The 50,813-nt window shown below is 38.0% G+C and overlaps 1 long non-coding RNA gene across 1 annotated transcript; it reads right to left on the bottom strand.

Moving 5' to 3' along the window:
* Window positions 1-407: 407 nt before the first annotated feature.
* Window positions 408-33,963, bottom strand: LOC123384784. Its single transcript, XR_006596336.1, has 5 exons — window positions 33,618-33,963; window positions 26,712-26,834; window positions 5,401-5,465; window positions 3,589-3,659; window positions 408-570 (listed from the first exon to the last, which is right to left on the bottom strand). It is a non-coding gene; the product is annotated as an uncharacterized LOC123384784 (long non-coding RNA).
* Between the last annotated feature and the right edge of the window lie 16,850 nt (window positions 33,964-50,813).

Genomic DNA, 50,813 nt, shown 5'->3' with positions numbered 1-50,813 from the left:
TACATTTCAATAGAGGCTATGTAAAGTAAACTTTTTCTTTCATTTACTTAGGAACGATTACCATCTCACCTTGGAAAGACATAATACACTTTTCGTCTTGCTTGGCTGGTACAGACAGACGGTGTTGGCATATGTTAACTTAGTGTCATAGTGAGTGGAAAAAATATCTTTTTCCCCCTGTTTAAATCCTGAAGCTAGTACTATCTGTTTTCACAATATGTAAGATGATGGAATAGTATCTGGCCTTTTATGCAGTAGATTACATCAGTGAAGTTTAAAAGATTTAAAGAGGAAATATTCTTTGTCACTGAAGAAACATTTATAGGCCTCTGTGTCAGTCAGGGTCCCACCAGAGAGAAAGAAATAAAGAAATGAGAGAGAAAGATAATGAGAGGGGGTGGGGCAGAAGCGTGGAAAGAAAGAAGGGAAGGAAAGAGGGAGAGACTGAGGGAGAGGGGGAGAGATCAAGGAGTAGACTTACTCGATTATGGGACGGGCAAGTCTGAAGTCGGTAGGGCTGAGTGGACACTCTTCAGGAGCTGACACTGAGTCCACACCACTGGGGGGTTCCTGTATCTCAGGGAAATAGCAGTTTTGCTGTTAAGGCCTTTCGACTGATTAGATGTAGCCCACCCAGACTGTTAAGGATAATCTTCACTAAAAATCAACTGATGGTAGATGTTAACCACGTCCATCAAGTGCCTTCACAGCAACAAACATTTACTTGAATAGTTGGGCACTATATCCTAGCCAAAAAGACATACAAAGCTGACCATGATAAGACTCATGACTTGAAAGATCTAATGGAGAGAATCATGCTTAGAACAGGACAGAATCAAATGTGTTCTAAAAATGCAGAGGAGTCTGTCTTTTAAAACTAGATTGAAATGCAACGCATATTAGAAAGCTACCATGTGCCTAGTACAAAAATAATTCAGAGAGAAGAAAATTCTGAATGGAACCTAAATTCGTACATGACACAAGAAGCATCACCACCCAATCCAAAATGGATAAGATCATGGAGGAAATTGCCCTGGAAAAATTGGATACCTAGATAAAAATTAACTTTGGCTCTATACTCCAAAATGTATCTGAGTTCTTTCAAAAATTAAATATGGAAATCCTGATAAAATGGCTAGAGTGTCAAAGCATCTAATACTCTCCACCAAACTCCTGCTATAACACTAACTCCCACCACCACAAGTAAAATGTAAAATGTTTGATAAAAGCAACAAGTAAATGAAAAAATAAGTAACCTTTGTTCAGCACTGAAAATTAGCCGGGTTCTTATGCACTCTCACAAATTTTGAAGCACTACTGTTTCAGAGAGTACATACAGAATCATAATGAAAGAGGCAATGAGTCCAACACAACCAGCAAAGACTCCAAACCAATCCCGCATAATAGGAAATCCTAATGAAGATTCCAGGACCTTCTTTTTCAGAAAGTTGGGAAAGGAATTTGCCATAAGCAAAGCAAAAATAACCTTGGTGTTATTGAGGGCTTCCTCCTTCCCTGGAGAGTTGCAGCAAATTATATCAGACATAGAATCTCTCATTAGGTAAAGCGAGGGGGAAAAACAAATGAGTAAGAAAAGTGATAAACTGGATACGGAGAGGTTATAACGTTGAAAAGAATATTTAATAAAATTCTAAACCAAAAAATTAAGAAATATACATAAAATAATTGAACTTTATGAACAAAATGGTTCAACAATAAACCAGTAAGAATTTATGTTGACCAAAAATATTAATTCCAGGACATGCACCAGATGTAGATAGTTTTAGGTGCAAATAGTTTTCCCAGAATTTAGAAATATATAAAAAAAACCTCAATTTTTGCATCAAACATACTCTAAAAATTAAAAAAAACAACAAAATAGGCACAAAATGGGAAAACTTCTTGTCAATTTCACTTAAGAAAAAAATATGCAAAAAGGTGAACAAAATATCACCAAATCAAACCTTACAATACATTCTCATTCCTAGATAAATTCTAGCATTGCAATGACCTTTATTCAACAATGAAAATATCATTAATATATTGATCATACCAACGGTTGAAAGGAAAAGCATAGAATCATCTTAATAGATGCTGAAGAGACATTTAGATGAACTCAACAAATACTCCTAATTATTTAAGTGATGTATACCAGAATTGAAATACAATACAAAGACACATCTATAACAAGATACAAAATATTTAGAGGTACCTGGGTGGCTCACTTGGTTAAGCAACAGCCTCTTGATTTCAGTTCAGGTCATGATCTCACGGTTTTATGAGTTCAAGCCCTGCATCAGGCTGTGCTGTCAGTGTGTAGCCTGCTTGGGATTGTCTCCCTTCCTCTTTCTCTGCCCTCTTCCACTCACATGGACATGCATGCATACTCTCTCTCTCTCAAAATAAATAAACTTAAAATTTTGTTTTAACAAACCATAAGGAAAGCTATCCTGAAGAGGCATATTTTCAAGGATAAGAAAAAGTGTCTATTATCAAAATCTTTATTTAACATTGCTCAGATTTTCCATATTATTCAATGAGACAAGATAGATTGACACAAACGATTACTTCTTGTTTGTGTATGTCTACCACTTTATTTGAAAATCCAGTTAGTGATTTAACATGATGGTTCTTTTCTTAAAGCAGGTAACTGAGGCCTAGAATTGCCACCATGCCCGCTTAGGCAATCCAGAAGCCATTGTTTTAAAGTCTATTAATTTCAGAAGCAAGAAAGAACATTCTTCTTATCAATAAATGTATTTTTCAACCATAAAGCAAGAGAATAAACTGAAAATGGCAATGAATAAGAGTTTCCACTCTAGGAAAGGAAGAAAAGGCTATACTACCCCCCTTTAAAGCATAGCCCAAAACTTCATAACCCAACTTCATTCAGATCTCATTGGCTATAGTTTAGTCACATGACCATATATAGCTACTCAGGGGCTGGGAAATATATTCCTTAGCTTCCCTGAGTCCAAAAGTCTATTACTGGGAATAGGAGTGAGTAGATACTGAGAAAAAAAACTTGCAGTTTATATAACCTATGTAAGATATACATACAAGTAACAGAAATAATAAATGCCACAAAAGAAAAATTGGCAGGCATTAGCAAGAAATTCTAGAAAGAAGAAAGAAAGATTAAAATCACTTTAAAATTAAATCTACCTAGTAATGCAAGAAATACAAATTGGAAATAACCATATACATCTTAGTTCAGACTGCTGTAACAATGTACCTTAGACTGGGTGGCTTATCAACAACAGAAATTGATTTCTCACAGTTAAGGAGGCTGGAAATCTGAGATCAGGGTGCAGCATGGGTAGGTTGTGGTAAGGGCCCTCATCAGGATTGTGACCAACTTCTCATCCTCACATGGGAGAAAGAAAACAAACTAGCTCTCTGGACTCCTTTCATAAGGGCACTAATGCCATGAAGCCCTCATGACCCAATAAATAACTCCTCAAAGGCCCTACCTCCAAATGTCATCACATGAGGATTAGAATTCAACATATGAACTTCAGGGGACAAAACATTCAGTATATAACAATATACATATTTCTATCAAATTAAAAATATAAATTAGCATACCTTCTGTCATCATGACTTCAGTGAGATGTGCATTCCCATAAACTGTTGGGATGAATGCAAACAGGAACCACCTAGAGAAAAAGAAGTTGGTCCTGTGTCTCTAGAGTATTAGCATATGCAATCTTTTTGTTGAAGCACTTTCATTTCTAGAAATTGACCTTAAGGTAACAATAATAAATGAGGTAAAAGATTTTCATAAGAGAACACTCATTGTAACCTTATTTACAATAGCAAAAACTTTAAAATCTGAATGTCCAACAGGAGAAATGATAAAAATAATTAAGATAGGGACAAATATTGGAATGGTAATCAGTTAACTCACTATAATTCTTTTATGGAGAAGTTCGATTCAAGATGGTGGCATAGGAAGATCCTGAGTTCATTCCTTTCCATGGATACAACAAATATATAACTGGATATGAAATAATTGCTTCTATAAAACCCCAAAAACTCGACGAACTGAGTCTTTACAAAAAAGTCAAAAAGGACAGCATTGAGGCAGGTAAGAGAGAGAGAGAAACGTCTTACCAAAACAACAACAACAACAACAAAACAAAAAAACCCAAACAAATAAAAATAAAAATAAAAATAAACTAACCCCAGGAACTATGTGTCAAAAATATTAAACTTCTCTTTTGAGGAGTAAGAGGTTTGTATCACATCAGGTACTCCAACAGTTAGATCCTTCATGAGAAAGATAAGCCACTTAAATACTGGGTTTTCAGACCCAGTGGGGATTATATGCAGGAACCATAGGGAACAAAGAACTCACTCTTATAGGGCTTGCAAGCAGACTCACTCAACTTGGGACCCAGAAAAAAAAAAAAAAAACAATTTGAAAACTGCCTAGGGCATATGTGAAGGAAATCAATTTGCTAACCTTAAAATGACCACCAGAGCAACAGAAAACTGTTGGGACTTTCTCCAGAGATGGAGACATGGAGGGGGGGTGCCATGTTTGTGACCTTATCATACCTTGCTAATGTTAGCCTTGGCACCACTTTGGAACTATCCCTGTAACATGCTAGAGCTGGAGGGCATGCTCAGCTGAGAACCCGAGCCACTACTACAGTGAAACCATGTGTCACAGTTATGTCAGGTGCTTGCCCTGCCAATCCTCATGCTATATATATGGCCCTGCTACAGCAGATAGGTACACACACCTCACATAGGGTATGCCCCTTGAGCTCCCAACCTTGGTGGTCAGAGGGGACTGCACTTTTAGGCTCTACATGACATCTCCTACATAAGACCGTTCCTTCAAGACTGAGAGAGATAGGTGTTTTCTTTATAAATAGAAATAAACACAGAGAGTCAAACAAAATGAGGAGACAGGGGCATATGTTCCAAACAAAAGAATAAGACAAAACATCAGAAAAAGACATTCATGAAATAGAGATAAGCAATCTACCTGAAACAGTGTTCAAAGGGATAGTCATAAAGATGCTCACTAAACTTGGGAGAAGACTAGATAAACACACTGAGATCCTCAACAAAGAGAAAGAATATCTAAGTTGAAAACATAAGTTATAGAGCTGAAAAATATAACTGAACTGTAAAAATACACTAGAGGGGTTCAACAGCAGACTGGATGAAGCCAAAGACTGGATAATTGAGCTGGAGGACAACGCAATAGAACTCACCCAGACAGAACAGAAAGAAAAAATAAATGGGAAAAAAATGAAGATAAATTAAAGGACCTTTGTCACGACATCAAGCAGAATAACATTCATATGATATGGGTCCCAGAAAGAGAAGAAATAGAGAAAGGGCCAGAAAACTTAGGTGAAGAAGTAATGGGTGAAAACTCACCTCATCTGAAGAAGAAAATGGATGTACAGGTCCAGGAACCCCAGAGAATTTCAAATAAGATGAACCTAAATAGATGACACATAATTACAATGGTAAAAGTTGAAGAGAGGCTCTTAAAAGCAGCAAGAGAAAAACAGCTTATTATATACAAGGGAAACCCCATCAGGCTACCAGCAGATTTTTCAGTAGAAACTTTGTAGGCCAGAAGAGAGTGACATGACATTTTTGAAGTGCTGAAAAAGACTTCCATCCAAGAATTCTGCACCCAGCAAGGTTATCGTCCAGAATTTAAAACAAAAGAAAAAAAGAAAAAAGAAAGATGAAGGGTATGCCAGACAAGCAAAGGCTAATGGAGTGTGTCCCAACTAAACTGGCCACACAAGAAATCTGAAAGGGACTTCTCCAAACTGAAAAGAAATGACACTAATTAATAATAAGAAAACATAAGGAAGTAAAAGTTTCCCTGGAAAAGGTAAATATATAGTAAAAGCAGAGGACCAATTACTTATAAAGCAAGTATGAAGGTTAAAAGACAAAAATAATAAAATTAACTACATTAACTAGTTAAAGGATACATAAAATTTAAAAAAAGATTTAATATGTGATATCAAAAATACAAAACATGGGCCATTTGCTAAATATTAGCAAACCATATTCAACATTACATTCAAAGGATCATGTACCATGATCAAGTGGGATTTAGTCCAGAAATGTAAGGGTACTTCAACATCTGCAAATTAACCACATTAACAGATAAAGGATAAAACTCATATGATCAACTTAATAGATGCAGAAAGAGTATCTGACAAAATTCAACATCCGGTTATGATAAAAATCCTCAACAAAGTAGGTAGAGAGGGAGTGTACCTAAATATATTTAAGGCCATATTATAAAACTTATAGCTAACATCACACTCAATGGTGAAAAGTGAAAATTTTTCTTCCAAGATCAGGAACAAGATAGAGATGCTCACTCTCACTTTTGTTCAATATAGTATTGAAGTCCTAGATAGAGCAATTAGGTAAGAAAAAATTTTTTAAACACCCAAATCAGAAAAAAAAAGTAAAACTGTCCCTATTTTGCAGATGACATGATGCTATACATAGAAAATTCTAAGGACTTTTTAAAATTTTTTTGATGCTTATTTATTATTTAAAAAATTTTTTTAAATATGAAATTTATTGTCAAATTGGTTTCCATACAACACCCAGTGAGCGGCTGATGTCAGAGAGGTTTTTTTCCTGCTTTCTCCTCTAGGATTTTTATGCTTTCCTGTCTCACATTCAGGTCCTTTATCCATTTTGAGTTTATTTTTGTGAATGATGTAAGAAAGTGGTCTAGTTTCATCCTTCTGCATGTTGCTGTCCAGTTCTCCCAGCACCATTTGTTAAAGAGACTGTCTTTTGCCATTGGATATTCTTTCCTGCTTTGTCAAAAATTAGGTGGCCATACGTTTGTGGGTCTAGTTCTGGAGTTTCTATTCTATTCCATTGGTCTATGTGTCTGTTTTTGTGCCAATACCATGCTGTCTTGATGATGACAGCTTTGTAGTAGAGGCTAAAGTCTGGGATTGTGATGCCTCCTGCTTTGGTCTTCTTCTTCAAAATTACTTTGGCTATTCGGGGCCTTTTGTGGTTCCATACAAATTTTAGGATTACTTGCTCTAGCTTCGAGAACAATGCTGGTGCAATTTTGATTGGGATTGCATTGAATGTGTAGATATCTTTGGGTAGTATTGACATTTTGACAATATTTATTTTTCCATCCATGAGCACGGAATGTCTTTCCATTTCTTTAAATCTTCTTCAATTACCTTCATAAGCTTTCTAAAGTTTTCAGCATACAGATCCTTTACATCTTTGGTTAGATTTATTCCTAGGTACTTTATGCTTCTTGGTGCAATTGTGAATGGGATCAGTTTCTTTATTTGTCTTTCTGTTGCTTCATTGTTAGTGTATAAGAATGCAACTGATTTCCGTACATTGATTTTGTATCCTGCAACTTTGCTGAATTCCTGTATCAGTTCTAGCAGACTTTTGGTGGAGTCTATCGGATTTTCCATGTATAATATCATGTCATCTGCAAAAAGTGAAAGCTTGACTTCATCTTTGCTAATTTGGATGCCTTTGATTTCCTTTTGTTGTCTGATTGCTGATGCTAGAACTTCCAACACTATGTTAAACAACAGCGGTGAGAGTGGGCATCCCTGTCGTGTTCCTGATCTCAGGGAGAAAGCTCTCAGTTTTTCCCCGTTGAGGATGATGTTAGCTGTGGGCTTTTCATAAATGGCTTTGATGATCTTTAAGTATGTTCCTTCTATCCCGACTTTCTCAAGGGTTTTTATTAAAAAAGGGTGCTGAATTTTGTCAAATGCCTTTTCTGCATCCATTGACAGGATCCTATGGTTCTTATCTTTTCTTTTATTAATGTGATGTATCACGTTGATTGATTTGCAAATGTTGAACCAGCCCTGTATCCCAGGAATGAATCCCACGTGATAATGGTGAATAATTCTTTTTATATGCTGTTGAATTCGATTTGCTAGTATCTTATTGAGAATTTTTGCATCCATATTCATCAGGGATATTGGCCTGTAGTTCTCTTTTTTTACTGGGTCTCTGTCTGGTTTAGGAATCAAAGTACTACTGGCTTCATAGAATGAGTCTGGAAGTTTTCCTTCCCTTTCTATTTCTTGGAATAGCTTGAGAAGGATAGGTATTATCTCTGCTTTAAACGTCTGGTAGAACTCCCCTGGGAAGCCATCTGGTCCTGGACTCTTATTTGTTGGGAGATTTTTGATAACTGATTCAATTTCTTCGCTGGTTATGGGTCTGTTCAAGCTTTCTATTTCCTCCTGACTGAGTTTTGGAAGAGTGTGGGTGTTTAAAATTTGTCCATTTCTTCCAGGTTGTCCAATTTGTTGGCATATAATTTTGCATAGTATTCCCTGATAATTGCTTGTGTTTCTGAGGGATTGGTTGTAATAATTCCATTTTCATTCATGATTTTATCTATTTTGGTCATCTCCCTCTTTTTGAGAAACCTGGCTATAGGTTTATCAATTTTGTTTATTTTTTCAAAAAAACAATTCTTGGTTTCATTGATCTGCTCTACAGTTTTTTTAGATTCTATATTGTTTATCTGTTCTGATCTTTATTATTTCTCTTCTTCTGCTGGGTTTGGGGTGTCTTTGCTGTTTTGCTTCTATTTCCTTTAGGTGTGCCTGTTAGATTTTGTATTTGGGATTTTTCTTGTTTCTTGAGATAGGCCTGGATTGCAATGTATTTTCCTCTCAGGACTGCCTTTGCTGCATCCCAAAGCATTTGGGTTGTTGTATTTTCATTTTCATTTGTTTCCATGTATTTTTTAATTTCTTCTTTAATTGCCTGGTTGACCCATTCATTCTTTAGTAGGGTGTTCTTTAACCTCCATGCTTTTGGAGGTTTTCCAGACTTTTTCCTGTGGTTGATTTCAAGCTTCATAGCATTGTGGTCTAAAAGTAGGCATGGTATGATCTCAATTCTTGTATACTTATGAAGGGCTGTTTTGTGACCCAGTATGTGATCTATCTTGGAGAATGTTCCATGTGCACTCGAGAAGAATGTATATTCTGTTGCTTTGGGATGCAGAGTTCTAAATATATCTGTCAAGTCCATCTCGTCCAATGTATCATTCAGGGCCCTTGCTTCTTTATTGACCCTGTGTCTAGATGATCTATCCATTGCAGTAAGTTGAGTATTAAAGTCCCCTGCAATTATCACATTATTACCAATAAGGTTGCTTATGTTTGTGATTCATTGTTTTATATATTTGGGGGCTCCCGTATTCGGTGCATAGACATTTATAATTGTTAGCTCTTCCTGATGGATAGACCCTGTAACTATTACATAATGCCCTTCTTCATCTCTTGTTATAGCCTTTAATGTAAAGTCTAGTTTGTCTGATATAAGTATGGCTACTCCAGCTTTCTTTTGACTTCCAGTAGCATGATAGATAGTTCTCCATCCCCTCACTTTCAATCTGAAGGTGTCCTAAAGTCTGAAATGAGCCTCTTGTAGACAGCAAATAAATGGGTCTTGTTTTTTTATCCATTCTGATACCCTATGTCTTTTGGTTGGAGCACTTAGTCCATTTACATTCAGTGTTATTATAGAAAGATACGGGTTTAGAGTCATTGTGATGTCTGTAGGTTTCATGCTTGTAGTGATGTCTCTGGTATTTTGTGGTCCTTGCAACATTTCACTCACAGAATCCCCCTTAGGATCTCTTGTAGGGCTGGTTTAGTGGTGATGAATTCCTTCAGTTTTTGTTTGTTTGGGAAGACCTTTATCTCTCCTTTTATTCTGAATGACAGACTTGCTGGATAAAGGATTCTCAGCTACATATTTTTTCCATTCATCACATTGAAGATTTCCTGCCATTCCTTTCTGGCCTGCCATGTTTCAGTAGATAGATCCGTCATTAGTCTTATCGGTCTCCCTTTATATATTAGAGTGTATTTATCCCTAGCTGCTTTCAGAATTTTCTCTTTATGCTTGTATTTTGCCAGTTTCACTATGATATGTTATGCAGAAGATCGATTGAAGTTACGTTTGAAGGGAGTTCTCTGCGCCTCTTGGATTTCAATGCCTGTTTCCTTCCCCAGATGAGGGAAGTTCTCAGCTATGATTTGTTCAAGTACACCTTCAGCCCCTTTCTCTCTCTCTTCCTCTTCTGGAATCCCTATTATACAGATATTGTTCTGTTTGATTGCATCACTTAGTTCTCTAATTCTCCCCTCATACTCCTGGATGTTTTTTTTATCTCTCTTTTTTCTCAGCTTCTCCTTTTTTCATAATTTTATCTTCTAATTCACCTATTCTGTGCTCTGCCTCTTCAATCCTTGCTATGGCCGCCTCCATTTTATTTTGCACCTCATTTATAGCAGTTTTTAGCTCCTCATGACTATTTCTTAGTCCCTTGATCTCTGTAGCAATAGATTCTCTGCTGTCCTCTATACTTTTATCAAGCCCAGTGATTAATTCTATGACTATTATTCTAAATTCATGGTCCATTATATAGCTTAAGTTGTTTTTGATCAATTCCTTAGCTGTAGCTACTTCCTGGAGTTTCTTTTGAGGAGAATTCTTCCATTTCTTCATTTTGGAGAGTCCCTGGAGTGGTGCAGAACTGTGGGGCACTTCCCCTGTGCTGTCTGGAGTAACTTGTGTTGGTGGGCAGGGCCACAGTCAGACCCGATGTCTGTCCCCAGCCCACCACTGGGGCCACAGTCAGACTGGTGTGTACCTTATCTTCCCCTCTCCCAGGGGCAGGACTCATTGTGGAGTGGTGTGGCCCCTGTCTGGGCTACTTGGACACTGCCAGGCTTGTGGTGCTGCTTTGATGGGATCTGGCGTATTAGCCAAGGGGATCTAAAAGGTGCACAGGGGGCGGGAGGGGCAGGCTTAGCTCACTTTGCCATAGGTGGTCCCCTGTGGGAGGGGCCCTGCAGCACCAGGAGGGAGGCAGACCCATTGGACTGATGGATCCACAGAAGCACAGCGTTGGGCGTTTGTGCAGTGCAAGCAAGTTCAGTGATGGGAACTGGTTCCCTTTGGGATTTCGCCTAGGGATGGGAGAGGGAAATGGCAGTGGCCGGTGCCTTTGTTCCCCGCCAAGCTGAGCTCTGTTTTCTGGGGCTCAACAACTCTCCCTCACAGTGTACTCTTGCCCTCCCACTCTCTAAGCAGAGCTGATGACTTTTAACATTCCAGATGTTAAGTCCCGCTGGCTGTCAGAACTCATGCAGTCCGGCCCCTCCGCTTTTGCAAGTCAGACTTGGGGGCTCTGCCTTGCCAGGAGGGCTGCTCCTTCACTGCCCTGGCTCCTTCCCGCCAGTCCGTGTAGCGCATACCGCCTCTCTGCCCTTCCTACCCTCTTCCGTGGGCCTCTTGTCTACGCTTGGCTCTCGAAAGTCCGTTCTGCTAGTCTTCTGGCTGTTTTCTGGGTTATTTAGGCAGATGTGGGTGGAATCTAAGTGATCAGCAGGACGCGGTGAGCCCAGCGTCCTCCTAAGCTGCCATTTTCTCGATGTTTATTTTTGAGAGAGACAGAGAGAGAGATAGAGCATAAGTGGGGGGAGGGGCAAAGAGAGGGGAGACACAGAATCCGAAGCAGATTCCAGGCTCCAAGCTGTCAGCACAGAGCCCAATGTTGAACTGGAACTCACAAACCGCAAGCTCATGAACTGAGTCGAAGACAGCTGCTCAACTGACTGAGCCACCCAGGTGCCCCAGAAAACTCTAAGGACTTTTGAAAACTTTTAGAACTAATAAATAAAATAAATTCATTAAAAGTTTTTTAAAACTAATTTAAAAAGTTTTAGAACTAATAAATGGATTCAATAAAGTAATAGGGTACAAAATCATCATACAAAAATCTATTATGTTTTGATATGTTAGTAACAACAGAAAGAGAAATTAATAAAGCAATCCCACTTACAACTGCATCAAAACATATATCTAGTAATAACTTTAACCAAGGAGATGAAAGAACTATACACTGACATTTAGAAGAAACTAAAGAAAGAAAGAAATGAAAGGATATTCAGTGCTCATGGCATGAAAAAATTAATACTGTTAAAATGTTCATACCACCAAAAGCAATCTACGGATTTAATACAACCTCCACCAAAATACCAACGGCATTTTTCAGAGAACTAGGACAAAGAAACCTAAAATTTGTATGTAACAACAAAAGACTGAATAACTAAAGTGATCTTGAAAAAGAATAAAGCTGAAGGTATCATGCTCCCTGATTTCAACTTATACTACAAAATTATAATAACCAAAATAGTACAGTATTGGCACAAAAACAGACAGAGAGCAATGGAACTGACCTGAGAGACCAAAATTAAATTCACACATATATGGACAATAAATTGATGACAAAAGAGCCAAGAATATACAATAAAGAAAGGACAGTCTCTTCAATAAATCGCATTATAAAAATGGAGAGCCACATACCAAAGAATGAAACTAGACCACCACTTTATACTGCAAACAAAAATTAAGTCAAAGTGGATTCAAGATGTGAATGTAAGACCTGAAAGCATAAATTTCTAACATAATTGGTAAGAAACATAAGTGGTAAACATTGGATATTGGTTATAGTGATACTTTTGTGGCGCTAACTCCAAAGGTAAAGGAACAAAAGCAAAAATAAATAGACTTAGGGCAAAATAAAAAGCTTCTGCACATCAAAGAAACCATCATCGAAACAAAAAGGCAAGCTACTGAATGGGAGATTTTTGCAACTCATATGTCTGAAAAAAAAATGAATGCCCAAACTATATTAAGAACTCTTACAACTATAAAATAAGAAAAACAAATAACCCAATTTAAAAATGGGCAGAGGATATGAACAGACATTCATCTAAAGAAGACATACAGATGGCCAACAGGCACATGAAAATATGCTAAACACCACTAATCATCAAGGAAATGCAAATCAAAACAACAATGAGATATCACCTCATACCAGTTAGAATGGCTATTATCAAAAAGATAAGAAATAAAGAGGATGTAGAGAAAAGGAAACCCTCAACCCTATTGGTGGGAATGTAATCTGGTGCAGCCTTTATGGAAAACAGTATGGAGATTTCTCAAAAATTACGAATAGAACTACTGTCTGATCCAAAGAAGGTATTTGTCCAAAGAAGACAAAATGCTGTTACAAGAAAACATTTGCTATGTTCATTGCACCATTATTTACAATAGCCAAGATATGGAAACAACCTAAATGCCCCTTACTAGATGAATGAATAGACGTGTATATATGTTATATATATATATACATATATATATATATATATATATATATATATATATACACAATGAAATACTACTCAGCCATAAAAAAAGAATAAAAGCTTGCTGTTTGTGCCAACGCGAATGGAACTTGTAGGTATCATGCTAAGTGAAATAAGTCAGATGGAGAAAGACAATGCCATATGCCCTCATTCAAATCTGGAATCTAAAAAACAACAACAAAAAAATGAGCCAACAAAACAGAACAAAACAAACCCATAGATACAAAGACTAGATTGGTGGTTACCAGAAGGGAAAGGAATAGGGGGTGGGGGTGAGTAAAATGGGTGAAGAGGGTTTATTCTATGGTGATTAACGGCAATTAAACTTTCAGTGGTGATCACTTTGTAGTGCACACAGATGTTAAATTATAATGTTGTGTACTTGAAATAGTCGTATGCACCAATTTTATATCAATAAATAATAATAATACATTTATTTGAAAATTCTTCATCAAAAATAATTTCTACCCAGAAATTAGGGTTAGACACCAGTTACTTGGAAAGTTAACTCTTAAAAAGAAGATGCTATTTCCTGGAGGTATGCTATTTCCAGGATAGATTTTAATATCTAGTACTATACCTTTTGAGCATATGGTCAATTAATTCTAACCATATTGAGTTAATTATATTTATAATTGACATATCATAAAGGTAGCATTTTAATAAAAAGTCATATTTATGTAGAAAATGTGACAAACTTCTCTAGAGACACTATTTAAATAAAAATAAAACTAGGCTATCACAGTCATCCCTAACAGTGGGATCCAAACTGTGAGTGCGTATTAAATCTCACATAAAAATTTTTTCACATAAAAAATTTTAAAATGTTACCAGTACTTAGCCTAGATTGATAAAACAATGAAGAAATTGTATTTTTCATTATAATGTTTTTTACATTTCTATGTTTTCTACAGTGTACATGGCTTACTTAAATCAGAAAATCAATGATATATTCAAAACTATGAATTAAAGATTACTACTTTCCTCCAAACTCAGCAGATGGTCAGGAAATAATTAGTCTTCATTTCCTCAGTTCACAATTGATCTCTAGTAGCTAATTGTTAATATCTTGTCTCACTTCTCTTTTTACTTAACTTTTTCATTTAAAATCTTGATAAATACTTAAAAATATAAGATTCATATTAAAGGAAATGCCCTTATTTATCCTAAGCTTTCTTTGGTTGATACAATGTTTTTCAGTGCAAAACCTTACCCATTTGCAAAGTGATTTATTCATTATCTTCTCTTTGAGCTCAAGTAGCCAGAAATTAATTCTTTACCTTCATGATTATTTTTCATAACAGTCGCTGGCTTCAACTTTTGTTTTTACCAAGTGGAATCATGAGGAAGAAAGTTAAAGGTGAAAAGGTCGTTTCATGGATATGAAAAGCATATCGAAAGTAATCACAGGATAACAAAGGTTAACATTCCCGACTGTGCTGTCTACTGTTCTATGTGCTTAGTAGTCATTAGCTCATCGAGTCCTCCCTGAACCCACTGATAGAGGTACTATCATTAGCTTCATTGTCTAGGTAAGGAATCTGAAGCACAGAGAGTTTACATACTTGACCGGGTTTGCCCAGCAGTAAGGGATAGCATGGGACCCAATCCTAGGCAACTGTGCCCCCTAACTGCACAGTTGCCACGATGTAATGCTGTCTCATCGCATCGAGAACACCAACAGAATAACGTGTAAGTTTTCAACAACTCAGCCTTTGGTGAAAGAAAGTTGCATCCTCCTTTATTGGCTAAAGGAAACAAATTGCTTGTATGTTGATACCATCTAGAGAGAGTCTCTAGTTTTTACTTGTAGTGGATCTGCTGTGGTACATTAGGTAACTTTGCCAGGATCCAATCATGGGAATGACAGAGGGAATATCAGATTCAGAAGTGACATAGTTGGTCAGTGTCAAGAACAATAACAAAACATTGTATCCCCTTGAGTGGTAAGTACCATATAACATCAAGATATGCATTCATTAGAGTGTATCTCTGTGTGTGTGTGTGTGTGTGTGTGTGTGTGTGTGTGTGTGTGTGTATCTGATGCTGTGTATCTGTCCGTCAGAGTATCTTCCCCAATTCATCATCCAACTTGACATGCAGACCTGCAAAAATGCTCTAGACAAAGGGTGTCCTGTCAATTGATCTGTTGGTTTCTGTAGTAACAGCACATTTTCCGTGCACAGCCCAGTATTTTAGAATTAAGAGCATAGTACAAAAAAGATACAATCTTCAGTTAAATGTCCGTAAAATCATCGAGCTGTGTCACAAGCAGCTTTTATGATTCTCAAAAAATAACGTCAGAATCACTGGGGCAATAAAACAATTGCACTTGTATAACTGACATTTGTTGAGGTGAGATAAATGTTCCTTCACACTCACAAAGCAACATATCTAAAGTAGCAGTTCAGAGTGAAGATGTGTGTGTGTGTGTGTGTGTGTGTGTGTGTGCAGGTGTGCGTGCACCTGCAACTAGTTGGTCTAATAATTAAAACACAGCTATTGTGTGTTGTGATGCTCTGGCCTAATTAATGCATATATACATGTCTGATAACATTGCCTAGTAATCAAGTGCATATGCCTGATGAATTCTCTTTAATTGCAAGAAGCTGAAAATAAAGCTATTTCTCAAGCTTTTGGTGTCTTCAGGCCATTTCTTCAAGTGCCGTAGCATCAGGCTCTCAGATGCTTTACATGCCTTTTATATTCAATTCAGAGCTTGACTGAAGTCTAATTATATTTTACATGAGACTGAAGGAGGAACGCTAAAGTGGTTTGGAAAGTCTCAGCAAATATCTTAGACCATGTTCCAGAGATAGTTTTAATATGTCCAGGATGATTTTACCAATATGCCCTATTGGTTTTTATGTAGCAACTACTAGTTTCATAGTAGCTAAAAAAAGTAAATAAACAAAAATTTTAAAAAGTAAGATCTGGAAAAAATTATTCTGAAATATGAAAATAACTAAAACTAAAAATTTTAAATTATATCATTTCTGCAAACAGCATTATGTCATTCTGTATGCTGCAATTCAATTATAAGTGTAGTTGTCTTCAAAAATTGAAGGAGTCTGGTTGCCTAAGTATTCTTCAGACATTAAAGTCTGGGAGTTAATCATCTAACGTACATGAATCATCCAGGCCTGCAGAAAAGATGACTAGTTTGGATTTAATTAATTTCTAAACCTGGCCCCTACCTCCAGTTAAATGAGGACAACCAGAATGAAATAGTTATGGAAGTTCTACTACAAAACTAAAACATTTGTTAAGATGCTGAACCTTATGCTATATTCATGCACACAGCATGAATACCCCACCCCTCACCAATACTTCTTTTTTATTAGCAATACTCACTTCCATTGGGTCCATGGTTTTGATCTTGGCTGTACATCAGAACCACACATAAGATTTTTAAACAATGCATACCCAAAAGGAATAAATCAACAAAACTAAAAGGCAGCCGATGGAGTGGGAAAAGATATTTGCAAATGACATATCAGATAAAGGGCTAGTATCCAAAACCTATAAAGACCTCACCAAACTCCACACCCGAAAAACAAATAATCCAGTGAAGAAATGGGCAGAAGACATGAATAGACACTTCTCTAAAGAAGACATCCAGATGGCCAACAGACGCATGAAAAGATGCTTAACGTTACTCATCATCAGTGAATTACAAATCAAAACCACACTCAGATACCGCCTCACGCCAGTCAGAGTGGCTAAAATGAACAAATTAGAGACTATAGATGCTGGCGAGGATGTGAAGAAATGGGAACCCTCTTGCACTGTTGGTGGGAATGCAAACTGGTGCAGCCACTCTAGAAAAGTGTGGAGGTTCCTCAAAAAATTAAAAATAGAACTACCCTATGATCCAGCAATAGCACTGCTAGGAATTTACCCAACTGATACAGGAGTGCTGATTCATAGGGGCACATGTACCCCAATGTTTATAGCAGCACTTTCAACAATAGCCAAATTATGGAAAGATTCTAAATGTCCATCAACTGACAAATGGATAAAGAAGATGTGGTTTATATATACAATGGAATACTACTTGGCAATGAGAAAGAATGAAATCTGGCCATTTTTAGCAATGTGGATAGAACTGGAGGGTATTACGCTAAGTGAAATAAATCAGTCAGAGAAAGACAGATACCATATGTTTTCATTCATATGTGGATCTTGAGAAACTTAACACAAGACCGTGGGGGATGAGAGGGGGGAAAAAGTTACAGAGAGGGAAGGAGGCAAACCATAAGAGACTCATGGATACTGAGAACAAACTGAGGGTTGATGGGGGGTGGGAGGGAGGGGAGGGTGGATGATGGGCATTGAGGAGGGCACTTGTTGGGATGAGCACTGGGTGTTTGTTGGAAACCAATTTGACAATAAATTATATATAAAAAAGAAATAGTAAAGAGAAATTCTTCAGGCTGAAAACTAGTTAACACCACATGAAAAAAAAAGAGAATGCCAGAAAAACTAATTATATAAAAATAAAAGAAAGGTTACATATAAAAAAAAAATCCAGGTCAAGGAAAGAAGTGCTTGAAAATCTTCTTAATTGATGCCACTGTTTAAACTGCAATTTCTAATTTCATTTAACAGTTTTGTATATCATCCAAAAATAAAATCACCCCACTCATTTTTTAAAAAATAAATAAATAAACTACACATACCCAATACTTACTCAACACCTTTGAATCAGAATCTCAGAGGCAGACCCAGGCATTTATTTATATTACATATTTTTTAAAAAAAGATCACAGATAATTCTGATATGCTACCACTATGGAAAACAAATATTCTAAAAAGTTAAAATCATCCCATTTCTCTGGTGCCTTATCAAACAGAATTTCGATGTGGCTGACAATGTTGTTAACCATACGATGTGTCAAACTTGGTCACATTTTAAAGTGCCAATTCTGGTTATGTTGCTGCCTTGTTTTAAACAGATTATTTTTCCCGTACCTTCAAATGAAAACAATATTTTCTGTGAGTGCTTGAGAAATATCAATTTTCTGTGGAGACTATACGACCACCCAACGGAATGAAAAGCCACTATTTACTTCTTTAATGCTGCCCAGGCATCTAGAGAAAGACCATTTATCTTTCCTGATGTTTCAGGATAGGAGAGACAAATACATCATCTTCTTACTGTATTATCAAAACCAAACAAACCAAAAACGGACTCATTTAATTTCTAAAACAATGGCACATTTCATGGGAAATCTTTGAGATAACAGAATAAAAATATTACCTGTTAATATTATTCTGTATTCTGTAAGATCATCTGTATTCTGTCTCCTATTCTTTAAAAAAAATTTTTTTTCAACGTTTATTTATTTTTGGGACAGAGAGAGACAGAGCATGAACGGGGGAGGGGCAGAGAGAGAGGGAGACACAGAATCAGAAGCAGGCTCCAGGCTCTGAGCCATCAGCCCAGAGCCTGACGCGGGGCTCGAACTCACGGACCGCGAGATCGTGACCTGGCTGAAGTCGGACACTTAACCGACTGCGCCACCCAGGCGCCCCTCTGTCTCCTATTCTTTAAGAATGCTTGCCAACATACCAAAATAAGCTCTGCCCAAGTTCTAGCGTCAAAATAATGTATTTAAAGAAAGGAAGATGGAAACCTGAGAGCATTCTGTCCTTCCACTAATAACCTGACCCTTTTAAAATGATAAATTAAACAGTTAAAAAAAAAAACAACAACAGAAATTTAATCTCTCACATTTCTGGAAACCAGAAATCCAAATCAAAGTGTCAGCAAGGTTGGCTTCTCCTGGAGGCTTTGAGGAAGAGATTGTCACATGTCTCTCTCTTCACATGGCATTTTCCCCATGCGTGTCTCTGCCTTCACATTTTTTTCTTGCATAAACACAGTCACTGCATTTAGGGGCCTCCTAAATCCAGAATGACCACATAGTCACTTGATTCTATCTTATTTCCCAACAACGTTATATCCACAGGTTTGGACGTTACGATTTCAACCCATATTTTTGAAAGCACAATGCAATTCACAATACATTTATGCATTAATTACAGTTTCAAAAAGAGAAAGAGAGAGAGAGAGAGAAACTGGCTAACTTTGCATGTGAATAAATCACATCCCCCAGACTCTCCTGGAATCAGCCATATCCCAGCCAGGTGAATTTGAGTATCCGTAGACATTTCCCAGAGTATCAATCTATTATTTTCTATTATATGTGGCTGTGGACATTGACTGACAATAATAAAATATTTGTAAAAGCACAAATAAGTCTAGATAATGGTGGGTTCATATTTTGTTTATTTTTTTTTAATTTTTTTTTCAACGTTTATTTATTTTTGGGACAGAGAGAGACAGAGCATGAACGGGGGAGGGGCAGAGAGAGAGAGAGACACAGAATCGGAAACAGGCTCCAGGCTCTGAGCCATCAGCCCAGAGCCCGACGCGGGGCTCGAACTCAGGGACCGCGAGATCGTGACCTGGCTGAAGTCAGACGCTTAACCGACTGCGCCACCCAGGCGCCCCCATATTTTGTTTATTAATTAGCTAGAATATGACGAATAAATGACTTACTGGATTGTGTAGCTGAAAGGAAGCTGTTTACCTTATGCTTAGGATAAAACACTCTATCATGTTCTTCAGAGCCAGCATGACCTGGCTCCCTCTTGCTCTCTCTCTCTCTCTCTCTCTCTCTCTCTCTCTCTCTCCCTCTTGCTCTCTCTAGGCTCCTTCTGCTCCATACACAGAGCCAGGCTCTTTCTCCCCCAGGCCAAGTAGCCCTGTCAGCCTCTGGGCCTGGAACAATCATCTCTGGCTTTTGCACTACAGTCTCTCTAAAGACTCAGCCCTCAAGTTCCAAAGCTATGTCCCCAAGAAGACTTCACCTACACCCCCCCCCCACTAAATTATCCCTTGCTCTAAAAGCACTTCCCCAGGCTCATTTACTGTCGGACACCACAGCTAGAAAGCATCTTTGGTTGGTATACAGTTTGTAATGTTCTAGGCTCTTCCTCTAGCCCACTCCTTACCAAAAACCACTAGAACGTAAGTTCTCAAACTCTTGTGCCTATGCACCCTTACACCAAAATAAATACCAAAGAGTTCAATTTACTCAGCAATCACATCCAAATAGTTTGTATGGAGTCTCACAGAGCTCCCTGTGGTTCCCTCAAAAAGTTACATTATCCTGTGGGCCACTGTGAATTTGTTTCCCTGTAGTGCCCGCCTCAGCAGCGTGGGGACACCTGTACTAGCAAATGTCTCCTGTGAAAATAGCATCTTGATCTCTGTTGCTTGCTGCTGTGCCGTCAGGCCAAAACCAGTGCCTGGCATATGAAGACTATTGTTATTATAAAGAGCAAAGACCTGGAGGAAGACAGACCTGTATCCTAATCTGCGTTTGGCCACACGTGAGCCAGGTGACCCCGAGCAAAGTGGCTTGTCTAGCCTCCATTTACGCATTTGTAGAAGACCACCTCACAGAATCCTCACAGGGATTAACCAGGAAAATACACACAAGTTTTTAATGTAAGAGTAAATATGACAATGTTTACAATTTTTTATGTATGATAGGTACCTAATAATGGCAAGCACTTATAAGGACTTATTATCTGGTCCAAATCTAGTTTTATTTTTTTAACGAACAAATTGACACCCTACAGATTTGAATGATTTACTAACAGCACAAGATCTAGGGGTAAAAAATCTAAAATAAGCAGATTTCCTAAATCTGGAATACTTTTCATTATATGATTTTGTGCTTTCAGAGCTGTAAAAAAAATGGATTTTTTTCCTTTGAGTTATAAATGTTATAAATGTTAATGAACCTCAGCCACGTGAATGACTTAGTTTAAATTTGCTTTGGAAAGCAACAAGCAAATAGATATTCTACGTGTGTCCTTATTTCAATTCTCAGTCCTCCACTCTGCTGTGTGTATATGTATATATAATACATATGCATATATAATATACTATATATGTGTGTGTGTGTGTGTGTGTGTGTATATATATATATATATACATATATATATATATATACATATATATAGCTTCTATCTTTCCTTTAAATTTTATACTCTTTTACTCACACTGTAGTATCCTTATTTCTGAAGATTTTCTTCCAATACTATGTTTTCCTCAGTTATAAGGAAGCCCGGGGCATCACTGGCCACAAGCTCAGTCAAGTTCAAGGGAGGCAGCCAGAATCAAAAATGTGACAGGGGTTTCTTTAACCAGCAATCCATTACCTGGAAGTCGTTTAAATTTGGTAACTGCAAGTGGGACATGCAAAACTCTGCCAGCTTTATTTATGCAAGTAAGCCTACCAGCGTTGAGTCAAGTGACCTTAACTCCATTAGTGAAAATTAGAGTGTAAGTGAACCAGGCAACTGGTTTAATGATTTAAATGAATGACATTGAACTCTGATAGGGTCAGCTTAGCTAGAATCAAGGCCATCAGAAACAACATGATTTCATTATGCATTATTAATACAAAATAAAATGGAGATCATTTTGCTTTTAACTACATTATTTACCAATTGACTCGGCAGTTCTTATTTTAGTCTTTCAATAGTTTTATTCTGAACGATTGCATCAATCTATCAATTAATCTTGCCTAAATAAACTTCATGTTTATAGACTTTTGAATACACATCATTTTGAAAAGAATCGCTTTATTATATAAATGTATTTCATCTATTTTTAAAGGCAATGGGAATTATTTATTCTAAAGGAATTGAAAGATTCATCACAAAGTATTCCGTCATGTCATAAATTAAAAATAAAATCAGAAATCGAGAACGAGTAATGAAAAAGTGATAAACTTTGTTGTCAAGTGCTATGATTCACAAACCCTCACTCAAAATCCTGTAGCTCACCTCTAGAAACCTTATAATCAGTTTTTTTTTTTCTGAGCAAACCTATAATCACTTTTATTTCTCATGTCAGCAGTTTGTGCCACTTGAAATTTCTCCCGAAGTATTCTAATTTTACCAAGTAAAGGTAACACTAAGAGAATTTCTCCTCCCACATAACACAGAGTAAGTTTTCTCGGTCTTATAGCAGGACTCTCCTCTCTTAAATCATCCGAAAAAAATAACTCACCTAATACTGTAGAAGAGTGATAAACATTTCTGTAAAGATAATACATTTTTCATATTCTAGTATAAAATGCAATCATCTGATATAAAGGTAATAGTACCACCAACTATTTTAAAAGATCTTTACATTAGTCAGCTTTGTGGGTAATTTAAAATCGTATCCAAATAGATAGAGTGAGTGAAAAGTCAATTATGCAAACATCCGCAAAATATCAGGTAGTCTGATAGCTAGTATCTCCTCTAACCATTTTCCACGGTAATAAGAAAAGCAACACCACCATGGAGAAATGACACAAGAAACATGAACATTATGTTAGAAATTTTGATTGTCATGTCATTTGTGTGACTATCATTTTCATCTTCTTAAAAGTAAGAAAGTTTTGTGCTTCAGATGGTATGAGTTCATGGTTATACAGGAGAAAGTAATTCATTTTGTGGTTTATTCCTATTAAAACAAGGGGAGGGAGAAAAAAGAGTAACTTTATAGTGATGAAGCTTGGCAAACACTATTTTGCCAGTTGGTCAAGGTCAACATCAATAGTCCTGAGTCATGTTGATAGTATATACCTCTGATGTGATGTGATAAAAATGGTACCTCTGTAGCCTTACTTTCCTATAACCCACAACCCCAGTTTTATCATGAGAAAGACATCAGACAAATTCTAATAATAGGCATCCTACAGAACATCTGACCAGTACTCTTCAAAAACAGTCAAGATCATCAAAAATAAGCAATGTCTAGGGCGTCTGGGTGGCTCAGTCGGTTAAGTGTCTGACTTCAGCTCAGATCATGATCTCACAGTTCGTGGGTTCAAGCCCCGCATGGGGCTCTGTGCTGAGAGCTCAGAGCCTGGAGCCTGCTTTGGATTCTGTGTCTCCTTCTGTCTCTGTTCCTCCCCTGCTCATACTCTGTCTATATCTCTCTCAAAAATAAATAAAGATTAATTTTTTTTTTAAATAAACAATATCTGAGTAATTTTCACAGTTAAGAGCAGCCTTAAAGAGACACAATAATGAAATGTAATGTGACATCCTAAATTTGGTATCCTGGAACAGGAAAACTACACAAATCTGAATAAACTTTGATCACTACTTAATAATAATGTACAGGAACTCCCGGGTGGCTCAGTCAGTTATGTATACGACTTTGGCTCAGGTCATGATCTTGCTGTCTAGGAGTTCGAGCCCCATGTCGAGCTCTGTGCTAATAGCTCAGAGCCTGGAGTCTGCTTCAGATTCTGTGTCTCCCTCTCTCTCTGCCTCTCCCCCGACTCATGCTCTCTCACTCTCTCTCTCTCTTTCTCTCTCTCAAAAATAAATAAAACATTTAAAAAATTTAAAAAATAATGTACAAATATCAGTTCATTAATTGTAACAAATGTACCATACTATTGTAAAACATTAATAAGAAAATTTGGGTTTGGAAGTAAGAGAACTCTGTATTAGCTTCTCAACTTTTCTGTAAATCCAATACTGCACTAAAAAAATAAAAGATCATTGTAAAAATTCCCCACATTACCCCACTTGGAAAAAAAGCAAGTGTGGACATAAAACCTACTCACATATGTTCAATAAGACATTAGCTATAAATAAATGCCTTTTTCCTTGCTCATTTGCAAAGAGAAGATACTGATATTCTTTATCCATGCACATTCTTTCTTCTTTATTCTAACAAACTAACAATGAAAATACGCAATTATACACAGAAAAAAAAGCAGTGTTTTTAGAAGAAATAAATAAAAAATCAGAAACTATCCAGGAAATACAGACTGATAGGCTCATATCATTATTAATTTAGATTAATCATCTCTTGCTACTACTCTATTTCTAATCATAGATGGCCTTCCAAAACAGTAGTTCTTTTTCTACTCTTTATGCCATTTGAGCCTAACTCAACTTCTCTCTTAAGAGGATGTCAAAAGCAGAAAGTCCGTCAGTCATATGGCACCTAAATTGAAATGGATGTAGACTTCAAATAAGTAAAAGGACACTTGTTAAAATAAGAACACTTCACATGTCAGCAAAGATGCTATTGAGACTTGGTTCATTTCTCTTGATTCCTCGTCACCATTTTTTTTAATGTAAAACTTTTTGTTGAAATATAACAAACAACAGAAAATGCACAAATAAAAAAGTTCATTGAGCTAAATTTGATTCTGGTAAAGTGATTTTGGTAAAGTGATTCTATCCGTAAAATAAACACCTAGAAACAGAGCATCTCCAGAACACCAAAAGCCCCAGCACCACCTTCCAGACAGAAGGCCCTGTGGTAACCACTATCTCAAGTTCTAATGAAATCAATCCATTTGGGCTGTTTTTTGAACTATATATAAATGGAATCATACAGTGTGTGTGTGTGTGTGTGTGTGTGTCCATCATTCTGTTTAGGAGCCCTTTTATCTAACATTATGTTTTGTCAACTTTGTCCACGTTACTGCATTTTTAATACTGCTGTTAAACTGCATTCCATCGTATGAGTATGTAACTATTTATTTACTTATTCATTCTATAGGACATGTTGACTGTTTCCAGTTTGGGACTGTTATAATCAGCATTGCTAGGCAGACGCTCATAAATGCTTACTACCCAGTTCTTGACTTTATTGTACATCCATGGCCTCGAACAGAGGCCAACTAATTATTTCCTAAACTCAGAAAACCGTTGTGTTTTTGTTAAATCATTTAAAAATTTCTGCAGAACTTTAGGGGCGCCTGGGTGGCACAGTTGGTTGAGCATCCGACTTGGGTTCAGGTCATGATCTTGCGGTGTATGAGTTCAAGCCCCACAATGGGCTCTGTGCTGACAGCTCAGCACCTGGAGCCTGCTTCAGATTCTGTGTCTCCCTCTCTCTCTGCCCCTCCCCTGCTCACACTCTGTCTTTCTCTCCTTCAAAAATAAATAAACATTAAAAAAATTTTCCGCAGACTTCAATAATATCACTCAAAAATGAAAACCCAAAAGGAAAACTAAGGCCTTTTTTTCTTGGTCTCTCCAGTAAGTGATGAAACTTTTCCATTAAATGTAAGCAAACTGAGAAGGATGATGGTATTGAAAATAGCAGTAGACTAGACTGCAGGCAGCAGGGAAGGCTTCACATGAGCTGACACCGGTACTGTGCTAATTAGTGCAATAAGTATTTAACATTAAAGCATAATCCCAGAAAACAAAAAAATAGCCCTGAGCAACAATACATTTTTGTTCTGTGACATTTTACCAAGCTACTGATACAATGTATCTCTAAATTAATAACTAAACCCATTTCCCCAGCCACAAAGATCATTTTCAAGAGGAAAGGCAAGATTTCCACATCATCCCAGGCACTAAGAACTAAAGGTCACAACTGTAGTGGTGTGTGTGTGTGTGTGTGTGTGTGTGTGTGTGTGTGTGTTCAAATCCTAACAGCTGTAACAGAGCCTTGTAGAAATGTACATAATCCATTTGGTACAAAGGCACAGGAAAATATCCTTATAAATCCCAGATTTGTCTGAGATCAAATTATTCAGCGAATGTCATTTGAAATTCACATTGTCAAGTTTGTTCGTTGAACTCTGGGAGAGAATCTGAAAAATGTTTGAATATGTGTACTCACATGCAGCATCTATTAATCATAGTAATATTTTAATTTAAAGAAAGATGCATTACAGATTTTTGGAATGGCCATTAAGTGACTTAAACTACCAAATCGATTCAGAAAGCTCTTAGAAGAAAAAAGAAAAAAAGTCATTTTTGATAACTTTCCCTAGTGTTGACTAAAGGAAATGAAAGTAATCAAGGCCCCATCTTGTGAGTTGTAGTAAAATTGATTACAAGGTCTTTCACCTGTATATACACAGAGCCTAAAAACTGCTATGAGCTTTCTTTTACAATAACATGTGGAGGGAGTGGGGGGAGTCTTAATTAATATGTCCTGAGAGTTGCACATTTTCTTGATCTCCATAGTATGAACATCTCTCAGATACAGAAATCACGGAGTAAGATTTTGAATCCTCGAATCCTCAGCCTACAGATTATCTCCCTAGTAGGTGCCAAAGAAAAAGTGCACAGACAGTAGCTGGCAGAGGACCATTTCTCTTACTGTTACTGGGCTCCAAATTCTCATCTTCTCTCCTACCACTGAGAAAGGTCCAGATGTGATAGATCAAAAACTCCTTTTGCCCTTTGAGCATATAATGAGAATAGGCCAAGCTCCTGAGAGGATTGAATATTTTACTAACAGGGAAAATTACTAACTGGAAATGAGCACACAATAAATGTTAGCTATCATTTGTGTTATCCCCTAGGTTCACTTCCGGACCCTGTCCCTGTAGCTGTTAATATTCTAGTGGTGACATCAGGCATACAAAAATAAGCCAATGAATGTTTGCTCACCACGACTTTTCATTCTCTCACTTCTTCTGTGCCCTATGGTGGCCATGTTTGACTTCTAAAGTTCAAAGAGCCTTGCCCCAAAGGAGAAACAGCTCCAGTCCCGTTTTGCCGTATCAGCGGCATCTGAAAGAAAGAAGTAATTCAGGAAGAAGGATGATGCAAAAGGGGAGCTATGCCTAAAAAAGATGGGGAACAAACATCAAAAATCCCCCCAGGATAATGGTCTCAATGTGTGTTATGCATTATGACAAATACTTCTCACAGTGGTGCAAGGGAGCAAATCCATCAAGGGCAGGGGTGACAGATATACATTTATAATAAAGAGAGAGGTTAAGGCTATATGATCTCCTATAAAAACATAGCACCACAAGCTGGGTTTACATGTGCCACACACAAAATACTTTCTGTATTTTGAAGACAAAAGTACATTCTTAGAATCTACAAGGCAGAATATCGTCCTTCTCCCAGTATCTCCACCAACCCCAAATTATCCCAGCTAAGAAAGAGGATTTAGATGTCAGTTAAACAAAGAGTTTACACTGCGTATCCCATTCCCAATCACTGATGTGAATGTGGTCAACAGTCTAGTATCATGGTTTTGTCTCAAATATTTTTTGGTTCCACAATTCTAATTCTGGACATTTCTAACATATTTTGACACAAAGAATTCAGTAACTAAGCCCATAGAAAATAGTCAAATAACTCCAGGAAAAAAAAATGGGTATAGCTAGTGCTCGATATAAACAACAGACAATATGTGAACACAAAGAAACCATTAGGGAAAATCTCCTTCATCTTCTGTGATCTTTTCATTTTGATAAAACAGGCACAGAAAAACCTATGCTGCAATATGCAGAAGGTGACCCATCAAATCAAAGAGCTCCGTATATCACACGACACCACAAGCCTTTGGAGATGCATGAAACAATAGCACAAGCCCCTGAAAAGTTTAAAAATAGGGGCATTCTGAGTCTCTGCAAATCCTTGGGGAATTAAGAGTATCTATAAAGGCAATATATTGCTTTTTACAGCTTACAACACTAAGGGATTTAGGAAATGTACATTTTATATGCTTCTTCTATAACGTTGGTTAACATAGGAGGTCAGGGTATTTTCTTTACAGCATTTTGTTTTGTGTGGAACTATTGAAATTGCACATAGTTGAATGCCAGAGGGAGAGTAGAAATTTCTGTGTTGCATTTTGGATAACAAGCATTGCAGATGAAAGGTCAGTGATCAATGTTCTGATGAGTACCCTATAAACCCAGGCTTTTAGAAATAATGGCATATGCCTTTCTTCTGCAAAGATAATAATGTGAGAAAGAGAAGGGGGTCCCAGTTGGGAGGCCAGGGCAGACTACACTTAATAGTCTGACCCCGTGACAAAGAATAACTCTTTTCAGAGATCTAGTGGCCTGATATGCATCCTACCAATGACTCCGGACAACCAACCCATTGTCTTAATATACACTATTTGTACATTGGAGTACATGAGATTGTACTAAGAAACCATGAAATCTCATTCCTCAGAAAGTGTACCACCTAAGGAAATAACAGGAAACAAGCAACTGTTGGGTCCCCACAGCAAAAACAAAGCTCAACAAAGAAAAAAGATTTGAATTTTATACCAATATTCTATATCAAAATTTCATGCATTAGAAAAACAGTTATTTGTACACATAGTATAATCTAAACGCACAAATATTTGGGGGCACCTGGGTGACTCAGTTGGTTGAGCTTCCAACTCTTGATTTCAGCTCAGGTCATGATCCCAAGGTCATGGAATCGAGCCCCATGTCAGACTCTGTGCTGAGCGTGGAGCCTGCTTAAGATTCTCTCTCTCTCTCTCTCTCTCTCTCTCTCTCTCTCCCTCCCTCCCTCCCTCCCTCCCTCCCTCTCCCTCCCTCTCCCTCTCCCTCTCCCTCCCTCCCTCCCTCTGCTTCTCTCCCCAGCTTGCTCCTGCTCTCTCCCTTTAAAAAAATTAAATTAAAAAAATAAATGTACAAAAAATTTTAAAATCCCGAGGACTTCACATGATGGCATGAAGTAGGTACTGACATGGCAGTTAGAGTGTGCCTAGGCTGACTGTGACATTCCCACCGGGATTGAATTACTGTTTCCCTCCGATCCCTGTTGAAGCAATCAAAGAAGAATACAGTCAAGAGGAAATGGCAGTAACACTAACACAAAGACAAGATGACATTCTCAGGCCACAGTCTTTGAGACAGTGTCACCTGAAGTCCAAAAGATCCAGTACATTTTCTGAACACCTTGAATTTAAAGTATGAATACTGGGCGCCCGGGATGAATAGAGAACAGAGAGAAAACATTTCACAGGGCTTTCTGACAGCGACCATACTCAGAGGCACAGAACGCTATGGAATACGAGAGGACCTGACAGGTGGCCCGTAGCACCAGGAAGGAAGCAGACATTATGCCAGCTCCCAATGCACACACATCTACGATGAAGTCTGAGGAAAGAATGAGACATGGAAAGCCTACCCCTCCCAAAAAAGCATCACCAAATACAGAGGACACACTGCACTGAAATAAAGTCCATTTATTTGGAATGTCCTTATCCCAGCTGCTGGATCCCAGAGCTGATAATGTCACCTTTCAACAATTCTTCTGCAAGAGCCACCAGAATAGAATTCTAATAACGTTCTTGTGGACACTGAGAGGATGCAAATGAACTGCGTCTGACTGTGCTTGTGATAAATATCGGGCTGGATTGATTATATGTTAACGAAATCCTGGATATATTAACATTGGGCCTGGATATTTATCGTGCAAAGTTAAAGAAGTAAAATATAGGCCGTTAATGATATTTACTGAGAAAACAGAAGTAAATGATGGACTGTTATGAAGTTCTCAATATAACTTTATCAAACATAAAGTATTTTAAGAGAAAAAAACATTAGTTGACAAGTAGGTAAGTAAAATGGAGTTGAATAAGGCAAAGAAGTAAAAAATTGGAAATTCCATAGATAAAAGCAGGATTTAAATGTAAAAATAGATCAGATTTAATCCAAGATAAAAAATTAATTTCCTAGATCTGTTTAATCCAATATATCAAATTAATCAATTTACCAGAACAATCAGAATCCACTGAAATAGGACAAAGAAGAAAACTACCAGAGAAAATACAATATAGAGGACAAAATGGTTATATCACATCACAGAAGGAGAGACCATATAAAATGGAATAGAAGCAATAACCAAATATATTATATATATGCATGTATATACATACATATCCCTTATTTGAAGGCTACAATCTGCATATCTAAAGGGACTTAAACTTTCCAGAAATAAAATTAATGAATAGAGTTAAATACCTAATGTACTCTTGTGAAAAAAATTTGAGCATCAAATCTGAAAAAAGAATCATACAAACATCAAGGTAGAACAAAAGAAAAATATATTCTGCCTAATTATTTGAAAAAACGTTATGAACTAAGTACATACATTTGCGAGGCGTGAAAATGTTATAAAGTAGACATTCTTTAACAAAACAAAAGTGAATGTTCCACATGGGAAGGCAACAGAACATTCTCAGATACTCCCTTAAAGTAAGCATATATTTAAAAAAGATCTACTTACAGACATACTCTGAGTAACCATTAGAAGGACTTCAAATGAAGAACGCAGAATAGAGAAACTGAGGCGGAGCAAAGTTGCCTGGTAGTGAAATCACACCATTAACTTGTATACAATTAACAACAACTTGTTGTTGTACAAGTCATTACAAAAACAAATAAACAAAAAATGGAAATTTTATAAATAATTATGGAGAAGTAAAATGGTACCGTAAAAATAACATTTAATAAGCTGCAAATATTTGCAGTGTGCAGGATGAAGATACTTTATGGGTAAATTCCTCTAATAAATTGTTAAGTATAAACACCACAATTAACGTCCACGGATACATGAAAGATGCTCAACATCACTCATCATCAGGGCAACGCAAATCAAAACCACAATGAGATAGCACCTCAGACCTGTTGAATGGCTCTTACCACAACAAGTGTTAGTGAGGATGTGATGGATAAGGAACGTCACGTACTCGTGGTGAGAATGTAAATTGGTGCAGCTGCTATAGAAAACAGTGCGGAAGTTCCTCAAACAATTAAAAATAGAACTATCCTTATAATCCAGCAATCCACTTCGGGCTCTGTTATCAAAGGAAATGAAACCACTGTCTCAAAGAGATGTCTGCCCTTTCAGGTTCACAGCAGCATCATTCACATTCGCTGAGACATGGAAACAAACCTGTGTCCACCTATCATTCGATGGATGAATGGATGAAGAAAATGTGATGTGTGTGTACACATATATGTATGTGTATATACACACACACGATGGAATATGATTCAGCCATGAAAAGAAGGAGATCCTGCCATTTGTGACAACATGGGTGAACTTGGGAGGCATCATGCTAAGCGAAAGAAGTCAGAGGCTAAAAAAGCCAAACTCACAGAAACAGATTAGAACGGCAGCTGACAGGAGCTTGGAGTTGAGGGTAATGAGATGTGTCAAAGGGTACAAATTCTGGCGGTCTAATGCACAGCAGATCAATGGAATGGTGACTATGGTGACCAACAATACCATATGATATACTTGAAAGTTATTAAAAGACTAGACCTTAAATATTCTTACCACACATACACACACACACACACACAAACAGTAATTATGTAAGGTAAGGCAGGTATTAACTAACCTTATAGTAACCATTTCACAATATATATATGTATCAAAGCATCAAGTTGTGTACCATAAACATACACAATATTATATGTCTATTATATCTCAATAATGAACACTGCAGTTAAAAACGAAAATAAACAGGCAAATCTCCCTAACAAAAAGCCGCATGACCATATTTAAAGAGATTTTTAAAATTCTAATTTCATCATCTCAGCCTGGAGTATAAGAAAAGGAGAACCAACTGTCTATCTGCATGTCAGGAATTTCCAACAGATGACTTATAATTTTTTCTCCTCTTAGAGAAAGAGAGGTAGTCAAAATGGGCACAGTTAGGTTCTGTATTGAATATACTTTATTTTAAAATACATAATGAATTAATTACCATTGTGCACTTATCAGAAAGACTTGGCCAGAGAATATTTACGTAACCACCTGGAAATTCTAGGGAAATGAACCAATGAGGAGTTCCAATGTCAGATGTAACACATATGGTAGAAACAGACCAGTCAAAAAAGAATCAGCCTTTTCTAACAGGGGCTAAGGCAAAGTCAACAACCTAAGGAGGCCGGAGGTAGAGCTGCTTAAGTATAAAGCTTGGGGAACTGTTAGGAAAGTCAACCTGATGATTTCCCCATAAATACCTGAGACCTGACCCCAGCTTCACTAGGGCCCAAGAGAGGTCAAAAGGACAATTTCCTCTGCCAGCCACACTCAAGAAGGTCCAGACTGTCAACCAGGGGCTCAGGAGTGGGATGGGGGGCGGAATGGGTTATCAGTGGGGTTTGGATTAACTTTTTAATCTTTTTCATTTTCTCCAATGACCTCACGTGACGTTTTCATTCAGGAAGAAGAAAAAGTTTAATTTTTTTAAAATGGTGGGTGTAGGTAATCAATAACATGGGCCATGTTCATGATGTACGTGCTAAAGGAGGTTATAAAACTGAATGAGTTCTATTTACAACTCTGAGGAACAAAAGTGTTTGCAGAGGGGGAAAAAAAAACCCAAAATGATATGGACAATAAAATGACAAATGGTTGGTTTTCCTAGTGTCTAAACATTCCATAATATGGTTATATTTTAAATCATTTAAAAATATTTTAAACATAAGATGTGTCCAATTGTTGTGCAATATAAACTAGTGACATTTGTGATTTACGTGTCATAGCTGTAAAACACTTTTGAGTCTTTAAACAGAGTATAGGATGACTTATCCTATTATCCTATATCCTATAATGCATATTTAAGTGTATTTAAAAGTATATTGCATTGAAATAGTAATGAAATAAACTTGGAGACTTTAAATGGAGGTAATTTCTCAACGAACATTTTTTTCTGGACCCGTCCTTTTTACACAGGGTAGTAGTAATCACTGATGGACTATTGGCATCATCAGAATTTTACCTGTAATAAAGATTAATTCAGATGAAGCAAATTTCACAGCTAATCATGGGTGACAGTCGCTTAGAAACCGGTTGTATTGCAACTAAGGCAACCAAGCAAATACAGGTTATTTTGGACCTGGTAAGACTCATAAAGACTTCTATGAAAATTCAGTTCCTTGTGAGGAGGAAATCCACAAGGGCCAAAGCACCTTCACTCCTACAACTAACTACTGTTCTTCAGAGCCTTTCAAGAACCCACTGTCAGAGAAATTGAACTCGATCCTGCCTTTGATTTAGAGTAAGTTCTTATCACAGAACTGTCACTTTCAGGCATTCCAACCTCAGGCACACGATGAGCTGTGGCCTGACAGAAGCTGTAATCCGAGGTAAAGCAACTAGTGATAAAGTATGAGATGCCATGAGTATTTCTATAAATCAGCAGAGAAATTCTATCTCTATCCAGTTAAATCATTTATAACTTTATTGTCTTCTAGGAAATACAACCTGTGTCAAAAGAAAAGCAAAGTCAGGATCTGCTGCTGTAATTCCTATAATTTTTCTTTTCCTTTTTTTTTTTTTTTTTTTAACAATCCTTCAGCTAAGGCTTTTGTTCCAGATATTTGTAAAGACCATTACTAATTCAAGTACTTCACCTTAATCCTACCCGGCCCGAGGGTAGAATTCCACGGGCTGTTAAAAGCTCACAGCTGCTTTTCCAGAAATTGCTCTCAGCTGGTAGACGCTGTCTTAGCCTCCCTACCTCCATCCCAACTACAGCCCCCAGACAGGGGTTCAAAAGGTCAACCGCCTCACCTTTTGTGAAGTTAATCCTCCAGAGTTCCCAGTGCCCACGCCCCCACACATATATATCCAGCCTCCATGCATCAGATCAAGGTCAGACTTCATCTAACACCGTATCCTTGCTGGGTTCCTTCCTCCTTCTTTCCCTTTCCCTGTGTCCCATTCTTTCTTGAAGAGTATTTATTTCCTCAACAAATCACAGGCACCCAAATTCCTGTTTCAGGCTCCGCTTGCCTTTAAGAGACAGTATCGGGACACCTGAGGGGCCCAGTCGGTTGAGCGTCTGAGTCCTGATTTCGGCTCAAGTCACGATCTCATGGTTCTTGGGTTTGAGCCCCACGTCTGGCTCTGCAATGATAGTGCTGACACTGCTTGGGATTTTCTCTCTCCTCCCCCCCCCCCGCCCCTCCCCCCGCCCCGCATGCGTATGTTCGCCTTTCCTCCCTCCCTCTCTCTCTCTCACTCTAAAAAAATAAACTTTAAAGAGACAGTGTCAGTTCAATAAATGGATGTTGACTTCTCGGGTCTATGTGGCAATGCTTGTGTATTGAGAAGCATGACCTTAAGATTGGGGATAATGTAATGACAGCAAGATTCAGCTTACATACTTGCACCTCATTTTTGCACCCAACAACTCTGAAATTAGTAGTGGGGGAAAAAAGGAGAGCCTCTCTGCCCTTTACGTAACTCTCTCCTGCACAAAATAAAAATGCAGAAGGCCTTTCGATGCCCCAGTGTAAGCCGTGGTAACTTGCCCTTCCTCACCTTTCTGTGACTCCTAAATCATTTAGCATATGTGGGAGAAGTTGTTTTGATTTGCTTTAATTCCTGCTAAAGAGAATTTTATTTTCCACTTCAATCACTGGGAAAAGAAATTTTTAGAGCACCTGCTATGCAGCAGGCCCTGAGGATAGAGCAATAAACAGAACACACAAAATCCTTATTTTTATGATCCTTACATTCTAATTCTGGAACACCAAAGATGAGAAACAGAAAATAAATATAAATTATACATTCTAGTAAAGGAGCAATTTCCAAAAATAACATATTCAACTTTGCCTCTCAACTATAAGATAACATGTTAAACACACTATTATTCCCTCTCTCCGCCTTAGTTTCTAGGCCAGGGAACTTGGTAGTCATTGAAATATTTTAGTAAAATAGAGATCAACCTAAATGCTGTAATTGCTAAGATATAATTCCTCAATAGTGGTAGGTTGAAGGAACTTTTCTTTCTAAGTAGATGTTGGGTTTACACAGTAATTGCATTGCACAATTGTCTGCAGACTGATAGTGCCTTATCAACATTGTGGCATCAGTACGGCCTTTTTTCACAATATATGCTAAGGCTGTGTCTCCAGTCAGACCATCCAAGGAGTGGACACACAGGGGGGATGACGGCCAGGTGACAACAAGGAGGCACATGCAGCCTTAGCCCCAGAAGAGATTGTGAACATGACCAGATGGTGAAATGCTTGAGGAAGGCATTCCCAGCATAGAAGATACTACATAGATGTTTCTGGAATGAAAGAGTAAATAAATATATAGACCCAAATAGTGAAAGGCAGCATTTTATGCTCCTTATTCCTCCCCACTGGCTCTGAGGAAGTATTTTATGTAATCTTAGACCATAATTTTCCCAATGATAAAGAAAATGACTTTAAACCAGAGGCATTTTAGAAATTATTTTCTGTTTTTACGATGCACATTCATGATTATTGAGTGATTTTTCCAGATTCATAGGTCATGTTCACTGTAGCTGTACAAATCGCATCTCGATAATATTCTGTTCCTCACATCTTCATTACAGACCTAGATAAAAAGCACATTAGTCTATTTTTCTTTTTTTTAATGTTTTTTTTTTTATTTTTGAGAGACAGAGAACATACACAGGGAAGGGACAGAGAGTGGGGAGTGGGGCAGAGAATCCCAAGCAGGCTCCACACTGAGAGCAGAGAGCCCAGCCCCATATGCGCTCGAACCCAATAGCACACTTAGGCTTAACAATTAGCATAATTATTTTAGCTGTAATTAAAATGTAAAATTTTTTTCTCACCACATCTGCAGATTTCACAGAACTGGGAAGCAGAGTAATATAATAAAACTAAGATCACATATCACTATGGAAGTTGGATCTCATCTTCGAAAGATAAATTAAAAACTCTGTATTGGGGTGCCTGTGTGGCTCAGTTGGTTAAGCATCGACTTCGGCTCAGGTCATGGTCTCACAGTTTGTGAGTTCCGGCCCCGTGTCGGGCTCTGTGCTGTCGGCTCAGAGCTTGGAGCCTGCTTAGGATTCTGTGTCTCCCTCACTCTCTGCCCTTCCCCCACTCTCTCTCTCTCTCTCTCTCAAAAATAAATAACACATTTAAAAAAAAATCCTCTGTATTTATGTTAAAAAAGTAATTGCACAAGTACATAAGGGAAAGATGTGAAACACAGCCAAGATTTACTTGAAAAACATATCTAGGAGACTTAACCCCCAACTCAGATCAATATTGAAATGGGGCAGCATAAATACTGGATCCTGTCTTTGTGGTGTTGGTAGAAGTCACATCAAACTACAGGTCCAGTGTAATCTGGTGTTTCTCAATGTCCATTCAGGAATATTTCTCATTTAAATACCACTTTTTTTCATCAGCCACAATGTTTTACAGTCTTAATGCTTGATCAGCTTGATTCACTGAACTATGTACTGGGACAACTGGGGCTACTTAGGAGTGAGATGAACTGGAGTGGAGTGAACTTGACTGAAGAGCTCCAGAGAGAGCAAGTAGAAAATGTGGATTCAATGAGGTGGAAAAGAAGACCTTAACAAAAGGTCGTAAAATGCTTTTCCATCAAATACTAATGAAACGTTCTCCTTTATCCAGGGGTACATCCTATGGCAGAACCTAAATAACAATATCAAGTCAATGAACTAATGCACGCATCCCTAATTCACAAATAACTAAATAGGTATTTGCATTTATCTTCTCTCTCACGGCCTGGATGAGACTTATCATTGCAAGTACACTTGACCCATGAACAATGCAGGGGTTGGGGACCAGCCCCCTGCACAGTCGAAAATCTGGCTATAACTCTTGATTCCCCCACACTCAACTACTATCGCCTACTATCGCCTTCTGATAAGTCAACACGTATTTCATATGTCCTATGATTCATATACTGGATTCTTACAGTAAAATAAGATAGAGGAAATAAAATATTAATAAAATCATAGGGAAGAGAAAACAGGGAAGAGAAATACTGTACCGTATTTATCTAAAAGAATCCACTTGTAAACGGATCCTTGCGGCTCAAACCCATGTTGTTCAAGGGCCAACTGTAACGATAAGTCATTACTGTTTGCATAACTGCCTCCATTACAGGAAATAAGTGAAAGCATCCTAGTGGATCCTGATGACATATTTCCACGTTATATCATGATTGTTAGCAAAAATGGTATCTAATCCATTATTTCTTTCCAGAAAGTTTGGCTTAATTAGGTGTATCCGTAAATGTGCTATTAATGACATTTTAAAAATTCTATATAATACTGTCTCCATTTCAAGAGTCATATGCTATTTCCCTCCCCGCTGCCCCACCCTTTCAGGATTCCTGCTGCCTCTACTCTATATATTCTGCCTCTGCAGAATATATCAGGTATATTCAGTATTTGGTGTATATTTGAGAGATAAGAGAAAAACACATTATTTGTACATCTTAGCTGTTTGTGTACTGATTTGAAATACTATTATTATTAAAATTACTTAACTGTATATTTGCAATAACTATTTCATGACTACACTAAGAACTACACAACTACCAAATGAATCCTGGGTTTCCTGTGATCACCTATTTAGCATTTTATGTTTTCTCTAAATGTAATAAACTACACGACGTTGAGGCAATTAAACATAATGCCCTTCCTTATATTCCTGCCACTTCTTTAAGTCATCTCCGCTCAAGCCCCTCTCTAATTAAGAAGACACGAAGAAAATGGGCAATTTGGCAAACTGCTTTCTCACCCTCAGTGACACTGTTTCCCTTTTAAAAGCAAGCTAAAGAAAATTCCTTTCAGGATTCCTGCTGCCTCTACTCTAGTAGCAGGACCAGTTCAGAGATGTGGTACAACATCAAATTCGACTGCATTAATATTAGAGTAAGGCTCACTTTGAAAACACCACTGAACATTAGAATATAATTTAATGGCTGAGTGGCTGGAAGAATTTAATCTCCTTCCTTCAACACGGCACAATAACTGCCGCTACTCTCAGCGTAAAGGTCTAGTACCAATGGTGGGAAAATCTAGCTTGAGGAGTATAACAGGTGCCATCAAGTCTGGAAGGGAGCATGTGACTTGAATGTACATGAAATGTACAGGAAGCCACCATTTTCCTTCCCAGAAACGTCTCTTGTCTTAACATTGCCGTCTTTCCTTTCCCCCAAAGGAAAGATAAACAAAAGTCCAAAGAGCTGTCTTTATTAACCATTCACATCATCGCCATTACCATAAACACACAGCTAGACATATACAATTTTTATACCCACATACAAATTGAATCAAAAGGGAATAGACAAGAGGTATTGAAACTGTAATTTAGACACATAATGCGATGTTTGGCTCAATCCAGACAATAATAAAACTGATTTGGTTCCTCACAGAGTGATTTGAAGAAATTTCTCCGTGATATAATTGATCTCAAAAGAACTGGAATAATGAGAAAGGGGCAGTGAATATAATATGCTGGGTATCATTAGGGTGTTATTGATTGCACCATCCATTAAGACATACAGAACCCTTTAGGAGTACCCATGAGAAAACCTTCTCTACGATTTCAGTACCAGAACTTATTCTTACTTTTATCTTACAGACACAATCATTCTTTCAACCGCTTATGTTTCTCTGTTTATTCTAGCTACGGGAAGGTCCAAGCTAAAGTTTTGACCTCCTCTTACAAAGGAAAGTGACTCCTATTCTTTCGTCCCCTCGTCTCTATTTGGCTTCACGTTATTACCTTCTTCTTCTCTCCTAGCTCAGGTACATTTGGAAGTGAACTCAAATTTTCACTTTTTAAAAAAATTTATGGAATAAAGTACAATATAAATAAACACACAGTTAAAGGGAGTCTTGTCATTTTTAAAAGGGAACCACCAGGGGCACCTGGGTGGTGCAGTCGGTTAAGCGGCCGACTTCAGCCAGGTCACGATCTCACAGTCCGTGAGTTCGAGCCCCGCGTCGGGCTCTGGGCTGATGGCTCAGAGCCTGGAGCCTGTTTCCGATTCTGTGTCTCCCTCTCTCTCTGTCCCTCCCCCGTTCATGCTTTGTCTCTCTCTGTCCCAAAAATAAATAAACGTTGAAAAAAAATTTTTTTTTAAAAAATAAATAAAAGGGAACCACTGTAATCCTTCAAAAGAGGCAAGTTTTTCCTTGGCCCTACTCTCAGTAGAATGTCTGGTGGTTTTACAAGCAAAGTTCATTAAACAATACAAAGGAAAATATCTACCAAGACAATTTTATAGACGGTGGTGAGCTAGTTCCATGTAACAAGTTCTTGTCTCAATCTTCGATGAACCATTGAATGCATCCTTGCATTTAGGATACCACGCTTGCTTGAATTTCCTTCGGCCATACTAATTATGCATGTCTGGTCCTGTCGTGTTCCTGAGCCCACAATTTTGGAGTGCTCAGCGTTTGATCTCTTTTCTTCTCTATTTATGCTTACTTCCTTAGACTCCCGTCTAGTCTTATGGCTATCACTACCATTGTTATATTGGCAAGTCCCCAATTTGTCTTTCTGGCCTAGACCACTGTTCCAAATTCAAGACTCACGTATCCAACTGACTGCTCAAAATCTCCCCTTGGATATGTGACAGGCATTGCAAATGCAGTATTCCTTGTATTTTTTTTATGTTGACTCATGTTTGAGAGACAGAGACAGAGCACAAGCAGGGGAGAGGCAGAGACAGAGGGAGACACAGAATCCAAAGCAGGCTCCAGGCTCTGAGCTGTCAGCATAGAGCCCCATGTGGGGCTCAAACTCACAAACCACAAAATCATGACCTGAGCCCAAGTCAGATGCTTAACCCGCTGAGCCACCCAGGTGCCCCTTCCATTGGTTTTTAATACCAATTTAATACTTTAACAAACCTCCACTCCAACAACGTCCAGCTCTCCTAATCTCTGTTGTTTTGCTCTTTTCTTTTTCATAGCACTTATCACATTCTAGCATACAATATTACCCACTCAATTATTTTTTTAATTTTTTAATGTTTATTATTTATTTTTGAGAGAGAGAGGCAGAGTGCGAGAGGGGGAGGGGCGGAGAGAGAGGGAGACAGAGAATCTGAAGCAGGCTCCAGGCATTGGGCTGTCAGCAGAGCCCGATGCGGGGCTGGAACTCACAAACCATGAGATCGTGACCTGAGCTGAAGTTAGACACTTGACCAACTGAGCCGCCCAGACGCCCCTATCCACTCAATTATTATCTCTATTATTTTTCTCTCTCCCCCCCTCACTAGAATTGAATATTTAGAAGGACAAAAATCTGTTTGGGGCTCTGACATGTGCCAGGCATCTACAACAGAACGAGGAACATAGTAGGCGCTTGTTAAATATTTCCTGAATGAATGAATGACCTGAATATCAGGGAATAGTGGCAGTAAAATAGAATGGAAGGAATAGACGTGAAAGATACTGAAGAGAATGTGTTAACACTGATCAGTATGCATCTGAATGGATCTATGTGCGTGTATTAGTGACTGTTTTACATGCTACTGTTCCCCTTGATTAACACAGAAAATTAAAGCCTCTTCATTTGGGTCCACGATTCATATTTCAATCTGAGGATGTCTGACTCTTTTAATTATATTTATTCATGGCTTTAAAACAGGTAGCAACTCAAAAATAAAATTATGGCTTTTATTTCATGCAGAAAGTGAACTACCTGTGAATTCAAGTGATAACAAGACATTTCCCCCTCACTGATTTTAGAGACTGAACATATATTTCAGTGTTTTTTTTCCTTTCATTACATATAATCACGCTCTAAGATCAAAAAGCGTATTCGGAAAGTTCCATAAACTGACCTTTATGGCTTTGTTTGTGTCCCTTAGAGGAGTAAATTGAAAAAAAAATAAAGTAAAAAATCTTCTTGGGTTTGAATGGCCACGAAGGTCTCCTCATAGCTGTGGATTCCAGTTTGTCCTAAAGCATCAAATAAAGTGTATTTGGGGTGAGATCCCCTGTCTTTGCTGCCATTCACAGTGAGGTGACATTAATGGCTAAGCTAGTATGCTGAGTTGTAATGCTAAAAACGTGTGTCTTAAAGATACACAGTAAGAATCCTTAGGGAAATGCTTTCACATTTTTATTTCCATCAGAGAGGGAAATAATTACAATAAAAGTCGAAGCAGATAAATCCAACTTACGAATGACAAATAAAAATTTTAAACCAGATATATAGGCCTAAGAATTGCTCATATAACTCCATAAGGGGACAGTTAGGATGTTCATGGCTTCTTGTTCAGCTACAGACTGTTGGATGTATGCTCAGTGTCCATTACAGGAAGAATGGATAAGAAAATGTGTGCCCAGCTTGGAATATCACACAGCAGTTAGCAAGCAGGGGTGGAGACATGAAATATGCGTGAATATTTGAAGATAAAGTGCTAAGTGAGAAAAGAATCTGATGGAAGTATATAACACAACCCCGTTGATGATAAATGTGTAAACCAACAAACAATATACATTTTTACAAGAGCACAACAAAAAGTTAAAATATTTGAAAACGGTTGCCTGGGGGGGATGGGGTAAAAGTAGGAATGGAGAACGAGGAAAGTGTAAATCAAGACATGAGAGCAAAGATGTCAGTATTTTGTGTGCTGAAGAGAATGCTTTCCAGAACTCTCTCCCCTCCCCCACTCCTGGCCTCCCTCCTCTCTGCCAACTACACAGAAGTAGACAAAATAGACCAAGAAGCAAAGCTTGAGTACACAGAGCGTGCTTATTTTTAAATTTGTGTGGCAACGATTTTGGCCTATTCATAGATGGTTTATATATGCTTATTTCTATGTAAACCTCTGTGTTAATATTTCGTCAATAACAAAGTTCACCTCTGCCTTCAAATTTAAGCATCCATTTCTGAAACAAAGAGTCTTGGGACAAGACTGAAGCATCCATTTCTCTGAAGCAAAGAGTCTTGGGACAAGACCCACCTTCTCCGTTTTTGTTTTTTTGGTTTTTTGTTGTTTTGTCTGTTTGGTTGGTTGGGTTTTTTTCCGAGGCTGTTTTCCTGCCTCGAAACCTTGCTCAAGGCTCTCAGCAGAATATTCCCTTGTAACAACACTCTTATCTGGCTGTTCTCCATCTCGTGAAGCACTATAGCTGACTGCAATGTTGGTTTGCTTCAGTGATTCCAATCACTTCAAACTGAAAAAGGCAAAGGATGTTGCCAGACATTAAAGGTTCACGCTCACTTTTTAGAATGACTTATGTTTATTACTAAGTTAACAGGTTTCTTCAAAATTATTTTAGCGTTACGCTTCTGATTTCTTTTTGAAAATTTCTAATATCCACTGTAGCATTGCTATCCCGTGTTTTCACCAGCTATGCTCCTGGTTAAAATACATCTTACTGCCCTCATGTAACAAGAAAAAGTCACTTCTGATATTTACGAGCCTCATGTGTAACATTTAGTTGGCATTCACGGAGCAAAAAATGGATTCCTTTTATTAGGCCTTGAATAGAAAATAATCCAGCTTTAAACAATTGAGATAAAAATGATTCTGTTTAAACTGCTTGATGTTCTCTTTTGATTGTCTCGGAATTCAATAATAGATCCAATTTAGGTAAAATCTGGTTCGATATGTACTTCTCCAGAACATTTCTGGCAATAGAAGGTGCTTTGCTTAATTTATGGCTTGTAATTTTCATATCAATTCTTAGCCATCAATAATGTAACTTTGAACATCACAGTTGCTATTTTGTATAGCACACATACCCATATTCACATTTTTAAAATGTTTATATTTCAGAGAGGGCAGGGAGGGGCAGAGGGAGAGGGAGACAGAGAATGTGAAGCAGGCTCCAGGCTCTGAACTGTCAGCACAAAGTCTGACTCAGGGCTCGAACCCACGAACCATGAGGTCATGACCTGAGCTGAAGTGGGACACTTAACCAACTGAGCCACCCAGGTGTCCGTGTAGATACCCACATTCAGATGTAAAGACTCAGAACTAACTTTGAGAGAATATAATATGAGGCAAGACATTTTTAATACTAAACTATAGATTTATGTTGACAAGTAAAGAGAAGAATATTTAGATACGGAATTTATCCGACAGTTTTTGCCAGTTTTAAAAGGTAGTCATCAACAGCAATTAGGTTATTCCGGTCAGAACTGCACTATTAATCACCCTAACAAGGGAGGTATATATCAAAACATTAGAAGATAATAGAATAAGTTGGGAATTATACTTAAATGTCAGGTAGATCATTGAAGAACAGCCAGTGTTTCTATTTTAAATTGTACGGCCTCAGGGATTTAGAAGTAAACTCAGAAAACTTTTGCTTACTGTATTTTCATTAAACAAGTTCTGTAGAACTAAGGTTTCCTATTTTTGTTAGTGATATATAGGTAACAGACATGATAAACAACAAGAAGCAGAATTTTCTAGTACCACAAGTATGTTTTCTTAAATTCCCACAGGAATATATTCTCTTAATCACAGTAAATAAATTTACTTATTTATTTTGAGAGAGGGTGTGTGAGCAAATGAGGAGGGGCAGAGAGAGAGAATCCCAAGCAGGATCCGCACTGTCAGCACAGAGCCTGAATGGAGGCTCAAATTCATGAACTGTGAGACCACGACCTGAGCTGAAATCAAGACTCCAACCTTTAACCGACTGAGCCACCCAGGTGTCCCAAAAGACTTCAGGTTTTTTTTTTAATTTATTTTGAGAGAGACAGAGAGAGAGAGAGAATGAACAGGGGAGGAGCATAAAAAGAGAGAGAGAGAGAGAATCCCAAGCAGACTTCACACTTTTAGTGCAGAGCGTGGCACAGGGCTCGAAATGGCAAACCATGATATTATGAACTGAGTCAAAACCAGGAGTTGGCTGTTTAACCAATTGAGCCACCCAGGTGACCCCAAAACATTTCATTTTAAGTAACATAATTATTCCTCACAACACAGGGTATATGTGTGTGTGTGTGTGTATAATATGTATGTATAATATATAATATTATATATTATATGTATATATAACATATATATGTTATATAATATATACACATATATATAATATGTATATATGTTATATACTTCATTTGTCTACACATGATGTTGATAATGGATTCACCAATTTGAACTTCAACATGCACATTATTAGATATCATCCCCTCTCATCAGCATTATAGAGTGGTATATATATATAATGCATTATCTGCCTGGCTATTAAAAAGTTATTGGGGCACCTGCGTGGCTCAGTCGGTTAAGCGTCCGACTTCGGCTCAGGTCACGATCTCGTGGTCTGTGGGTTCGAGCCCCGCGTCGGGCTCTGGGCTGATGGCTCAGAGCCTGGAGCCTGCTTCCGATTCTGTGTCTCCCTCTCTCTCTGACCCTCCCCCATTCATGCTCTGTCTCTCTCTGTCTCAAAAATAAACTTAAAAAAAATAAAAAAAATAAGAAAATAAATAAAAAGTTATTGTTGTATGGAACCAGAAAAGACCCCAAATAGCCAAAGCAATCTTGAAAAAGAAAGCCAAAACAGGAGGCATTGCAATCCCAGACTTCAAGCTATACTACAAAGCTGTAATCATCATCAAGACAGTATGGTACTGGCACAAGAATAGACACTCAGATCAATGGAACCGAATAGAGAACCCAGAAATGGACCCACAAACATGGCCAACTCATCTTTGACAAAGCAAGAAAGAATATCCAATGGAATAAAGACAGTCTCTTCAGCAAATGGTGCTGGGAAAACTGGACAGCGACATGCAGAAGAATGAACCCGGACCACTTTCTTACACCATACACAAAAATAAACTCCAAATGGATGAAAGACCTAAATGTAAGACAGGAAGCCATCAAAATCCTTGAGGAGAAAGCAGGCAAAAACCTCTTTGATCTTGGCTGCAGCAGCTTCTTACTCAACACATCTCGGAGGCAAGAGAAACAAAAGCAAAAATGAACTACTAGGACCTCATCAAAATAAAAAGCTTCTGCACAGCAAAGGAAACAATCAGCAGAACTAAAAGGCAACCCACAGAATGGAAGAAGATATTTGCAAACAATATATCAGATAAAGGGTTAGTATCCAAAATCTATCAAGAACTGATCAAACTCAACACCCAAAAAACAAATAATCCAGTGAAGAAATGGGCAAAAGACATGAATAGACACTTCTCCAAAGAAGACATCTGGATGGCCAACCGACACATAAAAAATGCTCCACATCACTCATCATCAGGAAAATACAAATCAAAACCACACAATAAGACACCACCTCACCCCTGTCAGAATGGCTAATGTTAACAACTCAGGCAGCAACAGATGTTGGCGAGGATGCGGAGAAACAGGATTTCTTTTGCATTGTTGGTAGAATGCAAGTTGGTGCAGCCACTCTGGAAAACAGTATAGAGCTTCCTCAAAAAATTAAAAATAGAACTACGCTATGACCCAGCAATTGCACGACTAGGTATTTATTCAAGGGATACAGGTGTGCTGTTTTGAAGGGACATGCACCCCAATGTTTATAGCAGCACTATCAACAATAGCCAAAGTATGGAAAAAGCCCAAATGTCCAACAAGGGATGAATGGATAAAGAAGAGGCAGTATGTGTATATATACACATACACATACATATATATATATATATGTATATGTATATATACACATACACAGAATGGAGTATTACTCAGCAATCAAAAAGAATGAAATCTTACCATTTGCAACTACATGGATGGAACTGGAGGGTATTATGCTAAGCAAAATGAGTCAGTCAGATAAAGACAAATATCATATGACTTCACTCATATGAGGACTTTAAGACACAGAACAGATGAACATAAGGGAAGGGAAACAAAAATAATATAAAAACAGGGAGGGGGACAAAACATAAGAGACTCTTAAATATGGAGAACAAACAGAAGGTTACTGGAGGAGGTGTGGGAGGGGGGATGGGATAAGTGGGTAAGGGGCATTAAGGAATCTACTGAAATCATTGTTGCACTATATGCTAATTTGGATGTAAATTTAAAAAAATAAAATAAAAAAAAGAAGTTATTGTTATCTACAATAGGCTTACATGGAGAAAAAATAATATAATACAGAGACTCATTGAAATCTTATTGAGTAATTACTTGCATAAATGCATGCAGGAGTGAAAAAAGGCACATGCCACAGGAAAGCTATATTTAGAGAATGACATTTTCCTAAAGTTTTTAAATTCTTCTAATGTATTTATTAAAGAAAGCCTACACCTGGCACAAAAACAGACACATAGACCAATGGAATAGAATAGAAACCCCAGAACTAGACCCACAAACGTATGGCCAACTCATCTTTGACAAAGCAGGAAAGAACACCCAATGGAAAAAAGACAGCCTCTTTAACAAATGGTGCAGGGAGAACTGGACAGCAACATGCAGAAGGTTGAAACTAGACCACTTTCTCACACCATTCACAAAAATAAACTCAAAATGGATAAAGGACCTCAATGTGAGACAGGAAACCATCAAAACCTTAGAAGAGAAAGCAGGAAAAGACCTCTCTGACCTCAGCCGTAGCAATCTCTTACTCGACACATCCCCAAAGGCAAGGGAATTAAAAGCAAAAGTGAATTACTGGGACCTTATGAAGATAAAAAGCTTCTGCACAGCAAAGGAAACAACCAACAAAACGAAAAGGCAACCAACGGAATGGGAAAAGATATTCGCAAATGACATATCGGACAAAGGGCTAGTATCCAAAATCTATAAAGAGCTCACCAAACTCCACACCCGAAAAACAAATAACCCAGTGAAGAAATGGGCAGAAAACATGAATAGACACTTCTCTAAAGAAGACATCCGGATGGCCAACAGGCACATGAAAAGATGTTCAGCGTCGCTCCTTATCAGGGAAATACAAATCAAAACCACACTCAGGTATCACCTCACGCCAGTCAGAGTGGCCAAAATGAACAAATCAGGAGACTATAGATGCTGGAGAGGATGTGGAGAAACGGGAACCCTCTTGCACTGTTGGTGGGAATGCAAATTGGTGCAGCCGCTCTGGAAAGCAGTGTGGAGGTTCCTCAGAAAATTAAAAATAGACCTACCCTATGACCCAGCAATAGCAGTGCTAGGAATTTATCCAAGGGATACAGGAGTACTGATGCATAGGGCCACTTGTACCCCAATGTTCATAGCAGCACTCTCAACAATAGCCAAATTATGGAAAGAGCCTAAATGTCCATCAACTGAAGAATGGATAAAGAAATTGTGGTTTATATACACAATGGAGTACTACATGGCAATGAGAAAAAATGAAATATGGCCTTTTGTAGCAACGTGGATGGAACTGGAGAGTGTGATGCTAAGTGAAATAAGTCATACAGAGAAAGACAGATACCATATGGTTTCACTCTTATGTGGACCCTGAGAAATTAACAGGAACCCATGGGGGAGGGGAAGGAAAAAAAAAAAAAACAGGTTAGAGTGGGAGAGAGCCAAAGCCTAAGAGACTCTTAAAAACTGAGAACAAACTGAGGGTTGATGGGGGGTGGGAGGGAGGAGAGGGTGGGTGATGGGTATTGAGGAGGGCACCTTTTGGGATGAGCACTGGGTGTTGTATGGAAACCAATTTGTCAATAAATTTCATATAAAAAAAAAAGCCTACACCTATAATGCAAGGCATGTCTGAAGAATACTAAAATAATAACTTAATCCCCGTAATAACCCTGAGGTAGGTAATGTCCCTATTTCATGCATACAAACGGTGAGGCACAACCTCCTCAATATCTACTGAGTTAGAATTCACGGCCAAACACTCTGGCTTCCAAGCCAGTGCTCTTGGTGACTATGATGTTGCCATACTGTATGAGATTTTATTTTGAAAATAAAATAGGTCACGTCACCCAACACTTAATACAGTCTCTCCAAAACCAGTACAAAATGCATGTTTATGACAAGCAATGCAATGGGTTTTTGAAAGTTTTATGACTCAAATAGAAAATGTTACTGGGTTTTCTACAAATGCAACGTGTTTTGAGGGCAGCATGGCCCCTCTTACGGAGTTGAAAAATTCTCTTCATTTCCCTCCACGTGAGACAATTACCGCAACAAAGATGAACCGATTTCAGTCTGCATGGTTAAGCAAACGCTGCCCCAAATTCCTGAGCCCTGTTTATATCTCTACCGTACCACTGGTATACATACTGAGCATCTGCAACGCAATTTTACCCAAGACGACAGATTTCCCCTCATGGTACCAAGTACGGATGTCCAAAGAGAACCTTAGGGGAACCAGGGGAAGTGCAACACTTTTTATCACAAATGTAACAGAAAATGATGAGTTAAAGCCACTTCCATCCAACTGACAAACTTGTTTGTTAACCTAACATGTCTTTGGATTTGAAGAAGATGTGTAAAAGAGTCAGAGGTGGCCACTTACTGTTTTTTTTTTAATTCTTTTAATGTTTGATTTATTTTTGAGAGAGAGATAGAGTGTGAATGGGGGAGAGGCAGAGAGAGGGGGAGACACAGATTCCGAAGCAGGCTGCAGGCTCTGAGCTGTCAGCACAAAGCTTGGGGTGGGGCTCAAACCCACGAACCCACGAGTTCATGACCTGAGCTGAAGTTGGACGCTCAACCGACTGAGCGACCCAGGCGCCCCTACAATTTACTGTTTCTACCCATGCTCTTGAGTGGCTTGTGTAGCAAAAACTATGTGTTGTCCCCAGCAGCTGGGCCCACCCCATCCTGATCTTCCTTGATAAGGGAACTCTAGTTTTGTGGAGATGGCAACATGCTCAGGGAATGGGCACAGCTCCAGGGACCTAGTCGTGATTGGTCCCAGCTTATCACACAGTTCTCCCTGCCCCTCCTGGACCCCCATCAGTGAAGGGCTTGGCTATAGTCACCTTTCCAGGTTTCAACAGTGAGGTATGAAGGAAAGCCTGCCAGGCCCGTCTGGGACAGAATTTCTTCCCTGGAAAAACAGAATATGAAGAGCCCTGATGCTACTGAGCATTAAATCAACCCTGGAACTATCTGTGTCTGAGCTTCTTTTCATGTGAAAATATAAGTCTCTATTACCAAAAACCGCATGTAGTATGATATGTTATCATCCACAGCCAAAAGTACCGTAATTTGTATACCCTAGTGGACTTGTCTTCAATTCTCAAGGCCATTGTCATAAGTATGTACATGCTACTGTATCCTGACATTTACACCAGCACAATTTCTCCTGGTAGGTACCAGATTCTTTACTTTCTTTTGTACGTAAATTATATTGACTTAAATGAAAATATAATAATTACAACATAAAATATATGCCAGAAAATTTTTGCTGTCTAAATTGTAATGATAACCACCATCACTAATTAGGATGGATTAAACTGTCCCTGGCAGCAAGAAATCTAGCAAATGTCTTGATTATGCACAAGTAGTCCAAAATAAGGTCATATTTTTTGTCAAGCACTTTCACAAATCCCTGCGAGCACACCGTTCTCCTTCTCTGAATTCTGAAGCATACTTACCACCTGCAGATATTGAGAACACTGACAGATAGCTTCTGGCAAAGAGGCAACTATTCTATAGCGATATGACACTGGGAAACATATACTGTGCCAAATAGCATTTTATATGGAAGAAAATACACTAAATTTTCACATTGCCGGTCAAGTTTATGTACTTCATGATATCACATTTTGGGAAAAGCTTTCCTCTTCCTTTTTCTTTTATAATACCCTTGTAGCAACTTCAATCACAAATCCAAGTGGAAACTAAACGATATGCAGTGACAACCTTAAATGAGAAAATTGTTCCCTGGCTAGACCTCTTACTGAGTTTTCCAGGACTGTGTGCTTCAGTTGGAAGAGACACCAAGGATCTGAGAAGATGTGCACGATACTATAATGGGTCCGTGTTTTAGAAACAAAATACCTGGAAGGAGAAGCAAGGTCATTCAAACATGAAAGAAATATTGTTAGGATGTATATCGGCAACAACAACAACAAAAACCTACTGTACATTAGAGTAGTAAGATCTAAACATGGTTTAGATTCCAAGCAGATGAAAGTATTTCCTAAAATCCATACATTTTAAAGAAAGATGGGTTCCTGAAGGAGAAAACCATTCGGTCGGAATGAACAGACTCATTCTACTGGAAGGCAGTGACCAGGCAGGAGTGAGCAGATTCAAACCAGAACTTGACTGGAGCAAACATTTTACCGCATTAAATCTACCCTCTATCACTTCGGTATACAACTTCAGAGATTCAAAATACAATTCTCCAACAGAGACTTAATAGAAGCTGAAACACTAAGATTGAGCCCTTAGGCTTACACATTTATGTTAGTGTCACCATAAGCCCCTCACATAGATACAATAACATTAAACATTCATTAAAATCTTTCTATCAACTGCCCACTTCTTCAAAAGGGATTTCATTTTTATCTTGAACAGATGGCAAGCCTATCACAGAGTGTTCTTTATGACCAGAGCATAAACACTGATTAAATCATTCTGAAACCAATTAAAAACTCAACATTTACTTCAGGAAGATATATCTACAATAAGAGAATGAACATGAGCAAACATAGTCAATTTACTCACTCTAGCCCCATCCCCTGAGAAAAATCTGACTGAGGACAATGAGTTATAGGAGAAATAATCTACCTCAGGTTAGCTGTCCCATTGCTACCTGGGTACTCAATTAAAAGGGCAATTGGCCAGAGATGCTAGAATTCCTTCATCAAATATGTTTTGGAGTTCCCCAGTGATGAGGCCATCAAGTACGCAGACACACACACCAAAAATTAATTTTAAAATCTTGATTCCCATTACAGAAAAAAAATAAATAAATAGAACAGATGTTGCCAGAGCACAAATCCGGGCTCAACTTACCTTGTAGCTACTTTAGCAAAAATCTTAAAACTTCAAAGTATGAGACACTATACATGACTACCTTACATTATTTCATTTAGTCTTTATAAAAAAGTGTCCAAATGGTAT

The sequence above is a fragment of the Felis catus genome, chromosome B1 (genome assembly GCF_018350175.1).
Source record: "Felis catus isolate Fca126 chromosome B1, F.catus_Fca126_mat1.0, whole genome shotgun sequence".
NCBI lineage: Eukaryota > Metazoa > Chordata > Mammalia > Carnivora > Felidae > Felis > Felis catus.
This window is presented reverse-complemented; position numbering and strand designations above follow the sequence as displayed.